The sequence below is a fragment of the Neoarius graeffei genome, chromosome 4, assembly GCF_027579695.1.
Source record: "Neoarius graeffei isolate fNeoGra1 chromosome 4, fNeoGra1.pri, whole genome shotgun sequence".
NCBI lineage: Eukaryota > Metazoa > Chordata > Actinopteri > Siluriformes > Ariidae > Neoarius > Neoarius graeffei.
In genome coordinates, this window is record NC_083572.1 from 104,989,105 (window position 1) to 105,061,193 (window position 72,089).

The 72,089-nt window shown below is 42.7% G+C and overlaps 2 protein-coding genes across 3 annotated transcripts in view; both read right to left on the reverse strand.

The window, feature by feature from the left end:
• Positions 1-20,657: 20,657 nt before the first annotated feature.
• On the reverse strand, positions 20,658-44,735 carry LOC132884536 (tissue factor pathway inhibitor-like). Of its 2 annotated transcripts, XM_060918397.1 has the most exons (6): positions 44,698-44,735; positions 39,362-39,457; positions 27,299-27,424; positions 27,031-27,060; positions 21,598-21,771; positions 20,658-21,455 (listed from the first exon to the last, which is right to left on the reverse strand). In XM_060918397.1, exons 1-6 carry the CDS (start codon positions 44,714-44,716, stop codon positions 21,427-21,429), a joined length of 474 nt encoding a protein of 157 aa, XP_060774380.1. In that variant the 5' UTR covers positions 44,717-44,735; the 3' UTR covers positions 20,658-21,426. The 2 variants fall into 2 exon arrangements, with proteins under 2 accessions (XP_060774380.1, XP_060774381.1); XM_060918398.1 differs by lacking the exon at positions 27,031-27,060.
• Positions 44,736-54,876: 10,141 nt separating this feature from the next.
• The window catches only part of col7a1 (collagen, type VII, alpha 1), a 519,627-nt gene continuing 502,414 nt past the window's right edge, over positions 54,877-72,089 (reverse strand). Inside the window, exons 112-115 of the mRNA XM_060918496.1 lie at positions 60,587-60,664; positions 60,394-60,447; positions 55,025-55,073; positions 54,877-54,893 (exon numbers count right to left, since the gene is read on the reverse strand). Of these exons, the coding sequence (XP_060774479.1) occupies positions 54,877-54,893; positions 55,025-55,073; positions 60,394-60,447; positions 60,587-60,664 (198 nt within the window). The remainder of the gene's footprint in view (positions 54,894-55,024; positions 55,074-60,393; positions 60,448-60,586; positions 60,665-72,089) is intronic.

Genomic DNA, 72,089 nt, shown 5'->3' on the forward strand with positions numbered 1-72,089 from the left:
GATGTAATTTGGAGGAAAGCTGGGCCATGGGCCGAGGAACAACTGATTGGATTTTGATGCAAATCTAGACATACGGCTTGGCAGAGGTATACACTCTACCGAGTGCCCTTCCAGCTAGACGTGCTTTCGTTTTGGTTTCTGTCTCATCACTGATCTGTTCCTTCTGCTGTTTGGTCCCTGGTTTGTTTGCCTTGTTGTTTCTGTCTGTCACCATGAAGTCTTCTGTGGTCATTACACCAAACACACAGCTGCAGTGGATTGGAGGTTAGTTTGGAAATCGCTGCAGTATTCCTTTAACTCACTGTCCTACATTTCCCAGACAATTCTCACAGGCAGATCAAAGTTATTTTAATACAAAAGAGAAACGAACATCAGTGATTCAGGACTGAGACGGGATGATTTTAACCATCAAACACCGCAATGCTGGGACAGAAAAATCAGTCAGTAAAAAGAGAGCGAGAGAGAGAGAGAGAGATGAAGTGAAATGTAAAAATATGAATCTATTTGAGAGATGATGAAAGTAAAAATGGTACCTGAGTGACAGATCGGGGATGTTGGCCTAATTACGCTCACTGAATTGCAATGAGACGTGGCAAAGTGGTTTGTGACACAGCCAAAAGGCAGAGAGGAGAAACACACACACACACACGGAACAGCAGCAGTTAAACGAATATTACGAGTTATACCCCGGCACTGTTGGATTCTGATTGGTCAGAAGTTTTTGGCTCTAACTTTCTGTAGCATCAGCTCGTTTCTATAGTAACAGCTTATACAGGGACTTGTGCAGCGGACGCTCCACAGAAACAGATTTCAAAAATGTGCAGTTATTGACATGGTGACTTTTTCTACAAGACAACATTGTTTATATTAAAGATGCTGACTGCAAAGTCATCTCAAATTAAATTTTTTTTTTTTACTGTTCATGGCATTTTCCTCTGTCCCATTTTGATGTCCTGAGGGTCGCTTTTCTCCGTTTTCCAACCTCTCGAGGTAAACAGTACGGCCCTATGGAAACAGCCAAACGCGAGGAGCTTTAACTAATTAGCATAACTACGGAACTGCGTCACACCAAGATGGTGGCACGCGGAAAACATCGTGACTCTGCATCGGCCTCGGAGAGTTTTGAGTCGCAGGGATGTAATTTGTGGTTGACATTCACGAATAGATCTGTGAAACAAAAGATGAATATTTATATCTTTTCTCTTTTACTGCTTTTGTGTTCTCATTTTTTCCTCTGTAAGATTAAAACAAAAGGTGTTTCTCCATACTCGCTACTGTGCAGTCAAGCCCATGCATTCTAAGGCTAAGATAGCTAAGCACTAGCTAGAATGATTTAGTTATCTATCCAGAAAAATGACACGTCATCTAACCTTGTTCTATCTTACAGTTGCACTCACTAGGCAGGCTTTCCTTTTCTTTTCCGCTGGCAGGAGAGCCGAGTCCGCCATGTTTGCTCACGCCAACTTGTTTTGGTTAAAAGTAGCTCAGACACGCCCCATGGTGGTCACGTTTTTTATATTGTTGCTCGTTTGCTTCAGCAATCTCTGGAATTGTAAAATGCAGGACGGTTTTTATCTTGGCAAAACATTTACACACAGGATACACGGTGTGTGTGTGTGTGTGTGTATGTGTGTGTGTGTGTGTGTGTAGCAGTGAAACATCTCGAAACTCCAACAGCAATAGAAACAGAACATTTTTACCTAGAATTCAACTTTGCGTTCAGAACCTTTAACATTTCTGGAACAAGACAAGCTGCGTTTTTAATTTGTGCTAGCAGGGCTGGTGCAAATTGTTACTCTCACTCAGGATCTTTCTACTTTCTTCTTCTTCTTATTATTATTATTATTATTATCATCATCCTAATGTTTTTCAGACACTATTTCTCCCTCAGTTTTCAACTAATCACCAAATTTTCACACAAAGAATACCCCTGGGCTGAATTACATTGCTATGACTTTTGGTGCTGATCTGGATCACTGATCCAGAATGATCCATGAAAAACAGGATTTTTTCAATCACTTATAACTTTGTCAATTTTCATGATTTTTTTCAATCTTTTTTTATTTTATTCAGGGCGGCAGGGTGCAACTTTTCCTCACTAAGCATCATTCTCTATCTCTTACAGTTCCGGATCTACAGGGTACGGTGACCAGATGTCCCAGTTTGTAACAGCTACCGCAAATCACTGTGACTTTAGTCACAGTCTCTGTCTAGTTAATAATAACTTCAACAAAGAAAACTAAGAAAGAGGCTGATGAGGGAATGACCATTTATAGCTGCTATAACACAAGTGAGAAAAGGAAGTAATATTCTTGTAACATTAAATGCAACTATAAATAGATAAAAAAGTATGATGTGGTGGTGTTGTAGTGGTTAGCATTGTCGCCTCACAGCAAGAACACCAAAACCGCGATGCCGATGGGATCATCGATCTGGTGGCACTGGAACAGTTCATCTCTCAACTTCCAGAAGGAACAGCGGAATAGGTCCAGTGTCATTGCCTGGCGTCGCTAGAACGAGCCATCGAGTTGGAGGAGGACCATCTGGAGGCAGTTCTGAGGGTAGGCAGACGAGGCACCTCTTCTCGCTTCTCTTCTCTCTCTCCCCCGTCTCTCTTTTCTTTCCCCACCCCGTTCCCCCACCGCGGAGGCGGCAGCCGGCTCCTCCCCAGCTGGCCCATCACACCCGTGGTGTCCTCCCATCTCCCTCTTCTGTGTCTGTCTTGTCTCCTCCTCAGGTGAGTGATGACCATAATGCTAGTGCAGAGGGAAAGCCTGGGCTGGTGTGCTGGCACGACGGGGAGTTGGAGCATCTCCAGAGTCAGAGCTCTGCAAGGGAGGTGGGAGCTGGATTCCCGATAAAGGGATACATATCACGCATTGGTGGATTCCGGTTGTAATCAGACCTCAATTCACCAAAGCCTGGTGCAAGGTGAGGCATTGGGGAGAGCACAAGCAGTGAAGGTGTTGTGTGTGCACAGAGATGTTCACAATTACCCTCTAGTGTCCGTCCATATTCTATTCTGGGGCCAAACGCATAGAATTAAGGTGGCGGTTAATCCTCATCTCACCCACTCACTAATTTTGGGGACAGGGGCCAGGGTTTAAAGAATCGATGGAACACATAATGAGAGGTGGGTCCTGCATAAATACGTCACAGGAAGATCCCGGTGTGGCATTGACCAGGGAAGCTGTCACAGAGCCGTCTACGTCAGTACCACGTCAGGGCGATACGAGGAGTGAGGAGCAACTGGCCGCTCCTCCCTATCTCGGGGATTCCCTTGAGGATTTCCCATTAGAGCAGTCACAAGACAAGACTCTGTGGCATGCGTTTGACCAAGTGAGAGTAATCGATGGTCAAACTCTCCAGCCAGGCGAGACACTGGTCTTCCCATATTTCGCTGTTATTAAGGATAGATTGTACCGAGTGACGCAGGACACTCAAACCAGTGAACAGATAACCCAGTTGTTGATCCCAAAGAGCCATAGGGAACTCATATTCCATGCGGCTCACTTTAATCCCATGGCCGGACACTTGGGGCAAGATAAAACACTAGCCTGAATAATGGCCCAGTTCTATCGGCCAGCGGGGATGTCCATCGGTGGTGTGCGGCATGCCGTGAATGCCAATTAGTAAATCCCACGGCCATGCCAAAAGCACCTTTGTGCCCTCCAGTTGAGACCCCATTTGAGAGAATTGGTATGGATCTCGTCGGGCCATTAGATCGGTCAGCATGGGGATATCGCTTTATTTTAGTTCTGGTGGACTATGCAATGCGATATCCAGAAGCAGTGCCTCTCCGCAATATTTCTGCACGCAGTATTGCAGAGGCGCTCTTCCGTATTATCTCCTGGGTCAGGATTCCGAAAGAAATCCTGACAGACCAAGGCACTACATTTATGCCACGCACACTGCGCGAACCGTATGGGTTATTGGGGATTAAGTCTATCCACACCAGTGTCTATCACCCACAAACAGATGGCTTAGTGGAACGTTTTAATCAAACACTCAAAAACATAACTTGGAAATTTGTAAGTGAGGATGCACATAATTGGGATAAATGGCTCAAGCCCCTGTTATTTGCAGTACAAGAGGTCCCACAAGCCTCCACAGGTTTCTCACCGTTTGAGTTATTATATGGGCGTAAGCCGCATGGCATTTTGGATGTGCTATGGGAAAATTGGGAGGAGGGACCTTCGCCTAGCAAGAACGAAATTCAACACGTTCTCGACCTGCACACAAAACTCCACACACTCATGCACTTAACCCAGAAGAATTTACAGCAGGCACAAGAACGTCAAATCCGGCTGTATGACAGGGGCACGTGCCTTAGAGAATTCACACCGGGAGAGAAAGTGCTCATATTATTGCCCACATCCAGCTCCAAATTAATCCCCAAGTGGCAAGGGCCCATCGAGGTCACACGGCGAGTCAGGGACATTGACTATGAGGTGAGGCGAATGGATAGGGGTGGGGCATTGCAAATTTACCACCTCAACCTGTTAAATCATTGGAATGAGGGGGTCCTCGTGGCATTGGCATCGGTAGTCCCAGAGAAGATGGAGCTGGTACCGGAGGTTAAAAAAAAAAAAAGTAATGTCTCAAACCACTCCGGTCCCTAGTGAAGATCACCTCTCACTGCCACAACTCATGGAGATGGGCAAGTTGCAAAAGGAATTTTCCAGTGTGTTCTTTCCCCTTCCCGGCTGCACCCACCTCATAGAACACCACATTGAAACACCCCCGGGGGTGGTGGTGCATAGCTGCCCTTACTGCTTGCCTGAACACAAAAAAAGGTGGTTTGGGATGAATTCAAGGCCATGTTTGAAATGGGCGTAATAGAGGAGTCCCACAATGACTGGAGCAGCCCAGTGGTCCTGGTTCCCAAGACTGACCGGTCGGTCCAGTTCTGTGTGGACTATAGAAAAGTCAGTGCAGTGTCTAAATTTGATGGATACCTCGCATTGATGAGTTGCTTGATCGGTTAGGCACCGCTCGCTTTTATTTGACACTGGATCTAACAAAGGGATATTGGCAGATTCCCTTGAATCCTCTATCCTGAGAGAAAATGGCCTTTTCCAGACCGTTTGGATTACACCAATTTGCCATGCTCCCTTTTGGGTTATGTGGGGTACCCACTGTGTTCCAGCGGCTCATGGACAAGATCCTCTGCCCTCACGCTGCCTACACGGCTCCATACCTTGATGACAATCATTTATAGCAATGACTGGCTGCGGCATCTGGAACACCTTAGGGCCATCCTAGAGTCACTGAGGCATGTAGGTCCCACAGCTAACCCAAAAAAGTGTGCAATTGGGCAGGTGGACGTACAATATCTGGGTTTCCACTTGAGTCATGGGCAGGTGCGGCCCCAAATTAACAAGACTGCAGCAATTGCAGCCTGCCTGAGGCCCAAGACCAAAAAGGGGGTGAGACAGTTCCTGGGGCTGGTTGGCTACTCTCGTAGATTCATATCTAATTATTCAGATGTCACCAGCCTGCTGACTGATCTCACTAAAAAGGGAGCACCAGATCCGGTCCAGTGGACGGAGCAGTGCCAACAGGCTTTCTCTAGGGTAAAAGCTGCACTGTGTAGGGGGCCACTTTTACACTCCCCTGACTTTTCTGTCCCCTTTATTTTACAGACGGATGCATCGGACAGAGGGCTGGAGGCCGTTCTGTCCCAGAAGGCGGAGGACGAGGAATGTCCCATGCTGTACATCAGCCGCAAGCTCTCAATGCGTGAAAGCAAGTACAGCACCATTGAAAAGGAGGGCCTGGCCATCAAGTGGACAGTACTCACCCTCCGATACTACCTGCTGGGGTGCCCTTTCACCCTCTGTTCAGATCACACGCCCCTCCAGTGGTTCCACTGCATGGATGCCAGTGCGTGGATCACCCATTGGTATCTCATCCTCTAGCCATTTAAGTTCGAGGTGGTCCAAAGGCCTGGGGGCGCAGATGGTAATGGTGAACTTCCTGTCCTTTTGTGGGGGGAAATCGGCTGCAGGCTGGACGGCTCCCCGGCCTGAGTCAGGTGGTGGGGGTATGTGGCAGCGGGGGCGTGGCCAAGCGTCAGTTTGTGAATGGAGGGCGGGGCCGGGGAAGGTGATTGGCCAAGTCATTATACCTGATGTCAATTAATGTGTGTGTGTGTTTGTTGCAAGGATGGTGGAGCATAAAAGGAGGGGGAGAGCAGAGAAGAGGTCTCTCCCGACCAGAACACGTGTGTGCGTGTGTGTGTGTGTGGCATGTGTGACTGTGTGAGAGCAGCAAGCTGAAAAGCAAAGAAAAACAAGTAAAATAAAGTGTGTGTGTGAAATCAACTCCCGCCTGCCGTGCTTCTGTGCTCCAACCACGTCAGGGATCTGTTACATTTCCTTTATTTATATGGTACATGTACAGCGCATTAGATCATACTTGTATGAATTTTGCATTCAATAAGTTATGTACGAGCTACTTCTGGTAAAATCGTGTGCTCTGATTGGTTCCTTGGCAGGCAGTATTTTCTTATTAATAATTTAAATATTGGCACTTTTGAACATGATTTCTGTATTCTGTATTCAAAATCCACGATTTAAATAACAAACATCCTTCACACATCATCCCACCAGTAGCTTTTTTTTTTTCAAATAATTTCACTTTTAAAGCATGTGACTAAACTTTAGTTATAAATGCGGCATTTTAAAGCTTTAATTCACTAAAATTCAGGCAATGATATATTATTTTCCATTATTCACACTGCTGGAGTGTTTTACAGTGGGGCAAAAAACTATTTAGTCAGTCACCAATTGTGCAAGTTCTCCCACTTAAAAAGATGAGAGAGGCCTGTAATTTTCATCATAGGTATACCTCAACTATGAAAGACAAAATGAGAAAAAAAAAATCCAGAAAATCACATTGTCTGATTTTTAAAGAATTTATTTGCAAATTATGGTGGAAAATAAGTATTTGGTCAATAACAAAAGTTCATCTCAATACTTTGTTATATACCCTTTGTTGGCAATGACAGAGGTCAAACATTTTCTGTAAGTCTTCACAAGGTTTTCACACACTGTTGCTGGTATTTTGGCCCATTCCTCCATGCAAATCTCCTCTAGAGCAGTGATGTTTTGGGGCTGTCGCTGGGCAACACGGACTTTCAACTCCCTCCAAAGATTTTCTATGGGGTTGAGATCTGGAGACTGGCTAGGCCACTCCAGGACCTTGAAATGCTTCTTACGAAGCCACTCCTTCGTTGCCCGGGCGGTGTGTTTGGGATCATTGTCATGCTGAAAGACCCAGCCACATTTCATCTTCAATGCCCTTGCTGATGGAAGGAGGTTTTCATTCAAAATCTCACGATACATGGCCCCATTCATTCTTTCTTTTACACGGATCAGTCGTCCTGGTCCCTTTGCAGAAAAACAGCCCCAAAGCATGATGTGTCCACCCCCATGCTTCACAGTAGGTATGGTGTTCTTTGGACGCAACTCAGCATTCTTTCTCCTCCAAACACGACAAGTTGAGTTTTTACCAAAAAGTTCTAGTTTGGTTTCATCTGACATTCTCCCAATCCTCTTCTGGATCATCCAAATGCTCTCTAGCAAACTTCAGATGGGCCTGGACATGTACTGGCTTAAGCAGGGGGACATGTCTGGCACTGCAGGATTTGAGTCCCTGGCAGCGTAGTGTGTTACTGATGGTAGCCTTTGTTACTTTGGTCCCAGCTCTCTGCAGGTCATTCACTAGGTCCCCCCGTGTGGTTCTGGGATTTTTGCTCACCGTTCTTGTGATCATTTTGACCCCACGGGGTGAGATCTTGCGTGGAGCCCCAGATCGAGGGAGATTATCAGTGGTCTTGTATGTCTTCCATTTTCTAATAATTGCTCCCACAGTTGATTTCTTCACACCAAGCTGCTTACCTATTGCAGATTCAGTCTTCCCAGCCTGGTGCAGGTCTACAATTTTGTTTCTGGTGTCCTTTGACAGCTCTTTGGTCTTGGCCATAGTGGAGTTTGGAGTGTGACTGTTTGAGGTTGTGGACAGGTGTCTTTTATACTGATAACGAGTTCAAACAGGTGCCATTAATACAGGTAAGGAGTGGAGGACAGAGGAGCCTCTTAAAGAAGTTGTTACAGGTCTGTGAGAGCCAGAAATCTTGCTTGTTTGTAGGTGACCAAATACTTATTTTACCGAGGAATTTACCAATTAATTCATTAAAAATCCTACAATGTAATTTCCTGGATTCTTTCCCCCCATTTTGTCTCTCATAGTTGAAGTGTACCTATGATGAAAATTACAGGCCTCTCTCATCTTTTTAAGTGGGAGAACTTGCACAGTTGGTGGCTGACTAAATAGTTTTTTGCCCCACTGTATATCAAACAATGTTAATGAAGTTAATAATGTTAAATATGCTAGTTTGCAACAATCTTTTTTTCTATTAATATTAAAAGGTATGTGGGGCACTATGCATTATTTATATATAAAACCTGCCATGATTAAAGGTAGACGGCCTCTCAGATTTTTCAAGTGTAGGTCATAAAAAGAATTTTCCCCGACACCCAATTATTTTGTTTAGTGACCGAAAGCTACTGAATTCAAATCACAGCCTTCCAATTGTATTTAGTTTTTTTTAAAAATAGAGCAATTAATGAATTTATCTCCACATGGTCCTGAATTCTCTGCTATTTTTTCCTGCTTCACCATGACCCAATTCAAGATACTACGTCATGCATCACATCACATGGTGGGCTTTCCCCGTTCACGCAAGGCATTGTGGGATACAGATTTGAAACAGGAGAGAAAAATGGAGGACATGAGCGTGCGAATGAAATGTGAAAGACCGACTACAGTAACGGAAAGTTATATATGAAGGAAAGGAAACGCAGGACCAAACTAATAAATATCGGCGCTCAGCGAGCACCTCGGTGTGATCAGCTGTTCGTTTAGCGACAGAATGATGGAACTGTCAGTGCACGCTCAAAGGTAAACCTGTAGATGGCAGTAATGCAACACTGTGGATGCCAGCTGCTGTAAAACCCAAAAGAAGAAGGTAAACCTGCGCATGCGCACACGGACTTCCTCTGTCTGCTTGACTGCACGAAGCGAGCGATTTCATGCACATTATTTGCTTTAATCCCCTCAAATTAAATAACTTCCCAGCCACAGAATGGCCTGATATTTTGTGAGATATTACAGAAATAAACATATATCACAATCACCACATTTCAGAGGGAACTAAATTTCACCGATTTTATGAACTCAAAAGGCCATCTAGCTTTAAATCCCCCACTGGTGCTTTATACGTAAAATGTTAATTCAGTACCTATGATTGCTTATAAGCACTTATACATACATCTGATTTTAATATCAGCTAATAAGGCATTTTATTATATGGCTTGAGCTACTTCCGGTAAAATCATGTGCTCTTATTGGTTCCTCAGTGGGCAGTATTTTCCCATAATGCCTGTTGGCAATTACGAACATTCTTTCCAAGTCACTGGCTTTCAATGTTGCATAAAACAAACAAAATGATAAAAAAAGATGAACTGGAAATCAAAACGGAATCAAACAAGTGTTGCCAGGCCAAACAAACCTAGCTTGGCAGCACTTATTTTATACCTATATGTTGATAATGGTAATATTTCGCAATCATCAGCTGTCAGGTTATAGTCCAATGAAAATCCATGACCTTGAGTTTGACATTTCAAAGTCATTCAAGGTCAAAGGTCATGGCAGCAACTGAAAGTCCATATGGGACTTCTTATATGTTCTCATCTCATCTCGCTTTATCCTGTTCTACAGGGTCGCAGGCAAGCTGGAGCCTATCCCAGCTGACTACGGGCGAAAGGCGGGGTACACCCTGGACAAGTCGCCAGGTCATCACAGGGCTGACACATAGACACAGACAACCATTCACACTCACATTCACACCTACGGTCAATTTAGAGTCACCAGTTAACCTAACCTGCATGTCTTTAGACTGTGGGGGAAACCGGAGCACCCGGAGGAAACCCACGCGGACACGGGGAGAACATGCAAACTCCACACAGAAAGGCCCTCGCCGGCCACGGGGCTCGAACCCGGACCTTCTTGCTGTGAGGCGACAGCACTAACCACTACACCACCATGCCGCCCTTCTTATATGTTGATAATGGTAAACATCTGGCTATCATGAACCATTTTAAAGTTATAGCCCTTCAAAAACCCATGACCTTGAGTTTGACCTTTCAAGGTCAAAGATTATGGTGCCAAATGAAAGTTCATATGGCACTTCCTATAAGTTGTTAATGGTAAATACAGTATCTGTCTACCATCAACCGCTTTCAAGTTACAGCCCTCTGAAAATCCGTGACCTTGAGGTTGACCTTTCAAGGTCACTTAAGGTCAAAGATCATGGTGCCAAATGAAAAGCCATAAGGGAGTTCCTATATGTTTACTCATAATAGTAAACATCTGTCTATCAGCAACCGTTTGAATTATAATGTTATTTTGACCGATGACCTTGACCCCCCTCCCCGATCTTTAACCCCTAACTGTTATGGAGACTGTCCAAGCTACCCAAGCATGCAGCATATTGCTAGAAGCAGAATTGAAAGATGTACATTTTGGTTTTGGTTTGAAGTCAAAATGATGAATTTGAAGAAAGTTATCGCAAAAAAAAAAAGGCTTGGTCCGTACTGTCAAGACCTCGGTTTGATATTTTCCCGTAAAGACCGAGTAAGCAAGGTTAATAAGGAGTTTATAACAGCACAAGGTGAAGTATTTTAATCCTTACGCAATAAAAACAGATTTCAGTCCACTTAGTCAATGTGTACATCTAATAACACCTTTATTCTGCTTATTCAAACTTATTATAAGGTTTATTTTCAGCGTCTTTGCTCTGTTAGCACTCTGGAGAGTCTTAAACACAAAACAAAACGTGCGTTTCTGAGTCCAGAAAAAGTCAACAAATTGAAAATCATCATTTAATCATCATTTTCTTCAACCATATACAAAATGACATTCAAATACAATCCACATTATAAATATATGTCGGAAAAATAGCACCATTTTTCTCTCTCCTTTTTTTTTTAAAGCAAAGTGAACATGCAATTCAAGAAACATTCATTCTGGAAAAAACAAAAACAAAAACAAAGAACAAAATAAAAACAAAAACTACCCCACAGTTCTATATTTACAGTTCCAGCTTCTCTATTCAGCAGAGACTGACTGTGTACTAAAAATAGCAGCTGCAAATATGGCAGCGATTCGGCGCATGTAAGCAAGCGCATCATCGCTTCTGTAAGATCATCGCAGTTAGACATGCACGAACATTTTTAGTCAATACTCAGCCCATGCTGACAAAACATACCGATACTGCTGTTTAAAAAGAGCAAATGCAAAACATATAATTGTAAAGCAGGTGATAAATTTGATACACAGCCAGAAACCTGATGCAGTGTGTGTGTGTACTACAGGTCCTGCCTTTTTTAGCACCAATGTATAAATACTGATCAACAGACACACAGCGTACATTAAGGGCATGATTTTTGCGATTGAGTTCTGTATAAATCACACGTCTGGACCATGGAGTCACTAATGATGGATAAATATTGGCCCCAGATCAGTAAGGGCCTGGTCCCACAACACCGATAACTATGGACCTCGCTTGGTCCTGACACTCAGGGAAATAAATGCATGCAAATTAGGAATAGTCATGGGAGTTTTATCCAAGTAGTAGCACATTATTCCAGGGCTTGGACTTCAAAACAACCCATGCAGCACACACTCCAGTGGTTGATAAAATACAGATAGGTCACGGATTATGGAAATATAATAACGAGTGCTCTGAGAGCACAATATCCCCCGCTGGTAACTCGGCCATAACTCTGGTAAAATGTGACTGAATTGAACGAAACTGCAATATGCGTGTTACCGACATATAACAAAGAATCCTGTCAAGTTTCGTGAAATTCCTCCAAAAATTGTGAGAGGAGTTGATTTCAGAAGGTGAGTACCCTTCCCGGGACGGACAGACGGATGGACATCGCCACGACATAATCTTCCTTCGGGCCTTTCGGCCAGCGGGAGATAAAAATTGTAAGGGAAGTTGATTTCAGAAAGCGAGCACACCTTGATTAAATTGCCAAAAGTACAAGTTTGTTAATAATCAAGGGCGTAACTCTGGGAAAATTTGCCCAAATTAAACGAAATTTCAGTCTGCGTATAATTGTCATATAACAAAGCCTTCTGCCAAGTTTGGTGAAATTCCTCCACAAATTGTGAGAGGAGTTGATTTCAGAAGAATGTACACCCTCATGAAATTGTCAAAGTACAAGTTATTTAATCAAGGGTCAAAACTCTGGGAAAATTTTCACAAACTAAATTAAATCGCAATATGCGTATTACCGTCATATAACAAGGCTTTTTGCCAAGCTTTGAGAAATTCGTCCAAAATTTGTGAGAGGAGTTGATGTCAGAAAGCGAGCACACCTTCATGAAATTGTCAAAGTATAATTTTGTTAATCAAGCGCTGTAACTCTGGTAAAATGCGACCGAATTGAACAAAATTACAATATGCGTATTACTGACATATAACAAGGCCTTTTGCCAAGTTTGGTGAAATTCCTCCAAAAATTGTGAGAGGAGTTGATTTCAGAAGGTGAGCACCCTTCCCGGGACGGACGGACAGATGGACATCACCACGACATAATCTCCCTTCGGGCCTTTCAGCCAGCGGGGGATAAAAATAGGATCCAAAATACGGAGTGGTTACGGATTTTAATACAGATGCATCGCAGATGCTAATAATTTATTGCTTGGTCACGGACGTTTCAGTAGTATATTACAGATTGGTTACTGATTTCATACGGCTGATGCATCACGGATAAAAAAAAATTAAGAAATCTAAAACCATTAAATGTTTGGACTGCTGAAGGTCATAATTAAAATATCTTACCTGCATTTATATGTTGACTTTATTAATTTACTACTGATATTTGATGGAAAATAATCGCATATCCGTGAATAAAAGATCCGTGTTTTGTCTTACATTTTTTGATTTCCCGTGAATCTGTATTCCGTGACTTCATGATGCAATAAGGATGTACAAAGATGCCCGGGGATAAATAGCACATGCTCAGACAACGTCACATATAAACAATTATCTGACTGGTCAGATGTTTATCGGCTCAGATTTTTCCAGGCCTGGAAAAATGGCTCCAGAAGCAATCTCACTGATATGGATAAACCCAGGCCTGGGCTATAGGGATCGTTATTGCTCTGGTGTGAGCACAAACCATGTAAGGCCATTATTAAAAAATGTTCTGTTTCCGGTCCACCGGCCGGGTGAGTGGCGTTTGTGCGGTTGAAATTTTTTTTTAACGCCGTTTTTTTGACATTTTTGGGGGGTTCGTAAATCTAAACTCGAACTTGACATTTCCGCATTCCCAGGGCTTTCCACTAAGGCTCATACTAGCCAGCCATGACAAATAAGTAGCCAGTCGGGGGGGAGTAAACACAAAATAAACTCCTGTGCACGCAGTTCCCAGGATTAAATGCATTTTCCACAGACCACTTATTTATTCACTTTACTCAAATACAAAGTAAAATGGCAGTAAATCTTCTTTCTTTTCTTGCGTATTGCATCATGAGGCGTTCCTGGCTTGTAAATCTCTTATTTTCGGTGCATGACACATTCACGCAGCTGAGCATGCTATGAATTAACAACGACAACGGTCTGCAGTGGGGCTACACAATTACACACTCAGCCAACATTTCTCCATTTGTGTATGAAAATACACTCCAACCACTCAGTTTGGGTTCATTTACAACCAACGGTGTCTTTTGATGCCAGCACGTAATTGAACGAGAGAAGACTGGTTTACCGGAGACAAAATAAGCGTTATCTCTACTTCTGTTCCCTCCGACACACTACTGCCTCCGCCGAGCGTGCGCGTACTCTGAACTGAATCAGCTCTGCGCATGCGCCGTGCGGCACAAAAAAATGGCAGCCACCATGAAGGAAGGAGATCCGGAGTTTTCAAACATTTGCTTAAGTGTGAAATCGCAAAATGGTATTCTAGCGAACAACAAAATAGTAAAGATTCAGAAAAACAAATCATTCAGTGATCATTTTAATAGTGTAATTTCATCCGAACTAGGCCTAACGGTCGATTTAGAACTACAAAAAGTCCGTGTCTCGGACATTTTAAGTACCTTTGTAAAAGTTTTGCAAATGTTGCAGTCAGCATTTAAAATGCTACCTTTGAGTTTTTGTACAAGTTTCAGTTGATTAAACTGTCATATTTTATTAAATGTGTCTGCTTTTGTAATAAAAAAGTACTGAAAGAAAAAGCAAACACAGCATTGCGATTTCTTATCCATCCATAAAAAAAAAAATCCCTCCCTCCCGACTGAAAATTTTTTTGCTCACCCGGTGGACAGGAAATGGATTTTTTTTAAAGGATGGCCTAAATTGCAGGGGACTGATTTGCTTATAGTTATCGGTATCAGTATTGTAGGACCAGACCTTAAAGCAATAGGTTTTATAGATAATAACATGATTGCACCATGATTACACCTTTAACTCCATTTTTTTTAAATAAAGCACTATACTGAGTACTATTTTTTCTTTTACCAACACTGTAAACTTTATTTTCATTCCATTTTTAAAACAAATTTAGTTAGCTAAACCCTAGGGGACCATGGAGTGTCTGATCCATCCATCCATCCATCCATCCATCCATCCATCCATCCATCCATCCATCCATCCATCCAATTTATTTATTTATTTATTGGTGCAATCAATCAATCATGATTCATCAATCAATAAACAAATTGATTTTTTACATTTTTCTTTTTGTCCACAAGAAATAGCCACTGCACTTTAAAATTTCACAAAATTCCATCTTTCAAAAATGACTCGAGTTTAATTTGAAACCGTTAGTGGTTTGTTTGTGGACGGTCAAAAGAAAAGTGAAAGTGGGCGGTTCTTAGCCACATTAATTCGCAATCTCGATCGTGAATGCTAAAAGTCTGGTTTGTGACATTATCCAAAGGTTAACGCTCAACAGCTAGTTGTACTGTGTACCTTATTTTTGAGTGCTAACAGCTATCTAGCAACAGTATTTATATCTAGCTACTGTAGCCCACTCTAATGGCAGCACTTACTAACCTTTATTAAACAGGGTTTTTTTTTTTCAATTAAATGTAAAACGGAAGATTTTTCAGATGAAGAATCTCTGATGATGGACTGAATCAGGTCAGCCTGGGGTGTGCATGACGTTTTGGCTTTTAAACCATTTATGTGAATTAAGGGAAAAGATTGTTTTAACCTAGTCCCATTTTCACATCTCTTTGGGTCCAAAACTATTGAAATTGGCCCAGTATTGCGTTTGAATGCTATAACTGCAACTAGAAAATTCATTGCTTTATCTTTTCACTTCTTCCGGTCTCTGATGCAGAACCTCATTCAGTGCCTGTAGTCCCAGAACGTTAAGGATGTAGTCGCTCATCTGGCCTGCCATCAAAACAACCATGACGACCAAAACATCAAACACAACTGAAATGTGAGAATGCGAGGGAGGACCAACCTCCACGACAAATTGTTTACAACAGGATCATCAACAAAGGACTACATTTTGTTCCCAAAGTAAAGATCGACCCAAAACATCGATCAGAACTGGATTCGCATGATAAATGAGAGAGGAGATACAATTCTAGTCAGAAGAAAATGTGTTAAGTTGATCTAATTACTAATTTGTTTGCAAAAAATTGACGAAACAATGACCAAGTGCTGTACAGAAGGTCGAGTTCTTTCAAATAAAACGACCAGAACTGAAATCCATTGAGAACTGAGAGAGGGAGGAGATACGATTTAACTGAAAATAAACAAAGTTGTACATAAAGTTGTAAGCAAATTGTTTACAGGGAAAAAAAAATCAACAAACAAATGACCAAGTTTTGTTCCTCAAGGGAAGATCGACCCAAAACATCAATCAGAACTGGAATCGGACGAGAAATCAGAGAGGAGATACAATTCTAGTGAGACGCCTGCAAAATTCATTAATTTGGCCTAATTAGTAACTCATTAACAAAAAGTTTGACAAAACAACGACCGAGTTTTGTGCAGAGTGACGAGTTCTTTCAAGCAAAACAATCGGAACGGAAATCCGTGGAGAACTGACGGAAGAGATACGATTTAACTGAATTGTGGACGACGGACGGATGACGGACGCCACGCCATGGCAACAGCGCATCGGCCTTATGGACAGACGTGCTAACAATCCTTTCCATGTTTCCCGACGCTCATTCATATTGTCAATCAGCTAAATATTCAGGCATTACTTTGGAAATAGGTTTCTTCTTCACAAATCCTGCGTGACGTCTCCTTTTATAAACATCAGAAAACAACCTCCGAAACATGGAATTAGTGCTAATCCAATATACTGTTCATTTCCTGTAGGCTCCATGCTCACGCTAACACACTGCGCGCAGCCTCAGTGGGGAATCCCCTCCCCCATTCACCTAGGAGTTTCGATTGTACGGAACTTCGCAATCAGCGCTCCTTGCCAGAGACTTCCGCCAGGGCCAAGTCTACATGACTGAGGAGATGCTGGGAGCCATTTACGTCATTTGGACAGAACACAGTGAAAACATTAAAAAAAAAAAAAAAACACGCGTGTCCACTCAACCCAATTCCAAGCAGCTGTATGATCAAACCCTAGGACCAACACAGCCCCTGTGAAGAGCGCCATTCAGAGGAAATCAAATTCACGGGCAATAACTACTAGTCGCGTTCTCACTCAATACTGGACCAGTTTCAATCGTTTTTATCCCGAGTGAATATTCAGATTCTAAGAGAAAACAGGGCCCAGGTTATAAAACCCCAGAGCTTTCCTTTAAACCTTTAAACACTAATCCACTGACTGATTAGTGTTTGACATAATAAACTTGAGTAAACATATTTGCTTCGAAAGCAGTTTTTACTTTATTAAAAAATATTTTAGTGCAGCTATGGTCATGAGCTTTGGGTAATGACCGAAAGAACAAGATCGCGGATACAAGCGGCCGAAATGAGTTTCCTTCGCAGGGTGGCTGGGCGCTCCCTTAGAGATAGGGTGAGAAGCACAGTCACTCGGGAGAAGCTCGGAGTAGAGCCGCTGCTCCTCCACATCGAGAGGAATCAGCTGAGGTGGCTCAGGCATCTTCTTCGGATGCCTCCTGGACGCCTCCCTGGGGAGGTGTTCCAGGCATGTCCCCCCGGGGGGAGGCCCCGGGGAAGACCCAGGACACGCTGGAGGGACTATGTCTCTCGGCTGGCCTGGGAACGCCTCGGTGTTCTTCCCGAGGAGCTGGCCGAGGTGTCTGGGGAAAGGGAAGTTTGGGCTTCCCTGCTTAGACTGCTGCCTCCGCGACCCGGTCCCGGATAAAGCGGAAGAAGACGAGACAAGACAAGACGAGCTGTGCTTTTGGCCCCGTCTAATATGGGGTGCCAAGTGTCACTGGGCCCATTTCATGGACGAAATGCATTTCGTCCATCACAGAATGCATTTCGTCCATCACAGAATGCATTTCGTCGGATGAAATGCATTTTGTCCATCACGAAATGCATTTCGTCCATCACAGAATGCATTTCGTCATCACGAAATGCATTTCGTATGTAGTATTTCGCATTTCCGACGAAATGCATTTTGTGATGACGAAATGCATTCTGTGATGGACGAAATGCATTTCGTCCACGAAATGGGCCCGGTGACACTTGGCACACCATAGTCTAAACGTATATGGATATTTTTGAAAATGTACTTTATTTAAAAAAAAAAAAAAACCTCTGTCAACACAAACTGTGTTTTCAGAAATACCTCCGTCCACACAAAAACAACTTGGAAATGTTTTACATGAGCCCGCCATAGCAGCACATGGACAGGGTACGTCATAAACCGTCATGCTTCAAGAATAATGTTAAGAGCTTCGTACTGAGCGGAAGAGAAGCGAAATTCAGAATAAAAACCACCAACATCGCCAAAATATCCGTCACGGCCATTTTGCAACAGTTTGCGACTCTATACATGTTGTGCCACAGGATTTTTGTCCCAGATGCTTTGTTCACAGAATCTGTAGAAACGGCGTTGAAAAGCGTGCGATATTTTGCGCCGTTTCCGCTGTCTGATCCAGTTAACTGATGAACAACTATCATAATCGCCTCAATAGCACCCCCTAGGGGATACATTGAACACTTTTTAACGTCATCCACAACTGTGTTGGACTGAGACTGGTTCTAGAGGACTTGAGACAGGCCCTGTGTCTGACATCACTCACTCGTTCCCTACTCCCTATATAGGGAATTACTGTATAGAGGACTATACAGTGAGCTCATTGGTAAAATGGGGGAAAAAACGCTTTCGGACACTAGTCCGTCGCGCTGGTATTTACGTCATTACTGTCACACAATTAAAACGTGCCGGATCAGTCGGCTGGTGGGTTTTTAAAATAATAAATACACGCATGTGTTTTTGTGATAAATCCATATTATACTGAGCGCATTTCCCACATTAATCAATACAAAGTCCCTGCAGCTTTCAGTTCTTATAAATCAAGGCTGAATACTTTCTTCTTTGCCGCTGCCTTTTATTAAATCAAATTTGAGACTTTTAATTTGATTTCTTTCAGCGCGACCGCAATGCATGATGGGATATATTGCTTTGGTTAGTCATCATCGGTTGTACACTACTTTTCGTGATGCATTGTGGGATACTTTGAGTGCACTATATAGGGTGTAATAATCCTCAGTATTGTTTCGGACAGCACTACAAAATAGCGTCCTCACTATATAGTGAGTAGGGAATGATTTCAGAAACAGGGAGGGACTCTTTTTAAATGACTACTGTGTAATTACTGTCCAGAACCGGAAATGAGACGACACTCGACAACGTCCATTCGTCCATGTCCTGATTGGTTCTGAGTCCTGGTCTCCATGTTTCCAACACTGCATGTTCAGAAGTTAGAAAGAATAAAAACGCATTTTATGACTATGTTGTATCAACAACAGTTCTAGCTTTGTTGATAACATGTCGTCCAGGTTAAAGTTGGTCCCGTGTTAGAAACAGAATATCGGCGACTAATATTCTGACATCATTGGGACAGAGCCAAAAATCAATTTGGCATGGTGCCAACCAACCAACCAATGAGGCATCAAATTAAATTACCGATAGCTGTTTTGCAAATCCAGAGTAAAAGTATGTAGTGTCATCCTGGTCCAAAAATACACTTTAGACCTCGCTGAAACATCATGGACACTTTGAAGGCTTTCTGCCTGGAACATGGACCATTTTGGGTTGTGCGTACATGACTTCCTGTCCGATTTACAGTAACTTCCTTCAGTCCAATTCCACTTCGGTTTGTATTTCCTGCATACAGACGGAGGCTTGGTGGTGTAATGCAGCAGGTAGAACTCAAAATCATGACCTGAGCATCGGGTAGCAAATCTGGGCAAATGACACATACAGTAAGGATTGTGGATCAAATATGTAAATGATTTTAATTTATCATATCACTTTGGGGGCGGCACGGTGGTGTAGTGGTTAGTGCTGTCACCTCAGAGCAAGAAGGTCCGGGTTCGAGCCCCGTGGCCGGCGAGGGCCTTTCTGTGTGGAGTTTGCATGTTCTCCCCGTGTCCGCGTGGGTTTCCTCCGGGTGCTCCGGTTTCCCCCCACAGTCCAAAGACATGCAGGTTAGGTTAACTGGTGACTCTAAATTGAGCGTAGGTGTGAATGTGAGTGTGAATGGTTGTCTGTGTCTATGTGTCAGCCCTGTGATGACCTGGCGACTTGTCCAGGGTGTACCCCGCCTTTCGCCCGTAGTCAGCTGGGATAGGCTCCAGCTTGCCTGCGACCCTGTAGAACAGGATAAAGCGGCTAGAGATAATGAGATGAGATGAGATATCACTTTGGTAAGATATCATTCTCTAAGTTGGGCTTGTACCATCAGAGTGAAGGATTCAGGAGCAGTCCAGCGCACATGGAGTTTTTCATGAAGCGCACAAGAGTGTAATAATCAAATAAAGTGAAATTAAAGTGTTAAAATGTTATATGCAGTGATGCACGGAGTCCTAACACAGGGAGTCGACACCACATGTTCAGATTTGTGCAGGTTCATATAGAGTAAATGTTTATTAAAAAAAATTAAAAAGGGGGGGATTTATGATCATTGTATGAGTATTGTGGGTTTTGTTATCTGTTTATTTTGTTCTGTCTTTCTTGTTTTTTTTTTGTCTTCCTTGTCAGTCTTGGGTTTTTCTTTCTATTGTCTGTCTGTTTTCTTTTTTTTGGTATAACTTGTAAATCTCATCTCATCTCATTATCTCTAGCCGCTTTATCCTGTTCTACAGGGTCGCAGGCGAGCTGGAGCCTATCCCAGCTGACTACGGGTGAAAGGCGGGGTACACCCTGGACAAGTCGCCAGGTCATCACAGGGCTGACACATAGACACAGACAACCATTCACACTCACATTCACACCTACGGTCAATTTAGAGTCACCAGTTAACCTAACCTGCATGTCTTTGGACTGTGGGGGAAACCGGAGCACCCGGAGGAAACCCACGCGGACACGGGGAGAACATGCAAACTCCACACAGAAAGGCCCTCGCCGGCCACGGGGCTCGAACCCGGACCTTCTTGCTGTGAGGCGACAGCGCTAACCACTACACCACCGTGCCGCCAACTTGTAAATCTTTTTGTATATTTTTGTCTTCCTCCTGTAACCTCAAAACAAACAAACAAACAAACAAACAAACAAACAAACAAACAAACAAACAAACAAACAAACAAACAAACAGTTTCTCTATGTCCAGTGGCAAGGAATTTAGGGATTTCAACATCAACAATCTATAATATCATCAAAAGATTCAGAGAGTCCAGAGAAATCTCTGCATTTAAAAAAAAAAAACAAAAAAACGTGCAAGTTCACACGATCCCCCCCCCCCCAAAAAAAAATCATATTAATTTAAAATCTCCGCTTATCATTTATTTATTTATTTATTTAAAAAGGGAGCCGGACTGCATTTCTGTGTGGACGGGGGGACAAAAGAAAATAGAAAAATAAAATAAATTTTAATAAAAATGCGCATTAATTTAAAATCTCTGCCCTTTTTTTGAATTAATTTTAAGAAAAAGGAGCTGAACTGCATTTCTGCGTGAACAGGAGGACAAAAAAAATACATTTTCAAAAATATACATTCTTAATTGTGCTGGACATGTCGAATCATTTATTTATGAACGAAACGTGATATAAAATGCGTTGTGAATATAGTTCATCTTGCGAAACAAAATAAATAAAAATATAATCTACAAAGCAGGAATGGATTATAAACCATGATAAAAATGGCACTCTTGAAGATGGTTGTGTCGTACAAGACCCATCAGATGAGCGTGTGCTGGAGTGTGTGTGCGCGGTCCCATCATTACCGTCCACTATTCGACCCCAGAGCATCTAGAACACACACGAGAGAGGAATTAGACGAGGGTGTGTAGCATAAAAAAAAAAACTTCTCAATGAGTGTGAGAATGAGAACAACGACATCTGGTTACTGTATATGGAGTTTGTGTGTGTGTGTGTGTGTGTGTGTATATACCTCCGCTCTGTTGTAGGCAGTGTTGTTCACACTCCTCTTTGTGTGTGTAGCGGTTAGCGTTTCCTTCGCAGCCGCTGTAGATGAAGGGTCTGCACTCGCCCACCTGAGAATTAAAGTACCAGCGCAGAGTGTATCTGGAGCACCCGCCCTCATCCAGTGACAAGAGGCATGGATCTAACACACACACACACACGTAAAGGAATAGCAGCAGATGAACAGCACCAGAGAGAAGTTATGGTTCAATAACATCAGCCTAGAAAATCATTTCGGACTCCTCACACCCTGGACACCAGCTCCTCCAACTCGTCCCCTCCAGCAGGTGCTACAGAACATCACACACCACAACTACCAGACACAGGAGCAGCTTCTTTACCCTCGTACCATCACTCTCATACAGTTAGGTCCATATATATTTGGACACTGACACAAATTTTGTTTTTTTTACCTGTTTACTGAAACATTCAAGTTATAGTTATATAATTGACATGGACATAAAGTCCAGACTTTCAGCTTTCATTTGAGGGTATCCACATTAAAATTGGATGAAGGGTTTAGGAGTTTCAGCTCCTTAACATGTGCCACCCTGTTTTTAAAGGGACCAAAAGTAATTGGACAATTGACTCAAAGGCTATTTCATGGGCAGGTGTGGGCAATTCCTTCGTTATGTCATTCTCAATTAAGCAGATAAAAGGCCTGGAGTTGATTTGAGGTGTGGTGCTTGCATTTGGAAGATTTTGCAGTGAAGAAAACGTGCAGTCAAAGGAGCTCTCCATGCAGGTGAAACAAGCCATCCTTAAGCTGCGAAAACAGAAAAAACCCATCCGAGAAATTGCTACAATATTAGGAGTGGCAAAATCTACAGTTTGGTACATCCTGAGAAAGAAAGAAAGCACTGGTGAACTCATCGATGCAAAAAGACCTGGGCGTCCACAGAAGACAACAGTGGTGGATGATCGCAGAATAATTTCCATGGTGAAGAGAAACCCCTTCACAACAGCCAACCAAGTGAACAACACTCTCCAGGAGGTAGGCGTATCAATATCCAAATCTACCATAAAGAGAAGACTGCATGAAAGTAAATACAGAGGGTTCACTGCACGGTGAAAGCCACTCATAAGCCTCAAGAATAAAAAGGCTAGATTGGACTTTGCTAAAAAAACATCTAAAAAAAAGCCAGCACAGTTCTGGAAGAGCATTCTTTGGACAGATGAAACCAAGATCAACCTCTACCAGAACGATGGAAAGAAAAAAGTATGGCGAAGGCGTGGGACAGCTCATGAGCCAAAGCATACCACATCATCTGTAAAACACGGCGGAGGCAGTGTGATGGCTTGGGCATGCATGGCTGCCAGTGGCACTGGGTCACTAGTGTTTATTGATGACGTGACACAGGACAGAAGCAGCCGGATGAATTCTGAGGTATTCAGAGACATACTGTGTGCTCAAATCCAGCCAAACCGATTGGTCGGTGTTTCATAATACAGATGGACAATGACCCAAAACATAAAGCCAAAGTAACCCAGGAGTTTATTAAAGCAAAGAAGTGGAATATTCTTGAATGGCCAAGTCAGTCACCTGATCTCAACCCAATTGAGCAGCATTTCACTTGTTAAAGACTAAACTTCAGACAGAAAGGCCCACAAACAAACAGCAACTGAAAACCAGTGCAGTAAAGGCCTGGCAGAGCATTAAAAAGGAGGAAACACAGCGTCTGGTGATGTCCATGAGTTCAAGACTTCAGGCAGTCATTGCCAACAAAGGGTTTTCAACCAAGTATTAGAAATGAACATTTTATTTACAATTATTTAATTTGTCCAATTACTTTTGAGCCCCTGAAATGAAGGGATTGTATTTAAGAAATGCTTTAGTTCCTCACATTTTTATGCAATCATTTTGTTCAACCCACTGAATTAAAGCTGAAAGTCTGAACTTCAACTGCATCTGAATTGTTTTGTTCAAAATTCATTGTGGTAATGTACAGAACCAAAATTAGAAAAATATTGTCTCTGTCCAAATATTTATGGACCTAACTGTAAATATCTGATCCATCCTGCCAAATCCTACTGTATCACTTGTGCCTCCTGTATCATATTCTCGTGTGTTCACCAAAACTGCTCTCTGTGGACATTGACTGTCTTATGTATAGTTTTTGTATATTGTATCCTGTTTGTAGATAACCTGCACCTTGTCTGTATATTATATACTGTTTATATTGTGGATATCAGATATATTTTTATTATATAGACATGAGTGATTTACTGGGAAATACACCACTGGCATTTTTCATCCGAGCTCCATCCGGGACACGGAGAACCAAACCCGGGACATAAATCTCTATCTGTCACTCGTGAGGAAATCGATGAGCGAGTTGTTTTGATAAATCTGGGTTATGTTTTGTTTGTGAATGTGTCGATATAATAAAAACAAAATCACGTTGGCTTGAAGATATGAAGTTTATCTTCTCATGTTGAAAAACACATTTTTCATACGAAATACATCACAGATCTGCGTGACAGATTTAAATAATATTTGGTGGCTTTGAACTCGTCTTCGACTTGTTTAATATCATGCTAACTGAATGGAATATATTTGATATACCACTCAAAGCCAGCCAATATTATTTAATTATTCTATCCACATTCACTCTATATGAGCAATCGTGCGCTCTGATTGGCCACTCTACTGCTAGGATATCAGCTCATATATCGTGAGTAGAGAAAAACAAAATGGCAGAGCACATCAAGTCAGATATATTACTTTATCAAGTATTTAAAAGAAACAGAAATGGCTAAATAAAAGAATTTAGTTTTTTCCCCCCCAATATTTCCTGTTCCACACTCCAGCCCAGTCGGTGGCAGTAATGCACCTTTAAGTTGGTTTGCCAACTGCAAAAAAAAACTAAAGAAGAAAATAATGGTGGAGCGTGTTGCTGAACCAACCAAGGACGAACTAAAAACTCTACTCGAAAACAAATCCCCAAAAAATACAAAAAAAAAAGGAAATTTGAGACTTTTAATTTTATTTCTTTCAGCGCGACCGCAATGCATGATGGGATATATTGCTTTGGTTAGTGACCATCGTTGTACACTACTTTTCGTGATGCATTGTGGGATACTTTGAGTGCACTATATAAGGTGTAAATAATCCTCACTAAGGTTTCGGACAACACTACAAAATGGCGTCCCAACTATATAGTGAGTAGGGAGCGATTTCGGACACAGGGGTTGTCAAAAGACTCGCGCGCCTTCTTTCGAATGCTGATGTAATCAAGCCGGAAGTTTTGTTTGTTTTGATAGCAATCAGGAAAGTTTGAATAAAGTCGGCAGTAATCGTCATTTAAACTCGTTTTTGTGCAATACTTCGTTTGGAAAACAGTTTTCAAAATGGTGGCGCTGACACTTGGCTGACACTTGACATTTTGAAGTCTCGCACAAGTCTCGTGAAGATCGCGCGGATAAGCAACGCCTGCCGTGGACTAAACGAACTAAATTCAACACGGCTAAACACCGAATAGGCCGATAAGTATAATATTTAAAGGAACAGTCCACCGTACTTCCATAATGAAACATGCTCTCATCTGAATTGAGACGAGCTGCTCCGTACCTCTCCGAGCTTTGTGCGACCTCCCAGTCAGTCAGACGCAGTCAGACGCGCTGTCACTCCTGTTAGCAATGTAGCTAGGCTCAGTATGGCCAATGGTATTTTTTGGGGTTGTAGTTAGATGCGACCAAACTCTTCCGCGTTTTTCCTGTTTACATAGGTTTATATGACCAGTGATATGAAACAAGTTCAGTTACACAAATTGAAACGTAGCGATTTTCTATGCTATGGAAAGTCCGCACTATAATGACCGGCGTACTAACACCTTCTGCGCGCTTCGACAGCGCATTGATACGGAGCTCAGATATCAATGCGCTGCCGAAGCGTGCAGAAGGTGTTAGTACGCCTTTCAATTTGTGTAACTGAACTTGTTTCATATCACTGGTCATATAAACCTATGTAAACAGTAAAAACGTGGAAGAGTTTGGTCACATCTAACTACAGCCCCAAAAAATACCATTGGCCATACTGAGCCTAGCTACATTGCTAACAGGAGTGACAGCGCGTCTGACTGCGTCTGACTGACTGGGAGGTCGCGCAAAGCTCGGACAGGTACGGAGCAGCTCGTCTCAATTCAGATAAGAGCATATTTCATTATGGAAGTACGGTGGACTGTTCCTTTAATTGCGATTAGTTGCCAATACGAGTCACGATATAAGGATACTAAAACCGAAAACGTCATTGAATAACACGTTAATTAAGAAATAAAGCAAGTTTAAAAATGACTTTAGTTCCCTTATAAAACTGCAGATCAGGTAATGGGTTAGAACAGGGGTGTCAAACCTGATCCATAAAGGGCCGTGTGGCTGCAGGTTTTCATTCCAGCCATGCAGCAGCACCCTGATTTGGCTTATTCAATCAACTGACACACCCACCCTTTAATCAAGGGTGGGTGTGGCTGCAAGTATTTGACTGTGTGAAGACAGTTCAGTTGATTGAATGAGCCAAGTCAGGTGTGCTGCTGCATGGCTGGAATGAAAACCTGCAGCCACACGGCCCTTTATGGATCAGGTTTGACACCCCTGGGTTAGAACAACACACGCACCATACTGGGGCTTTGGATAGTTTCTGTTTATTGTTACAGTTAAAGTTTGAGTTTTATTGAAATTTTATACATCATAACTATACTTGCTTTTTGATAAACTTTGTTAATCACTTTCCTTTCAGTGAACTAGTAAATACATACACTAGCGTTCAAAAGTTTGGGGTCACTTTGAAATGTCCTTATTTTTGAAAGAAAAGCACTGTTCTTTTCAATGAAGATCACTTTAAACTAATCAGAAATCCACTCTATACATTGCTAATGTGGTAAATGACTATTCTAGCTGCAAATGTCTGGTTTTTGGTGCAATATCTCCATAGGTGTATAGAGGCCCATTTCCAGCAACTATCACTCCAGTGTTCTAATGGTACAATGTGTTTGCTCATTGCCTCAGAAGGCTAATGGATGATTAGAAAACCCTTGTACAATCATGTTAGCACAGCTGAAAACAGTTGAGCTCTTTAGAGAAGCTATAAAACTGACCTTCCTTTGAGCAGATTGAGTTTCTGGAGCATCACATTTGTGGGGTCGATTAAATGCTCAAAATGGCCAGAAAAATGTCTTGACTATATTTTCTATTCGTTTTACAACTTATGGTGGTAAATAAAAGTGTGACTTTTCATGGAAAACACAAAATTGTCTGGGTGACCCCAAACTTTTGAGCGGTAGTGTAGGAATAAAAAGGTTACGGTCAGGACGAGTGAGAAATCTCACTGCTTGTCTGACTGGACGAGTGGATTAAAAGAATTAACATCGAGCCCTGCATTAACACAGAAAAGGTCCGGGCTTACCTTCATCTTTAATCTCTCTTTTCACTTTCACTGCAAATATAAAAAAAAAAAAAAATATATATATATATATATATATATATATATATATATATATATATATAGATTGTGTTGTGTGTGTGAGAATGGTGCTCACTAAGAAATGCACATAGACAAGATACACACACTCAAAAGCAATCACACACACACTTGTACCCTCTCTCCCCCAATAAACTACTGAATTTTTTTTTTTTAAATACGCATCAATTTCAGTAGTAAAGTAACACCATACCTTGGCTCTGATTGGCTGAGGGCATGAAGTCAACAATTTCCTCCATGGGATCATCATAGCTCTCTATAGAGTAAACAGGCTCATAATCTGGGTCATTTGTGTTTAAAACAACATGCAGCTCACGACCTGAAACAAACACACACACCAAAACAAATCCAATAAAACATGAAAAGTGGGTAAGAGTAGTCAGAACTGTGTTTGTCAAAATTTCAGTTTGAAAAGTTCAGCAAAAATCAAAATTACATCATATTAAAAAAAAAACAAATGCCACAGCATTTTAGTTCATTCATAAAGCTTCTGTAGATTTGCACCAGGGTGGCACGGTGGTGTAGTGGTTAGCGCTGTCGCCTCACAGCAAGAAGGTCCGGGTTCGAGCCCCGTGGCCGGCGAGGGCCTTTCTGTGCGGAGTTTGCATGTTCTCCCCGTGTCCGTGTGGGTTTCCTCCGGGTGCTCCGGTTTCCCCCACAGTCCAAAGACATGCAGGTTAGGTTAACTGGTGACTCTAAATTGACCGTAGGTGTGAATGTGAGTGTGAATGGTTGTCTGTGTTTACGGGTATGTATCAGCCCTGTGATGACCTGGTGACTTGTCCAGGGTGTACCCCGCCTTTCGCCCGTAGTCAGCTGGGATAGGCTCCAGCTTGCCTGCGACCCTGTAGAACAGGATAAAGCGGCTAGAGATAATGAGATGAGATGAGATTTGCACCACATGCAAAGTACTTGTGTTATGAATCTCTTCAGCCCACCAGATTAACCAGATTATCAGTGACGCAGTAGCTCACACGGCCGTACCACGAGAAACCAGACTTGTTTATAATTCGCCAAGTTGTTCTTCATGAGAACAATTAGATCTTCAAAATAAAACAACCAGAATCAAAATCCATTGAAAACTCAGTGAGGAATAGCGATTTTCCTCAAAGTTTGTTAATCGGCCTAATTAGCAACTTGTTAATGTACTTTTCTGCATTAACGCTCCATCACAGAAGTGTAAGTTACCTTTACCAAGTGCACTGACACAACCCCATACCGTGACACACCCTGGCTCTTGGACTTGTTCCTGGTAACAGTCTGGATGGTCCTTTTCATCTCTGATCCAGAGCACACTGTATCCATCTCATCTCATTATCTCTAGCCGCTTTATCCTGTTCTACAGGGTCGCAGGCAAGCTGGAGCCTATCCCAGCTGACTACGGGCGAAAGGCGGGGTTCACCCTGGACAAGTCGCCAGGTCATCACAGGGCTGACACATAGACACAGACAACCATTCACACTCACACTCACACCTACGCTCAATTTAGAGTCACCAGTTAACCTAACCTGCATGTCTTTGGACTGTGGGGGAAACCGGAGCACCCGGAGGAAACCCACGCGGACACGGGGAGAACATGCAAACTCCGCACAGAAAGGCCCTCGCCGGCCACGGGGCTCGAACCCGGACCTTCTTGCTGTGAGGCGACAGCGCTAACCCCTACGCCACCGTACCGCCCCCACTGTGTCCATTTCTACAAAAAAAAAAAAAAAGACCTGGAATACTGATTGATCTGACCAGAGTACACGTTTCCACTGTATGATGGTCCGTCCCAGACGCCTCTGAGCCCAGAGAAGTTGCCGATGCTTCTGGACACAGTTAACATAAGGCTTCCTTTTTGCACAGTAAAGTTTTAACTGGTGTTTGTGGATGTAACTCTGTATTGCAGCTGAACAAAGGTTTGCCAGAGTAATCCTGAGCCCATGTGGTTCTATCAGCTATAGATGAATGACCGTTCTTGATGCAGTGAGGGATCGGAGATCACGGGGTTCGGATTAGGCTTGAGCCCTTTGCCTTTACACACTTGACCCCAAACTTTTGAACAGTAGTGTGCTGCTTGGTTAGTGACCATCGGTTGTACACTACTTTTCACGGTGCATTGTGGGATACTATGAGTGCACTATATAGGGTGTAATAATTCTCACTATACATTCGGACAGCGTTACAAAATGGCGAACTCACTATATACTAGTCCACTATACAGTGAGTAGTGAGTGATTTCGAACACAGCAGTGTTTTTGAAACTTCAAAACAGCTTTGGAGAAACCTTCTGTCAGGTCTCTCTCATCCTGAAAGTTATTAGTGGTGTAAAAATTGTTGTTTTGAATTTGTATTATATCACAGCGTGTATTAAGCATTTACTGACGTAATTTAGCATCTGCTCTTTGACTTTCATTATACAGGAGTTTAATAGGAAACGGGTTGTGTGTTCATTTCTTTTTAGAGCAGGGAAACGTGATTAAATTGCGTTTTATAATCTCTCTCACACACGCACACACACGAGGTGGATAGGGATTAGGATGAAATGCTAGAGATTTCCTTTAATGAGAGGAGATTAAAGGTAAGGTGACATGAGAGGAGAAAGATCATTAATATTTTACACAACACTGAAAGGTGCTGAAGGAAGCTTACTGGCATTAAAACAGAATAACTAAGAAAGACTTTGAATAAGAAAAGAAAGAAAGCACAACTTTATTCATCGCACACTTGTGAAATTTCCTCTCTGCACTTAACCCATCTGAAGCAGTGAACACACACATGAGCAATGAGCGCACACATGTACCCAGAGCAGTGGGCAGCCATGCTAACAGCGCCCGGGGAGCAGTCGGGAGTTAGGTGCCTCGCTCAAGGCCACCCCAGCCCAAGGCCGTCCCATATTAACATAATATTTGGACTGTGGGGAAAACCGGAGCACCCGGAGGAAACCCACGCAGGCAACATGCAAACTCCACACAGAAAGGCCCTTGCTGGCCACTGGGTTCGAACCCAGAACCTTCTTCCTGTGAGGCAACCGTGCTAACCACTACACCACCACGCCGCCCACAAAACCACTACACCACCGCGCCGCCCACAAAACCACTACACCACCGCGCCGCCCACAAAACCACTACACCACCGCGCCGGCCACAAAACCACTACACCACCGCGCCGGCCACAAAACCACTACACCACCGCGCCGCCCACAAAACCACTACACCACCGCGCCGCCCACAAAACCACTACACCACCGAGCCCCCCCCAAAACCACTACACCACTGAGCCGCCCACAAAACCACTACACCACTGCGCCGCCCACAAAACCACTACACCACCGAGCCGCCCACAAAACCACTACACCACCGCGCTGCCCACAAAACCACTACACCACCGCGCCAGCCACAAAACCACTACACCGCGCCGCCCACAAAACCACTACACCACCGCGCTGCCTACAAAACCACTACACCACCTCGCCGGCCACAAAACCACTACACCACCGCGCCGCCCACAAAACCAGTACACCACCGCGCCGCCCACAAAACCACTACACCACCGCGCTGCCCACAAAACCACTACACCACCTCGCCGGCCACAAAACCACTACACCACCTCGCCGGCCACAAAACCACTACACCACCGCGCCGCCCACAAAACCACTACACCACCGCGCCGCCCACAAAACCACTACACCACCGTGCCGCCCACAAAACCACTACACCACCGTGCCGCCTACAAAACCACTACACCACCGCGCCGCCCACAAAACCACTACACCACCGCGCCGCCCACAAAACCACTACACCACCGCGCCGCCCACAAAACCACTACACCACTGCGCCGCCCACAAAACCACTACACCACCGCGCCGCCCACAAAACCACTACACCACCGCGCTGCCTACAAAACCACTACACCACCTCGCCGGCCACAAAACCACTACACCACCGCGCCGCCCACAAAACCAGTACACCACCGCGCCGCCCACAAAACCACTACACCACCGCGCTGCCCACAAAACCACTACACCACCTCGCCGGCCACAAAACCACTACACCACCTCGCCGGCCACAAAACCACTACACCACCGCGCCGCCCACAAAACCACTACACCACCGCGCCGCCCACAAAACCACTACACCACCGTGCCGCCCACAAAACCACTACACCACCGTGCCGCCTACAAAACCACTACACCACCGCGCCGCCCACAAAACCACTACACCACCGCGCCGCCCACAAAACCACTACACCACCGCGCCGCCCACAAAACCACTACACCACTGCGCCGCCCACAAAACCACTACACCACCGCGCCGCCCACAAAACCACTACACCACCGTGCCACCCACAAAACCACTACACCACCGTGCCACCCACAAAACCACTACACCACCGCGCTGCCCACAAAACCACTACACCACCGCGCCGCCCACAAAACCACTACACCACCGCGCCGGCCACAAAACCACTACACCACCGTGCCACCCACAAAACCACTACACCACCGCGCCGCCCACAAAACCACTACACCACCGTGCCGCCCACAAAACCACTACACCACCGTGCCGCCCACAAAACCACTACACCACCGTGCCGCCCACAAAACCACTACACCACCGTGCCACCCACAAAACCACTACACCACCGTGCCGCCCACACCGTGCCAAATACATGCATTAGTGAATGTTAAGATATTGTTTGTGACTTTTGGTTCATCATATCTTATTGGAAAACTTGCCTAAAGGTTGTTTATGATATTACGTATAAATGGTTAAAAAATGACGTCTCCAACAGAAGACAGTTTGTTTGTGTTAAAGGTTGCTATTCCAAAAAAAGCTGCACCACACTGTGGGGTTCTACAGGGATCCAGTCTTGGACCATCACTTAACAACTGTTCCCTGAAGGTGAAGTGAATATTGGTGAAGAATTTCAGAGACGAAGTCGAGGTTACTATTCACAGATATTCACTGAGCCTGAGGCGGATTATTACACTGGCCAACAGTTTTTCAGAAGTCGTTTGCTTCAGAGATGAAATCGGCTGTTCGTTATGAAATTTGTGAGTTGAATTCAAATATGACAATTAAAACAGCTGATTGGCTACGGCTTCTGAGATATTTAAGGTTTTACATTTTATAGTTATGTACGTTGTGTAGATAGTAATGTTTTACAGTGGCTATAAAAAGATTTTACACACAGTTAAAATGATCGGTTTTTTTAATGTAAAAAAAAAAATGAGAGCACGACAAATCATTTAAAAACTTTTCCGACCTTTAATGTGACCTATAACCTGTACAATTCAATTGAAAAACAAACAAATCTGTTGGGGGAAAAGATAAAAAATAAAAAACGTACAATAAGCTGGTAGCATAAGTATGCACACCCTTAAACTAATACTTTGTTGTTTAGACACAATAAAAACGATTTTGACCTTCTTGGTGACCTTGACCGAATGACCCTCAAAATGTTGGAGGTTCTATTTGAGACCAATGCCCGTCTATCCTGAACGTTTCATGAAGATCGATCCAGCCGTTTTCCCAAAAAAACGAAGAAACCCGACTGAAATTTTTTGGTATGTGATCAGCATTGCGGGCGGCACGGTGGTGTAGTGGTTAGCGCTGTCGCCTCACAGCAAGAAGGCCCGGGTTCGAGCCCTGTGGCCGGCGAGGGCCTTTCTGTGTGGAGTTTGCATGTTCTCCCCGTGTCCGCGTGGGTTTCCTCCGGGTGCTCCGGTTTCCCCCCACAGTCCAAAGACATGCAGGTTAGGTTAACTGGTGACTCTAAATTGAGCGTAGGTGTGAATGTGAGTGTGAATGGTTGTCTGTGTCTATGTGTCAGCCCTGTGATGACCTGGCGACTTGTCCAGGGTGTACCCCGCCTTTCACCCGTAGTCAGCTGGGATAGGCTCCAGCTTGCCTGCGACCCTGTAGAACAGGATAAAGCGGCTACAGATAATGAGATGAGATGAGATCAGCATTGCACTGGCTGTCCCTGATTGGTTAAAGCAAGTTTCATTCCTACTCGTCAGACATCTGATTTCCATCTTCAAATTATGAATCTGAAGACCTTTTAATTGCTGTTTTGTAGCTGCTTTTCTTTCTGCATTGCTGTGTCCATGTTTTATGTGTTTCATTAATTAGTATACGTTTTGTTACTAAAGCTCAGGAGTTAGTACAGACAGATAAACCAAAATTGCCTTCCTATATATTGTGTGTATATTCGTTTCCATTAGTTTTGCCATCAATGTATGCTGTCTTTAATGAAATTCTGTTGTTTTCTATAATATTGTGAAATTATACCATGATATAGATGGAGGCTTTAAATAATCCTTGCACTTCCTACAGTGAATACAAATATTTACCAGCTGGGAGGTCCGTATGGTGAAATACCGTGACCGAGGTCTTGAAAGTACTGAGCGAGGCCCTCTGGGCCGGGGTCAGTATTCAAGGCCGAGGTCACGGTATTTCACCATACGGACCGACCTTAAGCTGGTAAATAATATATTTATTTTTTTCTTTACCAAATTCTAACAGAAAACGAGAGCGCCCGAAAGGGAAAACCGAGCCGAGCCACCATTTTGAATCCTCGTTCATGGCTGTAATGCAAATGGCTTCCTCCTCGGTATACAAGTGCACTTCCATGGCGGGAAAAAAACTACATTTTGCCGCCTATGTAGTCCCCTATTTATACAAAATTGAGTCATTCAGGATTCAGCCATGTTTTTGCTCGGCGTTAGCAACAGTTAGAGGTTTTTATCTTTCTCCTGAAATGTTTTCTTTTATTTCTTCTTCCTCAGGGTAGTAAAACTCGCTTTCGCTGTGAACACTGTCGTTATCGCTATCCATGCTGTAAAATTAATGCTATTCTCCTGAGAAATGCTGGCAAAAATTTATGATTTTTGATAATCTTAGAAATAAATCTTATTAAAAAAAGATAAATGTTGACAAAAAAATTCTACCATGTTTGTTGTTGTTGTGAACGAGCGAGTTGCCAGAGGTCTGTAACTGGGGTCCGTACCGTAGGATACAGACCCGCTCGCCAGCCAATCAGAGCACAGGATTTGGACCGCGAAAAAAATAATTAACAGTTATTCCATGAAATCGAGTCGTACATGAGCTGATAGCCAACAAGGCGCGTAGCACCGAGCCATGTACGACGAAATTGAGTGGAATAACTGTTTTATTCTATCCACATTCACTGGATTTTGAGAAACAGACCTTTTTTTTTTTTTTTAAATTCCATAAATAAAAAAAAAAAACTTTAGACAAAACATCCGACAAAATAATTTCCACTTAGAATGTAAACAAACCAGTGAAATGACCGGAGCAGCTTGTGAAAAATGCGATAATAATAATAATAATAATAATAATAATAATAATAATAATAATAATAATAATTCTTGAATAAAAAGATACGTTCTTACCATCAAATACTTTTATTTCATATTTTGTTGCTTTTTCTATTTTTTGGGGTTTTGTTTTCAAGTATTTCTTCCTCGGTTGGTTCAGCAAAACGTGCCGCCATTTTCTTCTTCTTGGCGGACATTTTGTTTTTCTCTACTCATGGTATATGAGCTGATATCCTAGTAGTAGAATAGCCAATCAGAGCATGCAATTGCTCATATCCAGTGAATGTGGATAGAATATTAATTGTTATTTGTTATTGTTATTTTAAATTGTGCAAAATAAAATTAGTTATAATGAATAAGTTTATAGCTGTGGTGCAAATCTACACATCTATGAACATAAACAGAAAAAAAAAGTGAAAACCCACATCCAGTTGTGTACTGCTTTAACTGAGTGAGTTTGATTAGAGAATGTTAAATACAAACATACTGTACTTAACATCGCATTGTAGTTACTGGGCACCATTTCCATGATCATAATGTATAAACAAACAAACAAACAAACAAACAAACAAACAAGTGTATATATTATTACACCACAGCGTTGTTATACAAGTCTGGATTCTGATCGGTCTGAAGGTGTTGATTAATTTTCTATAATAGTAGCGCAGCCGCAAATGACAGGTTTATATTAATACTCTCATTCTAATACGTTATCGTTTCTATAGCAATGGCTAATTCACAGGGACTTAGCCTTGGCTTAAGACAAAGCCTAAGAATAAAAGTTTTACAAAACTGTTATAACATAACAAATAAAAATGTCTCGTCGTTAATATGTTAAAATTTTACATCCATAAGGAGACATTTATTTATGGAAGGAGTCTCCGGTGCATAGTCTGGCTAACGCAACTTCAAAGCTCTACGAGCTATTGGTCTGGCAAAGATATTAAGCCCAACCGTTTCCCAAAGCGCGTGGTTGACTCGCCTCCCTGAAATGCCTCAGTTTGCTACTGGTCGAAGCCAGAAAAGGCTGTGACGAAGCTTAAACCAATCACATCACTCTTTCCTCTGACGTATGTGACGCGACAGAAACTGCTACCAGCGGGGCTAACTGGTAGATTAAACGCTTACCGAAGCCGGTCGGGAGCAAGGCGAAAACGTCCTTCCTTTCAATAAATACCTCCAGGGCTGCTCTTTGCTCCGTTTTCAATGAGAACTTGCTCCATGTTCGTAATGTTTCTAGTGAATGAAGCGCTTCCGGCATAGATTCTGTAAACAATCTATGGCTTCCGGTCGCAGTTCTACTACGTCACTGCCTTGAACACGCCTCTACCCAGGGCCGTTGGAGATGCTCAAAGTTGATTGGCTCCCGATTTTTTCGGGAGCTTGGAAGAGCTGGAGATAGCTTGCCTGGCCAGACTAAGTTCGCAACAGGCCCCCGTGTTGCGTCACACTTAGGATGGGCGGGCCCAGGCTATCCGGTGCCAGGGTTCTGTAACAGTCGTAAGAAAGCATTACATGGGTTTGATTAAAAGAGAAAGAGAGGAGAGACAGAGAGAAAGAGAGAAGAGACAGAGAGACAAAGAAAGAGAAAGAGGAGAGACAGAACGAGAAAGGGAGAAAAAGAGGAAAGACAGAGAGAAAAACAGAGAGAGAAAGAAAGAGAATGAGAGAGACAGAGAGAGAGAGAGAGAGAGGTGGGGGAAGGAAGGACTGTTTACAGCTACTATTAATGCAATAATGAAAACAGAAACTAACTTGTTTTGCGGTCATTCTGCAGCATTAAACGTAACTATAAACGGATAAAAAGTATGGAATTATTAAGCATACAGTATGGTGTGCACTTCTTAAATAATTTTTTTTTTTTTAAATGCAATCTTTGGCACATTACTGTGGTGTAAGAGGAACAAAACACTTCAGGACATATTGTGAGAGGAAAAGAATCAGCTTCAGGGTGGTAATGGTGAGTTTATTACATCACATCACACCACCCTGTCACTGATTACATTCCTACAACAGCACAACACAGTGTGGGTTTGCTTTCTGAGCAGCCACACTGGATTCGACTTTATGAGTTAAAGATGTCGGTATTTCTGTGGCATTATTCTGCAAAACTACACTTGAGCTTGCACACAAAAAAGGGCCCAATAACTCAATTTATTCCGGTGTGTGTCTGTATATTTATATATTACATACTGTATACACATTATATTATATTACATTACATGGACATGAGTGATTTACTGGGAAATACACCACTGGGATTTACGGTACGAGCTCCATCTGGGACATGCAGAACCAAAACCAGGACATAAGTCTCTATCTGTCACTCATGAGGAAATCGATGAGTCAGTTCTTCGCATCTCATTATCTCTAGCCACTTTATCCTGTTCTACAGGGTCGCAGGCAAGCTGGAGCCTATCCCAGCTGACTACGGGCGAAAGGCGGGGTACACCCTGGACAAGTCGCCAGGTCATCACAGGGCTGACACATAGACACAGACAACCATTCACACTCACATTCACACCTACGGTCAATTTAGAGTCACCAGTTAACCTAACCTGCATGTCTTTGGACTGTGGGGGAAACCGGAGCACCCAGAGGAAACCCACGCGGACACGGGGAGAACATGCAAACTCCACACAGAAAGGCCCTCGCCGGCTGCTGGGCTCGAACCCGGACTTTCTTGCTGTGAGGCGACAGCGCTAACCACTACACCACCGTGCCGCCGATGAGTGAGTTGTTTTGATAAATCTGGGTTATGTTTTGTTTGTGAATGTGTCGATATAATAAAAAGAAAATCACACGTTGGCTTGAAGATACGAAGTTTATCTTCTCATGTTGAAAAACTCACATTTTTCATACAAAATACATCACAGATCTGAGTGACAGATTTAAATAATATTGGCTGGCATTGAGTGGTATATCAGATATATTCCATTCAGCTAGCATGATACTGAACGAGTCGAAGACGAGTAGCTGAATGGAATATATCTGATATACCATGAAAAAAAGCCAGCCAATATTATTATTATTATTATTATTCATACACACTCTCTACATATCAGCATTCTTGAAGGCCAACACGAGCTTACCCATGACTCTGTGCTGTTAGTGCGGCAGTGCAGTCAGCTAGCTGGTGTAGCGTTAAAGTGTTAGCGAAGGCCAATGCTAGTGCAGTCAAGCCAAGGCGAATATTTTTATTATTATTTTCCCTGTGTAATTTACTGAGTTACTTTTAAAATCAACATCAACAACTACACACAATGGCGCGACCTGGCAGCCAAAATTCTCTCAAAATCTTCCGTATTTCATGAAGCAAACCTGGCGGCCATGCTTGTTTACAAACTATCACAGTCACTCACTAGCACAGAAGTTTTACATTGCCGACGTGTCTCTTTTCCAGTTTTTCGATGTCCGTTGGTATGTTTTTCTCTTTTAAATATGTGTGAAGAATATATAATGAAGTTTTGATAGCCTTTTGGGTGTTCAGTGCATCTTTAGTTTCAATTTATTTATTCGGTGCTTAAACCTAGCACTAGATTAACCCCGTCTTCTCTATTTCCCAGCTGACAAAGAAATGATTGTGCGCACGTGCAGCAGAAAAGTTTCGTCATTGGATCTTCGCATGAGCTCCATTGTGTTGTTTTGACAACGTGCAATATTATAACAATATTGCACGCCCATTCTGCATGGGGGAGAGTGGCGTAATACATGGAGGATAAGTGATATGATAACAATATTGCATGCCATCAATAAACCCACTACAAGGGAAAAGAATACATATATGTTATTTCCCAGCTGGGAGGTCCGTATTGTGAAATACCGTGACCGAGGTCTTGAAAGTACTGAGCGAGGCCCTCTGGGTCGAGGTCAGTATTCAAGGCCGAGGTCACGGTATTTCACCATACAGACCGACCTTAAGCTGGTAAATAATATATTTATTTTTTCTTTACAAAATTCTAACAGAAAACGAGAGCGCCTGAAAGGGAAAACCGAGCCGAGCCGCCATTTTGAATCCTCATTCACGGCTGTAATGCAAATGGCTTCCTCCTCGGTATACAAGTGCACTTCCATGGCAGGAAAAAAACTACATTTTGCCGCCTGTGTAGTCCCCTGTTTATACAAAATTGAGTCATTCAGGATTCAGGCATGTTTTTGCTCGGCGTTAGCAAGTTACAGGTTTTTATCTTTCTCCTGAAATGTTTTCTTTTATTTCTTCTTCCTCAGGGTAGTAAAACTCGCTTTCGCTGTGAACACTGTCGTTATCGCTATCCATGCTGTAAAATTAATGCTATTCTCCTGAGAAATGCGAAAATAAATGTTGACAAAAAACGCTACTATGGTTGTTGCTGTTGTGAACGAGCGAGTCGCCAGAGGTCCGTAACAGGGGGCCGTACCATAGGATACGGACCCGCTCGCCAGCCAATCAGAGCGCAGGATTTGGACCGCGAAAAAAAAAATGTTTTTATTCCATGGAAAAAGTGTCCGTACCTACAATAATGTATAATAATTCCTGATATTTCACTCCGATGATGTCACTCCCAGTGTTTTCCCGCTGACTAGATGCACGTTGTCAAAATGGTGAACCAGTTAAAAATTAAAATTCTTTTGATTAACCTGAGAATTTTTTTTTTTTTTGTGGATGTGTCCATATAATATAAAGAACATTCGACGGTGGTGCGAAGATATGAAGTTTATCTTCTCGTGCTGAAAACGTATCGTTCATTCGTGAGGCTCACTCATGAATATGTTCACCGCTCAAAGAAAAACAACTTCATATCTTCACACAACCATGTAATATCCATATTATATTTATATACACACACAAATAAAAAGCACGCTGATAGTCACAGGGTACACAAGCACAGGAAGCTACATGGGGACACAGATGACAGTAAACAGGATAAACAGAGAGGTGAACAACACACTCACCCCCCTTGTCCTCTTGGGCTAGTGAGCGCTCAGGGGACACGGCGGAGCGACTTCGGAAAGCCTGCGGCGCTGAACGAGCCCGAATTTCTCCAACACCTGACAACATGATCACAATAAAATTATACAAAAAAAAAAAAAACACACACATCCCAGCTCACACCACACATCATTCCCCAGCTGACCCATCCATACACACGTGTTTAAATGCTCCGTGAACTCTGCACATCATGCATTAACATCATAACCACATTAACACGAATGCAAGACAATCAGGTTCCCACACTCCGGCTTTAGTGAAACATTTTTAAGCCACATCTTTCCTGACTCTTGCTTATGGGAATGCAAAACAATGCCAGTTTATAGCTGCATGATATTTAGCTCCTGATTTACTAAAGGTGTGTGTGTGTGTGTGTGTGTGTGTGTGTGTGTGTGTGTGTGTAATAACACATCACCTTGAAAACATGCAAGCGCATTACACTTTATAGAAATGTACGGTTTATAATGCATTTATAAACTAATAATAAACAAAACCAGAGCTGTGTGATATGATGAGACACATCATGTGATGATGGAATAGAAAAATGTCTAGTTTCATAGTATGCTCTGTCGTTTATTTTGTTGCGTCACAAATCACACTTTACAGCAATCATTTTTTGTCATTTGGACGGTTTATTTAGGATGCAGTGGCCATCGACTCCCCCCAAATTCGAATTACAGGTCAACATGATGTTTATTAAGAAATTACTATCATCATTAAGACCAGTGTGTGTGTGTGTGTGTGTGTGTGAGAGAGAGAGAGAAAGATCAGGACTCTCGTTATTAATATTTTGGATGAAAACGTGTCTTATTTTGGTAACTAGCTGCTTTTTTTTTTTTAGATGCTGGACAACTGATGCTCACAACTTTATGACTGTTATCAAAAACGTTATCAAAGTAAAGTATGAATTTACACTACCGTTCAAAAGTTTGGGGTCACTCTGAAATGTCCTTATTTCTGAAAGAAAAGCACTGTCCTTTTCAATGAAGATCACTTTAAACTAGTGCTGTCAAGCGATTAAAATATTTCATCGCGATTAATGTCGCGACTGTCATAGTTAACTCGCGATTAATCGCACATTTTTGTCACATGAAAAAACATTGTAATTCTCTTATCAGCATAAAAAAGTGAATGGGCTTGCTTTGTACCAATGTTTTTTTTTTTTATTGCAGAGCATAACGCGTCTTGTCACAGCCACTGACATCCATAACTTCCATACAGGGGCGGACTTACCATTAGGCAAACCAAGGCGGTTGCGTAGGGCCCCCAAAATTTGGGGGCCCCTAACAGTCAGCCCCGTCACGGTAAACACCAAACAATATATATGTAATTTTAATTTGTCTCTGATATTAAGTAGTCAACGATATAAATGGAAAAACACACCAAAATAGCATCAGAATATCGAATTCATGTGTATATAGTATTTATCCCAGCACCCCCCCCAGTTGTTTTACACTGGACTAGTCCATGATCTGACGATGTAGACAGGTGCGCGACGGAAATTCAAACCAAAGCAGCAGGAACTGTAAACAAGATGAAGCGCAGTTATGAGAGCGGTTGCGCTAAACGAAAAAAAAAGGGCACAAAGCAAAAAGAATGCAGCTGCACTTCTGAAACTAACTACATTTTTCAAATCGCCTGAGTCTGCTACAGCCTCAACCTCCAGCGGTCTCAAAAGTAGCCGGTCACCGGTGGCAAATCGCCGGCTATGGCTTGTTATGCCGCCGGCTATTGTCAGTCGAGTCACAAAATTTAATATTAAATATTTCTGACAGCAAAAAAAGTTGTGAACGTAAATTACATCCACTATGTCATGTATGTCCGTTGCCGCGTCAACTGTGTTTACATCCTCGACACGAGTGCAGCCATTACTGCCGCCTGTGTTGCCAGATTGAGTGGTTTCCCGCCCAATTTGGGCGGTTTTAAGTGCATTTCAGCGGGTTTTGAACATATTTTGGGCTGTAAAACGTCAGCAGTATCTGGTAACATATTTTTTTACTTAATACAAGAAATTAATGGATGCCAACGTTTTTGCCAAAATGGTATTTTATTTTCCATTGTTTAGGCAGCTTCAGCATCATACTGTGAGATTCTGTTCAAATTGTTTTTTTCTTCTATGAAGCCTGAGCCATTTATTTAATTAGTTTATAATTATTGTTTAATTTAGTCTTCAGGAGAGACTGCCTGCACACAGTACTAGTATTAATAGTTTTTTTTTTCTTACATGAAAGCTGAGGCATTTATATTATATTTTAAGGTAACTTCATGTTGTGCTGTGAGGTTCTCTGCACTTTAACTTTTGAACCAACAGGTGCATTTGGATAAGTAAAGCCTATTTTTCTGCATTTTTGTAGTCCTGGTAATCTTTTATATTGGTAAAGTTGTTTATAGGACCATTTCTCGGTGTCTGTTTTTTTAATCAATAGTTTTTCAGTAATAACTTAATATTTAACATATCACTCAATTTTAAACAACCCCCGCGCCTCCCCCATGGGCTGCCCCCATAGTCTCCAAAATTTCTGTGGGAAACACTGGCGTGCGTAACAACGCTAATCAAGCTTAAGCTAGACGACCCGCCTCAAATACCCGTCCCGGGTAAATGTTATCCCAATTTTAGATGGCCTGTTCCAAACCATCCCGCCCCATGAAAAATTCGTACTTGCATATATATACACTAAGTAACTTTAAAAACGCACATTGATAAAACTTGCTGAATTCGTGCTGAGTTTATCTCAAGAAGAAAAGAAATATATCACAATGGAAAAATAACTTCGTTCCGCCCGAATAAGTTCCAAATCTGTGCTCAAATCAGAATTTAAGGGAGTTGTACTCAATAACGTACAATATGACTCGGGTAGTCAATGACATGGACAGGCTTTAATTTTCAAACAAATTTTGCATACACTGTACACACACAATCTTGCCTATAAATACCCGGGGGAAATGATGGGAAAATTGTCATTATTGAAGATGCCACGCCTAAGCCGAAATCAACGTGAACAGGCCATCGGGATGTTGCGTGCCGGAAGTACACAGACAGAGGTCGCCCGGCACTTCGGTGTTCATCATTCGACCATTTCCCATTTGAGTCAGCGTTACAGACAGACAGGGAGCACCAGGGATCGTCCACGCCCTGGTCAGCCTCGAGTCACGATGCCAGTTCAGGATCAGCACATCAGGCTAGCTCACCTCCGTGACAGATTCCTGACACCCTCAGTCACTGCTGCTGAGACCCCTGGACGACACAGACCCAGAATCTCCAGCATGACGGTCCGAACATGGACCAACGGTCACTTTGAATTTTTTTATTGTGAATTAATTCTTGAGTTTGACAACAAATGTCCTTTATCGATGTTTCAAGATGTGTGTGCATTACATACAATATCATAAATTTCAAATATACGCATGGATCTAAAGTGATATCGTGTTGAATTCCATTGTGCGTTTTTAAAGTTACTTAGTATCTATCTATCTATCTATCTATCTATCTATCTATCTATCTATCTATCTATCTATCTATCTATCTATCTATCTATCTATATCCCTGCACGCTTTGCGTGCATTATGTCTGCCGCTGGCAGACATTTTACCATTTTGCACCCTGCTGTAAATTATTCTTACCCTGCTATTCTCCCAAACTTTGAAGCCCCTGAACCTCTGCTGTTGACTCTGTTGAGGAATGAGTTGTTTTGTTATAATGCTGTGTTGTTTATTGTAGTTTGGGTTCCATACCTCTGCACACCACCTTTCTATGAAGACTTTGGAGAAACCAGCAACAAGTAGGACTTTCTTTCTCATATGATTATGATAAGGCCTTTCTGTGTGGAGTTTGCATGTTCTCCCCGTGTCCGCGTGGGTTTCCTCCGGGTGCTCCGGTTTCCCCCACAGTCCAAAGACATGCAGGTTAGGTTAACTGGTGACTCTAAATTGAGCGTAGGTGTGAATGTGAGTGTGAATGGTTGTCTGTGTCTATGTATCAGCCCTGTGATGACCTGGCGACTTGTCCAGGGTGTACCCCGCCTTTCGCCCGTAGTCAGCTGGGATAGGCTCCAGCTTGCCTGCGACCCTGTAGAACAGGATAAAGCGGCTAGAGATAATGAGATGAGATGAGATGATTATGATGAACAATGGACATTTGGAGATTGAGGACTTTTCAGTAATGTACTGGCTGCAACCTTTAAAAACTCATACCTCTCTCTTTCTCTACCCCCCCCCCCCCCCCCCCCACGCACACACACACACACTCACCCACCCACCCACCCACACCCCATTATGGAGTGGTGATGGAATACATGAACAATGGAATTTTGAAGATTAAGGACATTTCAATAATGTACTGGCTGCATCCTTTACAAACTCACAATCCCTCTGTATCTGTCTCTCAACCACTGGATTGCCCGTCACTAAATGGCTCTCTCTCTCACTCTCTCACTCACTCTCGTACATTTATCTTGGCATCAGTCTTATCCCATTGAAATGTAGAGGTTTCGATAGAGTAATATCCATTTGTGTTGTAGTTCTGATAACAGTAAGATCATTTTGTATCTCTGGTAATGTGTATCTGGTAATATGGATCCATTTGTGTTCTACTTCTGATAAGAATAAGATCATTTTATATCTGGTAATATGTATCTGTGGAGTAAAAATAATAATTGGATTTCAGATATCCTTGTTTTATTAAAATATGGAGATTGACTCTTAAAATTGGCTCTCTCTCTACTGTTGTTTGCCTTGCCGCTCTCTCTTTCTGGTTTGATCTGAGCAATAAACACTGTCAGAATTTTGGCAAATGCTGGAGTAATCTCAAACCTGTTTCACTGTGGAGCTTATTTGGGGCACATTGTTAGTGGCAGTTTGCTATCTTTTTTTCTGAATTTACAGCAAGGAGATATGGCATGTGCCAAGTAGGGATGACCATTATTCTGTATGTGTGTTTCAAGACTGACTTTTGAGGGCCCCATGTCTGTATTTCGCCTAGGGCCCCAAAATGTCCAGAACCGCCCCTGCTTCCATATTAGATGAGAAAACCAAGGAATGAAAATTAAAGTGCATATCACTGTGAAAATAAAAAAATGTTTTATTTTACTCTTCATTAGTTTCTTTTGAAGAGAAGTATTTGCAATAAAAGAAGAAAAAACATAAAAATAAAAACTTCATCATACATTCAAAAACGTTCATCATAGTGTGGCACTGTATTATCTAATTCTCACTGCTTATAACTCTACACCTACCCGGTGGAGATGAGCTGGGAAACTGAAGACTGAAGGAACAGTATTGAAAAGTATTTTTCCAGTCTCACCTGTGAAAGGTAATCCCATGTGATCTCGTTTGGATGGTAAACCTGTTGGTACAGTTAAACGCAGCACATGAATGAGGCATCTTTATTCTCGGCTACTGTCTAGACGCTATACCAGAGACGGGTGAAGAATCTCCACTTTGCCCCATCCAATATGGCGGCGAGGATGTTTATATGTCTATGCCTTTCTCCATCACTCACACGTACTCTTATTGAAGCAGCGCGCGACAAGCCTCAACAGGAACTACGGGTGACTCGCAGGGCCAAATTAGAATTTGCATTAACGGCACTATTTTTTTTTAATCGCGTTAAATTGAGATCGCGTTAACGCGTTATTATCGCGTTAACTTTGACAGCACTACTTTAAACTAATCAGAAATACATTCTATACATTGCTAATGTGCTAAATGACTATTCTAGCTGCAAATGTCTGGTTTTTGGTGCAATATCTCCATAGGTGTATAGAGGCCCATTTCCAGCAACTCTCACTCCAGTGTTCTAATGGTACAATGTGTTTGCTCATTGCCTCAGAAGGCTAATGGATGATTAGAAAACCCTTGTGCAATCATGTTAGCACAGCTGAAAACAGTTTAGCTCTTTAGAGAAGCTATAAAACTGACCTTCCTTTGAGCAGATTGAGTTTCTGGAGCATCACATTTGTGGGGTCGATTAAATGCTCAAAATGGCCAGAAAAATATCTTGACTATATTTTCTATTCATTTTACAACTTATGGTGGGAAATAAAAGTGTGACTTTTCATGGAAAACACAAAATTGTCTGGGTGACCCCAAACTTTTGAATGGTAGTGTATACCAGGTTTATACTTTACTTACAATTAACAATTATTTGCCAAAGGCAAGGTGAATATTATATGGCACGAGCTACTTCCAGTAAAATCGTGTGCTCTGATTGGTTCCTTGGCGGCAGGCTTGTAGTACTCAAGTCCGACTCGAGCCCTAATTTTAAGGACTCATGATTTGACTCGGACTCGAGCACTGATGACTCGGACTCATACGTTAACTGCATTCGGACTCGTAAATTGGAGATGAGGACTCTGATTTTTTTTTCTTTATTTTTTGTAACATGCCATAATAATTTGCCATAAGATATTTATATCTACATTAATTTTTGCACTAATTTCGTGTAAGAGTGTCACGCCTGTGCACCTTGGCGCGTGCATCAGATAGACTCTCGCGTGATCAATGAACCCAATCAATGCGCATGATTTTCTATCATCACATGCGTATTTATATTAAAATTATTTAACTCTTTTCTGATTATTTTGATAACCTGAAAGTGCTACATTCCGGATTAAGATTAAAAATTAGGTCTGTCTGTCTGTCTATCTATGTGAAAAAGAAAGTACACCCTGTTTCATGTCTAGGTTCTAAGTGTCAGGACATCATAAAAAAAATCAGCTGGTCCTTACCAGGTCTTACAATTAGGCAAATACAACCTTAGATGACCAATAACACATGACATTCACCCTGTTATTATTTATTTAACACAAAGTAAGCCAAAAATGCAGTAGCAGTGTGTGAAAAATTAAGTACACCCTTACTGCTTCCATAGAAATTATGAAGGCAGTCAGCAGCCAGATGTTGCTGAGCAAATGAATTTGATTAATTGATCATCAGCCAGTGTAGCCACCTCTTAAAAAGCAGAAGTTTTGGCAGCTTGCTGGTCTGGAGCACTCAGGTGCATGTTAACACAATGCCAAGCAGGAAAGACGTCAGCTATGATCTTAGAGAAGCAACTGTTGCTGCACATCAGTCTGGGAAGGGCTATAAGGCCATTTCCAAACAATTTGAAATAAATCATTCTCCTGTGAGAAAGATTATTCAGAAGTGGAAAACATTCAAGACAGTTGCCAGTCTTCCCAGCAAATTTACTCCAAGGTCAGACTGTGTAATACTCAGAGAAACTGCAAAAAAACAAAGAACTACATCTAGGACTCGACAGGCCACAGTTAGCATGTTAAATGTTAAAGTTTATGACAGTACAATTAGAAAAAGACTGTGCAAGTATGGCTTGTTTGGAAGGCTTGCTAGAAGAAAGCCTCTTCTATCTAAAAAGAACATCGTAGCATGGCTTAGGTTTGCAAAGATGCATCTAAACAAGCCATAAGCCTTCTGGAACAATGTCCTTTGGACAGATGAGACCAAAGTGGAAACGTTTGGCCATAATGCACAGCGCTATGTTTGGCGAAAACCAAACACAGCATATCAACACAAACACCTCATACCAACCACCTAGCACGGTGGTGAAGGGGTGATGATTTGTGTTTGTTTTGCAGCCACAGAGCCTGGGCACCTTGCGGTCATTGAATCAACCATGAACTCCTCTTTATACCAAAGTATTCTAGAGGCAAACGTGAGGCCATCTGTCCAACAGCTAAAGCTTGGCCGCAATTGGGTCACGCAACAGGACAATGATCCCAAGCACACCAGCAAATCTACAGCAGGATGGCTGAAAAAGAAAAGAATCAAGATGTTGGAATGGCCAAGTCAAAGTCCAGACCTCAACCCGATTGAAATGCTGTGTCAGGACGTTAAGAGAGCTGTGCATAAACAAATGCCCTCAAACATGAACGAACTGAAGCAATGTTGTAAAGAAGAGCAGGCTAAAATTCCTCCACAACGATACGAGAGACTGGTAAACTCGTACAGAAAACGATTGCTTCAAGTTATTGCTGCAAAAGGTGGTTCTACAAGCTACTGAATCATGGGGCGTACTTACTTTTTCACACACAGATTCTGCATTTTCACTTAATATTTGTTAAATAAATAATGACACAGTGGAATCTGTTGTGTGTTGCTTTACATCTGAGGTCAGATTTGCATAATTTTAGGACCTGGTAAGGATCAGATTATTTTTTATGTCATGTCATGATTGGTAAAACCATGTAACTGGAAGAGGGTGTACTTTCTTTTTCACATGACTGTATGTATCTATCAGGATATGTATTATAACCTGGATATGAAACAACTTATAATCAGGATATCAGATTTTGATTATGTCGCACAGCCCGAAATAAAACACACTCGGGAGGGGAAAAAAAAAAGGTTTCCAAATGTTTTGAAGTGTGATTCCCTGATGAGCAAACAATTCATTAACGAAGGTTATATGATGCACTGTACAACCCCGATTCCAAAAAAGTTGGGACAAAGTACAAATTGTAAATAAAAATGGAATGCAATAATTTACAAATCTCAAAAACTGATATTGTATTCACAATAGAACATAGACAACATATCAAATGTCGAAAGTGAGACATTTTGAAATTTCATGCCAAATATTGGCTCATTTGAAATTTCATGACAGCAATACATCTCAAAAAAGTTGGGATGGGGCAATAAGAGGCTGGAAAAGTTAAAGGTACAAAAAAGGAACAGCTGGAGGACCAAATTGCAACTCATTAGGTCAATTGGCAATAGGTCATTAACATGACTGGGTATAAAAAGAGCATCTTGGAGTGGCAGCGGCTCTCAGAAGTAAAGATGGGAAGAGGATCACCAATCCCCCTAATTCTGCGCCGACAAATAGTGGAGCAATATCAGAAAGGAGTTCGACAGTGTAAAATTGCAAAGAGTTTGAACATATCATCATCTACAGTGCATAATATCATCAAAAGATTCAGAGAATCTGGAAGAATCTCTGTGCGTAAGGGTCAAGGCCGGAAAACCATACTGGGTGCCCATGACCTTCGGGCCCTTAGACGGCACTGCATCACATACAGGCATGCTTCTGGATTGGAAATCACAAAATGGGCTCAGAAATATTTCCAGAGAACATTATCTGTGAACAAAATTCACCGTGCCATCCGCCGTTGCCAGCTAAAACGTTGTAGTTCAAAGAAGAAGCCGTATCTAAACATGATCCAGAAGCGCAGACATCATCTCTGGGCCAAGGCTCATTTAAAATGGACTGTGGCAAAGTGGAAAACTGTTCTGTGGTCAGACGAATCAAAATTTGAAGTTCTTTATGGAAATCAGGGACGCCGTGTCATTCGGACTAAAGAGGAGAAGGACGACCCAAGTTGTTATCAGCGCTCAGTTCAGAAGCCTGCATCTCTGATGGTATGGGGTTGCATTAGTGCATATGGCATGGGCAGCTTACACATCTGGAAAGACACCATCAATGCTGAAAGGTATATCCAGGTTCTAGAGCAACATATGCTCCCATCCAGACGACGTCTCTTTCAGGGAAGACCTTGCATTTTCCAACATGACAATGCCAAACCACATACTGCATCAATTACAGCATCATGGCTGCGTAGAAGAAGGGTCCGGGTACTGAAATGGCCAGCCTGCAGTCCAGATCTTTCACCCATAGAAAACATTTGGCGCATCATAAAATGGAAGATACGACAAAAAAGACCTAAGACAGTTGAGCAACTAGAATCCTACATTAGACAAGAATGGGTTAACATTCCTATCCCTAAACTTGAGCAACTTGTCTCCTCAGTCCCCAGACGTTTACAGACTGTTGTAAAGAGAAAAGGGGATGTCTCACAGTGGGAAACATGGCCTTGTCCCAACTTTTTTGAGATGTGTTGTTGTCATGAAATTTAAAATCACCTAATTTTTCTCTTTAAATGATACATTTTCTCAGTTTAAACATTTGATATGTCATCTATGTTCTATTCTGAATAAAATATGGAATTTTGAAACTTCCACATCATTGCATTCCGTTTTTATTTACAATCTGTACTTTGTCCCAACTTTTTTGGAATCGGGGTTGTACAATAGTGCTTGGTTTCTTTTGGTATTGGTGTTATAATTTGTTAAGATAAAAACATTACTCCTAATACGTACAGCATGTTAACAGCTCATAATGTGTCACTAAGATGGCTATAAAGCGTAACATGTTCTCATAAATAAGTAATGACACCATTGTGTAAAATGCTTCATTAAGAATGCGTTATAATATGAGCGTTTGCTATACGTAACTACCATCTGACCTTCAGAGAAAGTGTTCCCAAGATCAATTATGCACGTGGCAAGGTTTAGTTTGAGTTCGACTCTCCCAGGAGGTGTTTAGAGACCTGATCTCGCTGCTGCTATCGAGAACAAAGCTAAAGCATACGCTCAAACCTCATTTGCATACATATTCTTTTCTCCCATGAGAACGACATGATTCATGTCATTATTCTTTGTAAATTTTCCCCTCACACACACACACACACACACACACACACACACAGACTGGTATGTTAGTTAAGCAGGGTTTAGATTTATGGTAGGGTGTTAGAGTCATGCGTATAAAAATGGTCCAGTTATGGTATGTTAATGTTTAATTAGTGGGGGAAAAAATGATAACCAAGAGGCTACTGGTAAAATGTCTCATCTCATTATCTCTAGCCGCTTTATTCTACAGGGTCGCAGGCAAGCTGGAGCCTATCCCAGCTGACTACGGGCGAAAGGCGGGGTACACCCTGGACAAGTCGCCAGGTCATCACAGGGCTGACACATAGACACAGACAACCATTCACACTCACATTCACACCTACGGTCAATTTAGAGTCACCAGTTAACCTAACCTGCGTGTCTTTGGACTGTGGGGGAAACCGGAGCACCCGGAGGAAACCCACGCGGACACGGGGAGAACATGCAAACTCCACACAGAAAGGCCCTCACCGGCCACGGGGCTCGAACCCAGGACCTTCTTGCTGTGAGGCGACAGTACTAACCACTCTGGTAAAATGTATTTTTCTATTTAAACATATATTTGCCCGGTCCCACAACACTGATAACTATAACCATAACCCCAACTCTGACTCTCCCTCTGCCTGAATTTAGTTCCAATCTGGAACAGAAACACCACAGCTATAATCCCCACTATAATATCGCTTGGTCCTGACACTCAGGGAAATAAACGCATGCAACTTAGGAATAGTCATGGTAGTTTTTCCAAGTAGTCGCACATTATTCCGGGTCGTACTGTACAGCTTGGGCTTCAAAACAACCCATGTACTGGTACACACTCCAGTGGTTGATAAAATACGGATAGGTTATGGATTACGGAAACATAATAAAAAAGGATACAAAATATGGAGTGGTTACGGATTTTAATACGGATGCATCCCAGATGCTAATAATTTACGGATTGGTCACGGATGTTTCAGTATATTACAAACTGGTTACTGATTTCATATGGATGATGCTTCACGGATAAAAAAAATTAAGAAGTCTGAAACAATTAAATGCCAAAGTTCATAATTAAAATATCTTACCTGCATTTATACGTTGACTTTATTAATTTACTATTGATATTTCGCGGAAAATAATCACATATCCGTGAATAAAAGATCCGTGTTTTGTATTATATACACTACCGCTCAAAAGTTTGGGGTCACTTTGAAATGTCCTTATTTTTGAAAGAAAAGCACTGTTCTTTTCAATGAAGATCACTTTAAACTAATTAGAAATCCACTCTATACATTGCTAATGTGCTAAATGACTATTCTAGCTGCAAATGTCTGGTTTTTGGTGCAATATCTCCATAGGTGTATAGAGGCCCATTTCCAGCAACTCTCACTCCAGTGTTCTAATGGTACAATGTGTTTGCTCATTGCCTCAGAAGGCTAATGGATGATTAGAAAACCCTTGTACAATCATGTTAGCACAGCTGAAAACAGTTGAGCTCTTTAGAGAAGCTATAAAACTGACCTTCCTTTGAGCAGATTGAGTTTCTGGAGCATCACATTTGTGGGGTCGATTAAATGCTCAAAATGGCCAGAAAAATGTCTTGACTATATTTTCTATTCATTTTACAACTTATGGTGGTAAATAAAAGTGTGACTTTTCATGGAAAACACAAAATTGTCTGGGTGACCCCAAACTTTTGAACGGTAGTGTATATATTTTTTTCCGTGAATCTGTATTCCGTGACTTCATGATGCAATAAGGATGTACAAAGATGCCCGGGGATCAATAACACGTGCTCAGACAACGTCACGTGTAAACAATTATCTGACTGGTCAGATGTTTATCGGATCAGATCTTTCCAGGCGGCTCCAGAAGCAACCTCACTGATACGGATAAATCCAGGCCTGGGCTATAGGGATCGTTATCGGTCTGCTGTGAGCACCGACCACATAAACTGCAGGGGACTGATTTATTTATAGTTATCAGTATTGTAGGACCAGGCCTTAAAGCTACATTTTCCCTTTTTTAACCCGGTCATGGACGAAACAAACTGGTTCAAGTATCCTGAATGAACCAAATCCGCAGATAAAGAGGAGACAGAAACATCTGTATAAATCAGAAATACTGATATGAGTGAGTCTGTGGCTGAGAAACTATCGAGGCGTTGTTTTGGTAATGTGATGTTTTCATGTTAGATCAAATTTTCAGGGTGAATTATACAAAACAACTCATGGAACATCTGGATAAAAGTTTTTTTTTTTTCCTTTTAGAAACTAGATGTGTAGCATTGTCATAAATATCCAGCACATCTGGATCATATTTCAGAACATTAAGGCAATTTAAAGCAAGACTGCCTTTCAGATTTTTCACGTTTAGGTCATACAAAAATTTTCCCCGACACCCAATTATTTTTGTTTAGTGACCGAAAGCTACTGAATTCAAGTCACAGACTTCTGATTTTATTACTTTTTAAAAATAGAACAGTTAATGAAAAATCGTACGCTCTGTAAAGTAAAATCGCGCGCTCTGATTGGTTCCTTGGCAGGCAGAATTTTCTTAATGATTTAAATATTGGCAATTTTGAACACGATTTCTGTATTCCAAATTCAAAATACAAGCTGAATAACGTCCTTCACACATCATCCCACCAGTAGCCTTTTTTTTTCCCCCAAATAATTTCACTTTTAAAGCATGTGACTAAATTTTAGTCATAATTGCGACATTTTAAAGCTTTAATTCGCTAAAATTGATGCAGTGATACATACATTTCCATTATTCACACTGCTGGAGTGTTTTATATCAAACATAATGTTAATGAAGTTAACAATGTTAAATATGCTAGTTTACAACAATCTTTTTTCTATTAATATTAATATTATAAGGTATGTGGGGCACTATGCATTATTTATATATAAAATCTGCCATGATTAAAGCTAGACTACCTTTCAGATTTTTCAAGTGTAGGTCATAAAAAGAATTTTCCCCGACACCCGATTATTTTTGTTTACTGACCGAAAGCTACTGAATTCAAATCACAGCCTTCCAAATTTATTAGTTTTTTTTTAAACAGAACAATTAATGATTTTAGAGCCACGTGGCCCTAAATTCTCTGCTATTTTTTCCTGCTTCACCATGACCCAATTCAAGATACTACGTCATGCATCACATCACGTGGTGGGCTTTCCCCGTTCGTGCAAGGCATTGTCGGATACAAATTTGAAACAGGAGAGAAAAATGGAGGACGTGAGTGTGTGAATGAAATGTGAAAGACCGACTACAGTAACGGAAAGAAAGCGAGAAGAAAAGACGTTATGCTCTATACGAAGGAAAGGAAACGCAGGACCAAACTAATAAATATCGGCGCTCAGCGAGCACCTCGGTGTGATCAGCTGTTCGTTTAGTGACACAATGATGGAACTGTGAGTGCACGCTCAAAGGTAAACCTGCGCATGCGCACACACAAGGACTTCCTCTGTCTGCTTGTGAAGTGAGCGATTTCATGCACATTATTTGCTTTAATCCTCTCAAATTAAATAACTTCCCAACCACAAAACGGCCTGATATTTTGAGAGACCTCATCTCATCTCATTATCTCTAGCCGCTTTATCCTGTTCTACAGGGTCGCAGGCAAGCTGGAGCCTATCCTAGCTGACTACGGGCGAAAGGTGGGGTACACCCTGGACAAGTCGCCAGGTCATCACAGGGCTGACACATAGACACAGACAACCATTCACACTCACATTCACACCTACGGTCAATTTAGAGTCACCAGTTAACCTAACCTGCATGTCTTTGGACTGTGGGGGAAACCGGAGCACCCGGAGGAAACCCACGCGGACACGGGGAGAACATGCAAACTCCACACAGAAAGGCCCTCGCCGGCCACGGGGCTCGAACCCGGACCTTCTTGCTGTGAGGCGACAGCGCTAACCACTACACCACCATGCCGCCAGTTTTGTGAGATATTACAGAAATAAACATATATCACAATGACCACACTTCAGAGGGAACTAAGGCCAAGTTTACATTAGACCGTATCTGTCTCGTTTTCTTCGCGGATGCACTGTCCGTTTACATTAAAACGCCTGGAAACGCCGGGAAACGGGAATCCGCCAGGGTCCACGTATTCAATCCAGATCATGTCAGCTCCGGTGCTGTGTAAACATTGAGAATACGCGGATACGCTGTGCTGAGCTCTAGCTGGCGTCTCATTGGACAACGTCACTGTGACATCCACCTTCCTGATTCGCTGGCGTTGGTCATGTGACGCGACTGCTGAAAAACGGCGCGGACTTCCGCCTTGTATCACCTTTCATTAAAGAGTATAAAAGTATGAAAATACTGCAAATACTGATGCAAATACTGCCCACTGTGTAGTTATGATTGTCTTTAGGCTTGCCATCCTTCCACTTGCAAGTGGTAAGTGATATGCGCTGAGATCACACACACAGCGGCTCAGTCCCGAATCACTCCTTGTGCACTTCACTTGCGTGCTCTGTGAGTTGCGCAGGGCCGGAGTGCGCACCCTCCAGAGGGCACTCGCTGTTCAGGGCGGAGTGATTTGGAGCGCAGGATGCCTGCGGAGCCGAGCGTATCTGTGTATTGGTGTTGCTGTGTGCACGCGAATCGTGTATTGGTGTTGCTGTGTGCACACTAATCGTTTTAAAAACGTTAATCTGATGATCTGCTGATACGGTCTAATGTAAACATGGCCTAAATTTCACCGATTTTATGAAATCAAAAGACCATCTACTTTTAAGGACTTTAATTTTTGGAAATGTATGTTTCAATGATCCAGGGACGCTCTGTTTTATAACAGAGAATGCAACTCCTGTTTTGAAAGGTCAGGTCAGATTTCCTAAAATGAAATATACTAATTAAAGCATGCACTAATGATCCTATGATCCATGATGGTTTGGGTGGTGTCGTGTCACTACATGACCTTTTCAATGCTGAGCGAGTGCTAAAGCGAATTCTGAACAATAAAAAAAAAAAAAAAGGTTAATGACGGCGAGGTTATGAAAGCTTAAGGTCACTTACCTCCACAGGCTTCGAAAAAGGGAAAAACAGCAAGATGGAGAAAAACAAGAACAAAATGAGTTACAGTAAGGGATGGTGTGACACGGTCTACTGTGTGTTATTGTCTTTCAGGAATGGAAGGATATTAATCACTCACTCACCACAGTGCTGGCTCATCTCAGATCGAACATAAGCTCGAATCTCGTCCTCCTACACAGAACATGATATAGACATGAAATAGAAAACTGGGCTGAACAGGCAGTGATGCAGAGATGTACCCAAAGGGTGGATTTGGGGTTTGAATCCCCTGAAATATTTACAGTGTTGTGAAAAAGTCTTTGCCCCCTTCCTGATTTCTTATTTTTTTGCACGTTTGTCACGCTTAAATGTTTCAGATCATCAAACAAATTTAAATATTTGACAAAGATAACACAACTACACACAAAATGCAGTTTTTATATGAAGGTTTTTATTATTAAGGGGGAAAAATCCAAACCTACATGACCCTGTGTGAAAAAGTGATTCTCCCCCCCCATTAAAACATAAATTTACTGTGGTTTAACACATCTTTGGAAAGCTGAGTTCGATTTCTCTGGCCACACCCAGGCCTGATTACTGCCACACCTATTCTCAATCAAGAAGTCACTTAAATAGGACCTGCCTGACAAAGTCAAGTAGACCAAAAGATCCTCCAAAAGCTAGACATCATGCTGCGATCCAAAGAAATTCAGGAACAAATGAGAAACAAAGTAATTGAGATCCATCAGTCTGGAAAAGGTTATAAAGCCATTTCTAAAGCTTTGGGCCTTCAGCGAACCACTGTGAGAGTCGTTATCCACAAATGGTGACAACATGGAACAGTGGTGAACTTCCCCAGGAGTGGCCAGCCAACCAAAATTACCCCAAAAGCGCAGCGACGACTCATCCAAGAGGTCACAAAAGACCCCACAACAACATCCAAAGAACTGCAGGCCTCACTTGCCTCAGTTAAGGTCAGTGTTCATGACTCCACCATAAGAAAGAGACTGGGCAAAAATGTCCTGCATGGTAGAGTTCCAAGACGAAAACCACTCCTGAGCAAAAAGAACATAAAGGCTCGTCTCAGTTTTGCCAGAAAACATCTTGATGATCCTCAAGACTTTTGGGAAAATACTCTGTGGACTGATGAGACAGAAGTTGAACTTTTTGGAAGGTGTATGTCCCATTACATCTGGCGTAAAAGTAACACAGCATTTCAGAAAAGGAACATCATACAAACAGCAAAACATGGTGGTGGTAGTGTGATGGTCTGGGACTGTTTTGCTGCTTCAGGACCTGGAAGACTTGCTGTGGTAAATGGAACCATGAATTCTGCTGTCTACCAAAAAATCCTGAAGGAGAATGTCCGGCCATCTGTTCGTGACCTCAAGCTGAAGCGCACTTGGGTTCTGCAGCAGGACAATGATCCAAAACACACCAGCAAGTCCACCTCTGAATGGCTTAAGAAAAACAAAATGGAGATTTTGGAGTGGCCTCGTCAAAGTCCTGACCTGAATTCGATTGAGATGCTGTGGCATGACCTTAAAAAGGCGGTTCATGCTTGAAAACCCTCCAATGTGGCTGAATTACAGCAATTCTGCAAAGATGACTGGGCCAAAATTCCTCCACAGCACTGTAAAAGACTCATTGCCACTTATCGCAAATGCTTAATTGCAGTTATTGCTGCTAAGGGTGGCCCAACCAGTTATTAGGTTTAGGGGGCAATCACTTTTTCACACAGGGTCATGTAGGTTTGAATTTTTTCCCCTTAATAATAAAAACCTTCATTTAAAAAATGCATTTTATGTCTACTTGTGTTATCTTTGTCTAATATTTAAATTTGTTTGATGGTCTGAAACATTTAAGTGTGACATACATGCAAAAAAATAAGAAATCAGGAAGGGGGCAAACACTTTTTCACAACACTGTATTTTAGGGGATTCAAAATGGTTATTTGTGGGGTTCATAACAGTTCTTGCAGTACGGTAACTGCGCTAAATAAAGTCATCATTATGATGCTATAGGGTCATTTCATATCAAAATCAACCAAATTTACAATATTTTCCTAACAAAAATGATGATGAAAATCAAAATAGTCTGTAGATATTTAGTCAGTGCCTAAAAGCGGAGCTCCTGATGATTGAGTTTATGAACAAAATATTTACAAGGGCACAAAATCACTCTGAATAGAATAATATTATTACAGCACCATGAATGAACCATCGAATTGTGTCGTGTCGTGTTTTTCACCTCAATAAATCACTGCATTGTCTTGTGACAGTGAGACCAATAACGAGGAATGCATCACAGTTATGATATATATTTATTCCTTTCTATAATGCCGCATGCCATGCGCCAGAAACACCATCATGACATTTATTATGGTGTGACTCTGCTGGGTGCCTGGGGGACAGCAGGGAACCAGCACTTTCACTTTACATCACTACTGTAGAGTTACCATCCAATATCACACTCGATCTGTCAAACAGCTGTCTGGTTACATCTGCCATACCTACACTTGAGCAGCATCATTACGACTAATTACCCTGCACCTGTTCCTAATTTGAGCTCAATCACAGCGCAGACATTTATATAAGGACTCTGAGTAACACACAGACTTTGAGAAAGCCTTGTATTTTGTATCACTTTTCTGGTTTTGACCCGGTTTGTGTTTTTGGACTGTGAGTATTGTATTTCCCCCTGATATCCCATCTGTACCTCACTCCACCACTGCCTGTTTTTCAACTCGGCCTTAGTCTACATTTTGGATCTGTTTGCGAGCGTGCTTTAAAATAAACCCTCTCCCTGCGATTATATCCGTCTATCGCCCTTACATGACAGAAACTCTCAACTTTCCAACAAGTTAGAGGACAAATAAAACTGTTTTAACTAGTTTTATATGAAATTGTCGTCAATATTTTCCATAAGATGTGTTAAATAATCCCGTTATTTTTAAAAAAAGCAAATTAAAAATAAATCACTGGATAAAAACCCATCTATCTTGTGTAAAGAAAGATACACATTTTGTTGTCCGCTGGTCAAGTGTTTATGAGATACGTTGCCTTGCAGTTATGATCAGGTTCCCTGTGGTGGTACATGTTTGTATGGATGTCGTACAGACGCAAAAGCCATCAAAAATCAGGTTGATGCGTTTCTATACATTACTTCTCTGAAGTATGGGCCTCTGCTATTAAAGATTTTACAGCTTACAGTTTTGCCCCATTTTACTGGGGGTGGGGTCAATTAATCAAGTTAATTAATTTGCTTCTCATTTTGAAGTAAGTTTGGGAATTTGAAAGTGACACGAAGTACCTAAATCACTTATTTTGGTTTTGTAGAAAAACATGCCAGTACATTTCAAGAATCTGTCACTGTAAATACCTTTCAGCATTATGTGTACCAATGACAACTGCCTCAAAATGGAAAAAAACAAACAAACACATTTTTACAAGGCGCAAGTGATTTTTTTTTTTAAGTTTACACCCTTACTATTTCAAAATGAGAAAACATACATTATTTTCCTTTTATATTCTGCTTAGGAATGAACTTATCTTGGGTTCCAGGCTTTTACAACTTCCTAGTGATTGATTACACTCCCAAACTAAACCGACTAAAAATATGGTTCCAGAATTGAATCGTGAAATTTAGCATTTTGTTCAGAGAGGAAATTCCAAATGTGGGACACAAGGAATAAATCTGATTTTCTGTATCCTGGAAGACCACGTTGTGTAGATTAATTATTATTATCTCATCAGGCCGATAGGTGATGAGTTTATGCCATCATGTACTGTCCGTTGTCTATCCAGCGTCGTACACATTTCACGAAAATCACTCCACCGATTTTTATTCTTTTTGGCAGGAAGGTAGATCTGCCTGGGGTACATTATAGCGTCTACCCAAATTTGCATAATTGCAATTAATAATGAAGATATGGAGTAATTAATAATTGTAATGAAGCAAATCTGGGTAGAAGTTCTGTGCACCCAAGGTACCCCTACCTTCATGCCAGAAAGAATCAAAATCGGTGAAGAATTGAGGGAGAAGAAGCGATTTGTGTGGAAACTGCTCGTTAGGGATTGATTAATGAAGTTATGGACTAATTAAGCCTTAATGAGCAGTTCAACAAAAATCGCTTCTTCTCAGTCAATTCCTCGTTGTTTTGGATTCTTTCTGGTGAATAGGTCGGTATTCCTAGGATGGATATCACTTCTATATATAGCTTGTATATAGTGTATATAGCTTGTAACATTTATTGTGCCCGTAAGGTGGCCCACTTTAGATCGTTCCTTCTGGACTAGACGGGGCCTGAGTGAGCTACACCGTCATTGATGGTTTCGTAATATGGCACGAGTTATTTCTGGTAAAATCATGCACTCTGATTGGTTCCTCAGCAGGCAGACTTTTCCCTTAATGCCCGTGGGCAATTACGGACTTTCTTTCCAAGGTGCCAGCTTTCAATACGCTTAGAATTTCGCCTTTTCTCAAAAAACAAAAAAACAACAATTAAAAAAAAAACTCTGTTCATTATGTAGCATCATTTTGTTGAAAAATAAACCAATATAGATAATATTTTTATTTCTCAGAACATGTCAAGTAACACGACTGGAGAAATACATTCAGTTTTGAAACCGCTAGCCGTTTATTCCGCATGCATGACTCAACTACGTTACAAATATGACATGACTGAAAGCAGCGTCACGCCTCGTTATAATGACCGTCTATTTTAGTCTTAGAAATAAAAAAGCCATATAATAAACTCCTTATTAACCTTGCTACTCGGTTTTTACAGGAAAATATCAGACCGAGGTCTTGACAGTACGGACCGAGCCCGTACTGTCAAGACCTCGGTCTGATATTTTCCTGTAAAGACCGAGCAAGCGAGGATAATAACGAGTTATAAAAATTATCAATGCATCATTTTCCCCTTATTTAAAAACAAACACAACTAAAGTCTCAGTCAAGTTGGCATGGAATGACCCCTATATTGAACCTCCACAAAACATCCCATCATTTGTTGAATCATATTTTATTCAAAATATGAATCATTTTCCTCAATAAATAAATGACCAAGTATAATATTTTTGTCTCATTTGTTTAACTGGGTTCTCTTTATCTACTTTTTGGACTTGTGTGAAAATCTGATGTTGTTTTAGGTCATATTTATGCAGAAATATAGAAAATTCTAAAGGGTTCACAAACTTTCAAGCACCACTGTGTGTGTGTATATAAGAAAGCGGCATCATATCCCCTCTAATCACCAGCATGTTGTTTTAGCGTTATTACTGTAATACAGTGAGATTAGTTGACGGTAGATCTTGCTTTAAATAATAAATTCCTCTCATCACTTCTCTCACCATCACCTGATATTCACCCAAAATACTCGAGTGCATGGCACTTCTCAGTACACAGATCATGCAGTGATTTTATTTAGCATATTTCCTCCTCATTGCCTACTGAAATTAATTCCTGGCTAAGCCATTTGTGATGTGTGTGTGAAATTGTGTGCTCAGACCGTCATGCCCGGCTCTCCTTTATCTCCTTTCTCTCCATCAAGACCGATTTCTCCCTGACGCATAAGAGAGGGAAATATTATTTCACACATACACGAGAGAGAGAGAATCATTACAGCATTAAATTAATATAACTTCATTAAAACAATATTTAAAAAAAAAAAGAGAGTACAGAGGACATGTCTGTCCACTGACCTGTTCTCCTCTCTCTCCTGGGATTCCTGGAACACCACGAGGGCCGACCGAAACTGGGCCTGGAGGACCTCGTTCGCCCTGAGATACATAGTATACAGGACCAGTCAGCAGTTTGGACACAGCTTCTAATTCAGTGTTTTTCTTTATTTTTATTAATTAAAAGTCACTTCGTGTTTTAAAGTAATTATGGATGTCGTTTCTCTTTACTTAGTTGAGCAGTTCTTGATATAATATGTACGGATTACTACAGTTGTGACGTGGAATAGGGCTATTTTTTTTCAAGAGTATTATTATTATTTACTGTTTGATTTCAAACGCGTTAAGGCGGCAAGAAACTCATCCGCTAATTATCTTTTGATGAGACAGACCTGTTAATTGAAAAGCATTCCAGGTGACGACCTCATGAAGCTGGCTAAGATAATGCCAATAGTGTACAAAGCATCATCAAGGTAAACACTGGATACTTTGAAGAATCTGAAGTTTGAAGGGAAGCCATGGCGTAATGGTTAGAAAAGCAGCCTTGAAACCAAAAGATCACAGGTTCAATTCCCTAGACCAGCAGGAATGCCTTGAGCAAGGCACCTAACCCCCAGTTGCTCCCCAGATTCTGGTGTGAGAAGGACTTTGACTTGACTTATCCAGAGTGACTACAACATGCCCCCAGCGACTCTGGCCGCTCTGGGCATGTTGTAGTCACTCTGGATAAGTCAAGTCAAAGTCCTTCTCATGCCAGAATCTGGTCTTCCCAGGCAGTCTCCCGTCCCAGTACTAACCAACTCTTTGAGGCGTATGGGTGTGGTGTCAATCTCCATTTTGATAACCCTTGGCCTCTTGCCTGTACAACTAGGGTTACAGTGGGGGACCAGTCCTCTGGTAACTGTAAGAGTTTGACTCCCCACTCACATCTGTATTGCAGCATGCCTTGCCAGATGGTAGTAGGTACCATTTTTAGGATGGTCTTTGGTATGACCCGAGTACAAGTAGAAGTCACGATCTCCCAGTCGAGAGGAGGACACACTAACCACTAGGCCAACTCGCAGTCACTCTGGATAAGAGCGTCTGCTAAACACTTGGAATGTAATGTATGAATCATTTTAGTTTTTTTAAAGACTTTTTTGTTTACCACATAATTCAAGACACGTTCCATGTCACAGTTTTGATCTTCGGTATTGTTCTACACTGTCAAAAACATAAAATACAGAAAAACCTATGAATGAGTAGAGTAGGGGTGTACAAACTTTTAACTTTTTGATGTCCCTCTAGTGTTTGAAATGTATCAACAGCCATCTGCCCTTATTGCCTAATGAGTGCTCTGTATTGTGATCATGCACACCTGAATTCAATCACGTGCATGCCCTCTCTCTCTCTCTCTCTCACACACACAAACAACTATTTAAGCACTTTCACAGCACTCACTCACTCCGAAGTATTGTCCTGTGTTTGTTTGCCTTTGTTTATTGTGCATACTTTCCTGATTTTTGATCATGTTTTGCCTGCTTGCTGATCGCCTGACTCCGTGTCTGTTTTTGACTCCATTTGTGCTTCATGCTTTGGATTTGCCTGCCTGCCTGCCTTTTAAAATAAAGCGTTCACCTGCAACTGCATGGAGGCGGCATGGTGGTGTAGTGGTGAGCACTGTTGCTTCACAGCAAGAAGGTTCTGGGTTCGAGCCCAGTGGCCGACGGGGGCCTTTCTGTGTGGAGTTTGTATGTTCTCCTCGTGTCTGCGTGGGTTTCCTCCGGGTGCTCCGGTTTCCTCCACAGTCCAAAGACATGCAGGTTAGGTTAACTGGCTACTCTAAATTGACTGTAGGTGTGAATGGTTGTTTCCCAAACCCAGAAATGGGAGGGTTGCAGCAGGAAGGGCATCCGGCATAAAACTACGTATGCTCCAATTAATATGACATGTGGATCAATAGGGTCCCACATGGACCCCGACCTGGCAAGGTGCTGGACAAGGGAGAAGATGATGATGAACTGCATCTATCTCTGCCTCTCTGCCAGAAAATGATGTATGTGAAATGACCAAATCCTCTAATCCACCCACTAGCCAGCTTTCCTTGATCATACATCATCATCATCTACCAAACGGGAGGGTAAAATCTAATGTGTGCTTCCTCAGAGACACGTAACAGATGACACACTCAGAGGAACATGCTAGGTTGGAAATGCTCACGATTGGCAAGTCTCGATGGGACATCAGAGGAGAGTACAACATCCCTCCCACTCAGAGGCATGAGATCCATGGTCGTACTGTTGTTTTTCATAATTACTTCTCCATGAAATATTTTTATGTTGTCAATATTTATCACTGGATTAATGTGATATATTTATCACATTAATCCAGCCACTGGGGGTGCATAAGCGTACTCTTGGTGCCGGTCCCAAGCCCGGATAAATGGAGAGGGTTGTGTCAGGAAGGGCACCTGGCGTAAAACTGTGCCAAATCTAACATGAGGATTGAAAAGAGAAATACCATACCAGATCGGTCAGGGCCCGGGTTAACAACAGCTGCCTCCGGTACAGTTGGTCAACAGGGTGCCGGTGGAAAGTATGCTACTGTTGCGCCAAAACGGAGAAGGAAAAAGAGAGGGGGGAGGCATGTTAGGAGAGAGCATGAAAGATGGAAGGGAAGGAGCTTAGAATTGAGGGTAGGAACACTGAATGTGGGAACATTGACTGGCAGAGCAAGAGAGTTAGCAGGTATGATGGAAGGAAGGAAGCTGGACATTTTGTGTGTGCAGGAGACGAGGTGGAAGGGAAGCAAGGCCAAGAGCATTGGAGGTGGATGCAAGTTGTTTTATTATGGAGTTGATGGAAAGAGAAATGGTGTTGGTATTGTTTTGAGGGAAGAGTTGGTCAACAGTGTGACTGATGTGAAGAGGATGTCAGATAGAGTGATAGGCATGAAGTTGGAGATTCAAGGAGTGGTAATCAATGTTGTGTGTGCGTACGCCCCACAGGTTGGATGTGAGAATGAAGAGAAAGAGTTTTTCTGGGAAAAGATGGATGAAGTGGTAGAAAGTATACTGAGGGAGGAGTGTGTGCTGATAGGAGCAGATTTCAATGGACATGTTGGTGAGGGAAACAGAGGAGATGAGGACATGATGTGCAGATATGGTGTAAGAGAGAGAAATGTGGAAGGGCAAATGGTAGTTGATTTTTCAAAGATGGTGAATTTGGCAATAGTCAATACATACTTCGAGAAGAAAGAGCAGCACAGGGTGACATTTAAGAGTGGAGGAAGATCTACACAGGTGGACTACATACTCTGCAGAAGGGGTAACCTGAAGGAGATTGGAGACTGTAAAGTGATGGCAGGGGAGAGTGTAGCTAGACAACATCGAGTGGTCGTGTGCAGGATGAGCTTGAAAGTGAAAAAGAGGAAGCGTGAAATAGTGGAGCCGAAGATAAAATGGTGGAAACTAAAAGATGTTGAACATCAGAAGGAGTTTAGGAAAGAAATGAGATGAGCATTGAGTGGTAATGGAAGTCTGTCAGAAGATTGGGATACTACTGCTACTAGTAAGAGAGGCAAGCAAGGAAGGTGCTAGGGTGGTCATCGAGAAGGAGGAAGGAAGACAAGGAGACATGGTGGTGGAACAAAGAAGTGCAGGAAATTATAAAAGAGAAGAGGCTAGCAAAGAGGAATTGGGACGATTAGAGAGATGAGGAAAGCAAGCGGTTATACAGAGAGACGAGACAGAAGGCAAAAAGAGCAGTAGCGAAGGCAAAGCAGATGCATACCAGGAGTTGTACGAAAGACTGGAGACCAAAGACGGAGAGAGAGACCTGTACAGACTAGCTAGGCAGAGAAACAGGGAAGTGAGGGATGTACAGCAGGTAAGAGTGATGAAAGATGTAAATGGAAATGTGGTGACAAACAAAGAGAGAGTGTATTCAGAAGGTGGAAAGAGTACTTTGAGGATTTATTAAATGAGGAGAATCCAAGAGAGAAAAGGTCAGATTCATTGGAGACAGCAAATCAGGAAGTAGAGTTGATTAGTAAGGATGAGGTGAGGGCAGCCATGAAAAGAATGAAGACTGGGAAAGCAGTCAGACCAGATGATATCCCAAATGAGGCTTGGAAATGTTTGGGTGAGACAGCTGTGGAGTTCCTGACAAAATTGTTTAATAAGATCTTAGAGAATGAGAAAATGACGAATGAATGGAGAGTGTGCTAGTCCCAATATACACGAATAAGAGAGATGTACAGAGCTGCAGTAATTACAGAGGGATAAAAATTGATGAGCCACACCATGAAGCTATGGGAAAGGGTATTGGAGGCAAGATTGAGAAGAGAGGTAGCAATCTGTGAACAGCAGTACAGGTTTATGCCAAGGAAGAGCACGTCGGATGCAATTTTTGCTTTAAGAATGTTCATGGAGAAGTACAGGGAAGGCCAGAGAAAGCTACATTGTGTGTTTGTAGATCTGGAGAAGGCATATGATAGGTTGCCGAGAGATGAGTTATGGTATTGTATGAGAAAGTGTGGAGTGAATGAGAAGTATATTAGAGTGGTGCAAGACATGTATGAGAACAGTGAAACAGCAGTGAGGTGTGCAGTTGGAATGACTGAATGGTTCAAGGTGAAGGTGGGACTTCATCAAGGATCTGCTTTGAGTCCTTTCTTGTTTACCATAGTGATTGATAGCTTGGCGGATGATATTGTGATATGTGGTGAAAGTAGAAAGGAGGTTGAGTTGGGTTTGGAGAGATGCATTGGAACAAAGAGGAATGAAGGTGAGCAGTAGCAAAACAGAATACATGTGCATCAATGAGAATGGGGATGAGAGTGTAGTGAAGATGCAAGGAGTAGACGTAAAGAAAGTTGGTGAACTCAAGTACCTGGGGTCAACTGTGCAGGAAAATGGGGGCTGCAATAGTGAGGTGAGAAAGAGAGTGCAGGCAGGGTGGAGCAGTTGGAGAAGGATTTCAGGAGTTGCTTGTGATTGGAAAGTCCCAGCAAAAGTGAAAGGAAAGATGTACAAGACAGTAGTGAGACCAGCTGTGATGTATGGATTGGAGACTTTACCCTTAATGAAGAGACAGGAGGCAAAGTTGGAGGTGGCGGAGTTGAGGATGTTAAAGTTTGCGATGGGAGTGACAAGGTTGGACAGGATAAGGAACGAGCACATCAGAGGGACAGCACATGTGGAGAGCTTGGGAATTAAGCTAAGAGAGATGAGACTGAGATGGTATGGGCACATCCTGAGAAGAGATGCAGAGCATGTTGGAAGGAGAATGTTGAGGATGGAGCTGTCAGGCACACAAAAATGAGGAAGGCCAAAGAGGAGATACATGGATGTGGTGAGAGAGGACATGAAAGTGGCAGGTGTGGTAGAGAAGGATACGGAGGACAGGGAGTAATGGAGACGAAAGATCCGCTGTGGCGACCCCTAATTGGGAGCAGCCAAAAGAAGTAGTAGTAGTCATCAATATTTATCACATTATAGCCAAAAAGAAGGAGGAGTGGCAATAATAGTGCTGTAGTCAAGACCATTTAAACTGAGACCAAGTCAAGACCAAGACCAGAGTGTATCAAGACCAAGACTTTGAGGTGTTCAACTCAAGTCAAGACCAAGGCAGGATGAGACCAAGTCAAGACCAGGACCAGACCAGTGTGTGTGAAGGGGTGGGGGAGGGGTGACGGCCGTTAACAGGAAGAAAATTTTCAAATTAGCAATGAGTCACGTTACTGGTCGCATTTGTAGCAGGAAATTTTACATCCAATCACAGTAACAATGTCAACAAATGAATCAGACAATATACAGGTGATTTAGTGAAATCCACACAGTTGTGGTCTTGAAATAAAATCCCCAAGTCCACTTTGTCTGAGACCAAGATAAATCTGAGTAAAAATGCGGTTGATTCCGAAACGAGACCAAGACCTTCAACAAATGGTCTTGAGACCAAGATCGGTCTCAAGTATTACAACACTAAATAGCAGTGTCGTCGTCGTTGGCTGTCCATCACTAGTGATGATGACTGCTTCATTAGGATGCACAGAAACGGAGATGTGCCGTGAGGCCTGCACCAGAGCTCCTCTTCTAATGAAGCGCCTTGCACAGTAAGGTAAGACAAACGATGTTGTGCCCCCATCATGTTGTCTCTCTGGACCTCCAGACCTGATTCCAAGTGGTGCACAAAAGTGCCACAGACCTGACAGGTATAGAAGTTGCCCCGGAGTGACAACTGACTTGCCGAGTGATGCCTTCCATTGGCCATTTGAGTGGCTGTTCCACATGCCATCTGGTGGTGCGTCATTGACTCTGTTGGGTTCATCTGCCACACTGCACCGAAAAGCACCCTGCTGCCAGTGCCTTATTGGTGATGTACTATTTAACCCATAGCTGGAACCCAGGCAGGTGCTACCACTCTGGGTCAGAGCGGACCTGGGAGCAATGGTGATGAAGGGGTAACTCCACTTTACCCAATACTCAAGTCCTCCCAGACCTGAGACTCACCACCGGTTGCAGTTTAAAGTCATCCCCAGGATTATGAGTAATAGTTCTTAAATAGCAGTGTAATGCACTTACAACAGTAGAAGATTAAACACAGCCAATGGGTTTACGGGGCAGTCCAGAAGTTCCTGTAGTGAGGGGTTGAGTCACAGCCTGTCATAAGAGATGACCACTGAAGTAAAGGTGCTGACTGCAAAGTCATCTGAAATTTTAATTTTTTTTTTTTATTGCTTATGGCATTTTCATCTGTCTCACAAGAACAAGATCACATGAATGAGATGTGATCATTTTGGTGTCCTGAGGGTCGCTTTTCTCCATTTTGGGACCGTTTTCCTCCCTCTTGAGGTAAACAGTATGGCCCTATGGAAACAGGAAACAGCCAAACGCGAGGAGCTTTAACTAATGAGTATAATTGTGTGTGGGTATGCTTGCATACAGGGTGTGTGTGATGCATTAGGGCAATTAGTACTGGGGTAGTAGTGCCTGTAGTTAGTGCTTCTGCTTGCTACTCTCTGCTTTCAGTTACTGCCACTGGCTAGCCCTCTATGCAGAGGGTGAAAAGAGGAACCGAGTGAGTAAGCCTCCTCTGCTGGTACATAGTCTCTCCACCACCAAGACTCCTGCAGTGCCTCCGCATGGCCACACATGGTAACTGGGCACCTCGTGGTCCCAGGCCAAACTGTAGGGGATCTCGGAGCAGCAGTAGGCCCCAGAGACAAGGTGTGCAGGCCTGCCGGCGTGCGGACATGCCCTGGCACCTGTCAACCACTGCCCCAGCTATGGGTAACTAGGAGGTAGATGGGGCCTGGCCATGGCAGGCAACCTATCTAGGAGGTGGTCACTCCAAACAAAAAACACAGGTGCTGCTCGCACCTGGCTCCACACCGTATACCATCTGAAGATGGCAGAGCAAGGGTGGATGAGGGCTTTAAGCCCAAATCGGCCAGAGTAGGGCTGTGAGAAGTTGCGCCCCACAGTCCTTAACTAGCATTGTAAAGCTTGAAAATGGAGACACCAGTCAACGAAAATCCTATACTTCCAGCAGCGGGAGTCCACAGGAGCCATGCAGAGGACGGTGGTGCTGGTCCTCCTGTGGGAGGGCACTACGACGACTGGACCCCAAACCCTCTCCATCCGAGAGGAAGGGTTCAGTCTGACCACAGCCCACTGTCCAATGCACTCTTGCGCTAAAGGAGACCATTTATTATGGGAACCTTCAACGCAAATACAGTGAGGGAGGAGGCAAGGCTGGACGAACTGGTGCACTGTGCTGAGGAAAGAGGAGTGTAGGTCCTGGGGGTCCAGGAGCACAGGATGGTGCATGACGACCACCTAATTGTCTACCACAGAGTGGGGGGGTGCTCGTTCATCACCTCATCTGCATGGCGCAATGAGGCCCAGGCTGCGACAGGCGGCGTGGGGATAATGGTGAGCCCTCGAGCGTGAAAGGCTCTCCGTTCAGTACACCAGCACACCAACAGGATCCTTGTCACCGATTTTGAGGGGAACTCAGTAATAATTGTCATGAGTGTGTACTCTCCCACCAACGCAGCACCAATTGAGGAAGTGGAGATGTTCTATGATGACCTGAGAACAGCTATCCACCACATGCCGGTTCACAACTTACTGACAATCCTGTGGGACTTCAACGCGAGACTCGGACCAGAAGATGCACCCTTCACATACCACAACAATACCAACAACCACAACAGAGAACAACTAGCCACCATGCTCATGGAACACGAGCTTCTGGCCGCCAACACCATGTTCTGTAATAAAATGGGCAAGAGATGGACATTCGAGGACCGAGCTACCAGTTTGCTATGTCAGCTGGACTACATACTGGTAAGGAGGAAGTGGAGGATGTCCGTCCTGAACGCAGAGGCATACAGCACGTTCAACTCTGTGGGCTCCGATCACCGTGTGGTCTCTATGAGGGTGCGCCTGAGTCTGAGGGTCCCCAAACACACTCCGAGGGCCCAGCCTGATTGGGAGGTTTCGCAAGAAGCCCCAACCTCCAGGCCAGTTACATAGTGGAGGTGAGAGACCGCTTACACTTGCTGGCTGAGGATGGTGGGCCTCATACAACTTATGGGCAGTTTCTCATCGCAATCGAGGAGGCAACAAGGAGGTGGGTGCTGACAAAGGAGAGAAACAGAGCTTCATTAAATATATTACGTTCATTATGTCTTCTTAAATCAAAATAATTAGTTTTTCTTTTGTTTCAGACATGTAAAAGCTTTTTATCTTTACCTGACATGTTTCGACGGTGTAACTTCCGTCTTCATCAGAGGGTCACCCGGATGTTGGTGTGTGACGTGCCTTTATAATCAGCTGATGTTATGGAGGCGTGACCTCCCTGTCAATATTGACAGGTCGGTCACGCCTCCCGCTGTCAGTGTTGCCCCCTCAGGACGGCGCTCCAGGTGTGGGAGAGCATGTATGCCATGAGGGGTGTCGTAACGTTACTTATAGAATGGGTTTAGAAAGAGAAGATCCACTGTATCTCAGATCCTGGCCCTAAGGAGAATCATTGAAGAGGTGGAAAAAAAGAACAACCTCACAGCAGTCCTGTTCTTCATTGATTTCAAAAAAGCATTTGACTCAATACACAGAGGCATGATGATGAAAATCCTTAAGGCCTACGGAGTCCCCCGCAATCTACTCCAGGCCATAGAGGCCATGTACACGGGCACAAGAGCCAAAGTAGTCACCCCGGATGGTGAAAGCGAGGAGTTCGACATCCTGGCAGGGGTGCTGCAGGGAGACACCCTTGTCCCCTTCCTTTTCATCATAGCTCTGGACTACATGCTAAGGAAAGCCATCAGTGGGCAGGAGCAGGAGCTTGGCTTCACAATTACACCTAAGAAGTCTAGAAGAAACCCTGCTGTTGTCCTGACAGACCTGGATTATGCGGACGACATCTGTCTGATGTCTGACCGTGTGGAGCAGGCACAGGAGCTCCTGAATAAAGTGGAGGCGGTGCATGCCAGGGTGTGCCTCAGGCTGAATGCCAAAAAGACGGAGGTTATCACCTACAACATCCCCTTGGACCACCCGCCTCTCGAGACAGCAGGGGGCAGTGCACTGGCAGAAGTCAGTGACTTCAAGTACCTGGGCTCCTGGGTTAATTCCTCTGAACAGGACCTTAAGGTGAGAAAGGCACTGGCGTGGAGGGCCCTGAATGGCATGAACAGTGTGTGGAACTCCAAACTCCCCCGACACATCAAGCTGAGCTTCTTTCAAGTGACTGCTGAGTCTGTCCTCCTGTATGGCTGTGAGAGCTGGACTCTGAAGCCCTCCATGTAGAAGTCCCTGGATGGGTGCTACACAAGAATGCTGCGTGCAGTGCTAAACATCGACCAGAACCAGCATATCACCAACAAGCAGCTGTATGGAGGGCTACCAAAGCTCAGCGAGAAAGTGGCGTCAAGGAGGATGAAGCTCGCTGGCCACTGCCATAGACATCGAGAGATCCCAGCCAGTAGACTGGTGCTATGGGAGCCAACACATGGGTGGCAGGCATGAGGACATCCCACCCCAACATGCACAGACATGCTGAGGAGAGACGCAGGAGTGGAGAGTTCTGGGGAACTGGCCGGATGTATGGAGGATCGAGACGACTGAAGACTCCTGTAGGTACAGCCCGTCCCGTCTAAGAACTACAAATCCCATCAACTAACTTCCGCGATGACCTATGTCACGGCTGGGCGGGATCGCCTCCGTCACTTCCTCCATGACTCTATAAGTGACTCACTCATTTTGAGTTACAACCGGTTTTTATTTGTTCATTATAAGTAACGTTACGACTGCAGCCCAAAGCAGTTAATTAAAAGTTAGAAGTGACCAGATTCCTTCTGACTTAATCGCTGTGCACATTATTGAGCAGAGACTCTTCTTCACGAACAACGACGCGTCGGACCAAGAATTCTCTGCGCTTTCACGAAAGCGACCCACGTGCTCCTGTGAACTCCAGTCCCTTCAGGACATCTCTGCATAATCTTGCATAGAAGCAAGATACTGGAAGTAAGACTGGCATTTTGGGCAAAACTAGTCTTAGGAATTAGCTTTATGAAGTAGTGTGAATTTAAACTCAGAAACTGTTTAATTGTGCACACTGTTGAGTTGATCATTGTTGTTCTACTTTTGTTCTCTCAATTGTTAATAGATAGACTGTTGCATGCTTTTGCTATCCCTTCTAACACCTTTAATTTCATTATTACACATATTTTGACCTCATCAAGATTTCAGTGGATTTAGTAATGCTATAAGCTAGTAGAATTAGCTACCATGGCTAATTCCTTTGTCTAAGGCTACGTTTACATTACGTCGAATCAGCGGATCATCAGATTAACGTTCTTAAAACGATTCGCGTTTACACTAAAACCGTTAGCCGTGCACACAGCAACACCAATACACGGATACGCTCGGCTCCGCAGGCATCCTGCGCTCCAAATCACTCCGCCCTGAACAGCGAGTGCCCTCTGGAGGGTGCACACTCCGGCCCTGCGCAGCTCACAGAGCGCGCGAGTGAAGTGCACAAGCCACGATTCGGGACTGAGCCGCTGTGTGTGAGATCCCAGTGCATATCACTTACTACTTGCAAGTGGAAGGATGGCAAGCCTAAAGACAATCATAACTACACAATGGGCAGTATTTGCATCAGTATTTGCAGTATTTTCATACTTTTATACTCTTTAATGAAAGGTGATACAAGGCGGAAGTCCGCGCCGTTTTTCAGCAGTCGCGTCACATGACCAACGCCAGCGAATCAGGAAGGTGGATGTCACAGTGACGTTGTCCAATGAGGACGCCAGCTAGAGCTCAGCACAGCGTATTCGCGTATCTCAATGTTTACACAGCACCGGACCAGATACGATCTAGATTGAATACGTGGACGCTGGCGGATTCCCGTTTCCTGGCTTTTCCAGGTGGTTTAATGTAAACGGACAGTGCATCCGCGAAGAAAACGAGACAGATACGGTCTAATGTAAACGTAGCCTAATTAGCAATCAGGGCTAATCCCTTTGTCTAGAAGGA

Bases quoted from the DNA above. Each gene is read 5' to 3' on its own strand.
- LOC132884536 (XM_060918397.1), bottom strand. The intron at 27,425-39,361 runs GTGAGTGTGTTG...TGTTTGTTTCAG, and splicing joins AGCCCAAGAGGACAAGGGGG to GTCGTGAGCTGCATGTTGTT. The intron at 21,456-21,597 runs GTATATACACAC...TGTGTGTTCTAG, and splicing joins CTGCCTACAACAGAGCGGAG to ATGCTCTGGGGTCGAATAGT.